Source organism: Argentina silus, assembly GCF_951799395.1.
Source record: "Argentina silus genome assembly, chromosome: 3".
NCBI lineage: Eukaryota > Metazoa > Chordata > Actinopteri > Argentiniformes > Argentinidae > Argentina > Argentina silus.
The window spans coordinates 11,394,811-11,466,899 of NC_139657.1; the positions used below are offsets into that span (position 1 = coordinate 11,394,811).

At 41.4% G+C, this 72,089-nt stretch overlaps 5 protein-coding genes across 8 annotated transcripts in view; 2 read left to right on the plus strand and 3 right to left on the minus strand.

Moving 5' to 3' along the window:
• Positions 1-4,774: 4,774 nt before the first annotated feature.
• foxb1a (forkhead box B1a) lies at positions 4,775-5,713 on the minus strand (the record flags this gene model as incomplete). Its single annotated transcript, XM_083667427.1, has 1 exon — positions 4,775-5,713. One exon carries the CDS (start codon positions 5,711-5,713, stop codon positions 4,775-4,777), a length of 939 nt encoding a protein of 312 aa, XP_083523553.1.
• Positions 5,714-39,350: 33,637 nt separating this feature from the next.
• bnip2 (BCL2 interacting protein 2) lies at positions 39,351-48,127 on the plus strand. 2 transcript variants are annotated; one of them, XM_083667109.1, is made up of 11 exons: positions 39,351-40,357; positions 41,894-41,989; positions 42,125-42,198; positions 42,374-42,559; positions 43,935-44,117; positions 44,213-44,315; positions 44,411-44,542; positions 44,903-44,989; positions 45,085-45,183; positions 45,692-45,727; positions 47,331-48,127. In XM_083667109.1, exons 1-11 carry the CDS (start codon positions 39,993-39,995, stop codon positions 47,386-47,388), a joined length of 1,419 nt encoding a protein of 472 aa, XP_083523235.1. In that variant the 5' UTR covers positions 39,351-39,992; the 3' UTR covers positions 47,389-48,127. The 2 variants fall into 2 exon arrangements, with proteins under 2 accessions (XP_083523235.1, XP_083523236.1); XM_083667110.1 differs by lacking the exon at positions 45,692-45,727.
• A 2-nt stretch (positions 48,128-48,129) lies between these two features.
• On the minus strand, positions 48,130-49,941 carry gcnt3 (glucosaminyl (N-acetyl) transferase 3, mucin type). Its single transcript, XM_083667114.1, has one exon. The coding sequence runs from the start codon at positions 49,924-49,926 to the stop codon at positions 48,640-48,642; it is 1,287 nt and encodes a 428-aa protein (XP_083523240.1). The 5' UTR covers positions 49,927-49,941; the 3' UTR covers positions 48,130-48,639.
• A 200-nt stretch (positions 49,942-50,141) lies between these two features.
• On the minus strand, positions 50,142-52,887 carry LOC310802138 (proprotein convertase subtilisin/kexin type 5; the record flags this gene model as incomplete). The annotated part of the gene is made up of 5 exons (XM_083666429.1): positions 50,142-50,932; positions 51,425-51,596; positions 51,913-52,013; positions 52,354-52,577; positions 52,883-52,887. 5 exons carry the CDS (start codon positions 52,885-52,887, stop codon positions 50,544-50,546), a joined length of 891 nt encoding a protein of 296 aa, XP_083522555.1. The 3' UTR covers positions 50,142-50,543.
• Positions 52,888-67,280: 14,393 nt separating this feature from the next.
• Positions 67,281-72,089, plus strand: part of otud7a (OTU deubiquitinase 7A) — a 42,758-nt gene continuing 37,949 nt past the window's right edge. Inside the window, exons 1-2 of one of the 3 annotated variants that reach the window (XM_083665615.1) lie at positions 67,292-67,352; positions 67,814-67,877. The gene's annotated coding sequence lies outside the window, so the exon portion shown is untranslated. Of the gene's footprint in view, positions 67,353-67,813; positions 67,878-70,460; positions 70,551-72,089 lie in introns of those variants that run through there. The other 2 variants (XM_083665616.1, XM_083665614.1) reach the window with 2 other exon arrangements.

Below are 72,089 nucleotides of genomic sequence, written 5' to 3' on the forward strand. Positions count from 1 at the left end.
TTGTAGAGTCAATGACCTTACCAATATATCCAGTCATGGTTTGTCCCTGAGAGAGAAACCATGGCCTGCCATGATCGTCCACTTAGCTGTGTTCTGCTCCTCAGTGGAATTTGGCTGCTGCCACCCACTGACATAATTTGTTTCACAGTCACCGCCCGGCAGCATGAATCAGATGTTGACACTCTAATTTCATGCACACATGGGTGTTTGGCCGAGTTGGCCTCATATGCCTCTACATTCCCCTACTGCCTGCTTGGACTGCCCCACTACCTGCCTCTCTCCCTCAGACAGAGCCGTGTGTGTCTGGTATGTCTCTCACAGCCCGGGACTCACACACAAGCACCTCACCACGGCATCACACCCACACCAAAACATCATACACCACAATCACAAGGTGTTCTATTACTTTTGTTGTTGGGACGGGAGGCATACATACATTCAACCATCAGATTAGGATCAATCTTCATTAAACATCTGTGAAATGATGATAAGTGTTGTATGGAATGTGTCTGCTTTCACATTTGAGGCTAAGTAGACAGGACATAATAATGAGGGTAGCATATCTTACAAAAACATGGGGACTGACATTGATATTGATGAGAAGCCATACTCTTTACATAGTCAGCACATAAAGTATCTGTGTTGTCAATTTCAACCATAACTCTATAGAGTAACTCTATAGTGAGTAACAGAACTGTCTCAGAACAGGATCAAACACGTTCTCAAGGTCTATTTACTGTGGTCCACAACGGCAACATATTTGTTTTTGCTTTGTTGTTTTATCAAAGGTGTAGGTACTTGCAATATATAAGAAAAATAGCCACCAGCAATGTAAAAACACCTGAAAGACCTGTCTTCCTATAACACAAAGATTGTCACATTGGCTACGTAAACTTGCTGCAAGTTTTGCTTATGATAGATTGTTGCTGCCTTTCACTGGCGTAATGTTGACAGCTCATAATATCAGAGATATAAGAAGACCGTTGGAATGCATCTATCTATGACCTCATTCTGTCAATGCAAGAGTCCAGACAAACTATATTTAACAGTGGTGAAGGGAGAGCCATAGAGAAAACCGTGCCGCAGAGAGCGATTTGCCACTCTACCGTCCCCTCACTCTCCCCTCATACACAAACACTCATTTTGATAAGCTCTATTGTGACAATATTCATTATGGGCAAGCATAAATCCACAAGATAAAGTCATAAACAAACAAGTCATTCTTGTTCATTGAAAGCCAGATATCATCCAAAGTTTTATGAAACACTTCCCTTCCCTTTGACAAACAGCCAAACAATAAACACATAGTAAATAATGGCACTCTGTCCATTTCAGCTCTCTACTTGAGGTTAAGTTGAGTTTATTACTGAGGCCACTGCCTGCATGCATTAAGCGAAACATAAATTATGCATGCTAATTACCTTGGGCCTTCACTGTAATGAATTCTTTTAATTAAACTACAACATTGTGGTTTTGCATGTGGTCTATATTTCATCTCCTGCCTAAGATGACCTTCTTCTTTGTCTAAGTGGAACATGTAGATGAGAGAAGAGGGACCACAGTGTTGTCTTTGATTACACAACTGAGTTCACATTAGTGCTAATGAATTTAGAGAAGTAAATAGCCTTGCATTCAAATAGACTGATAGTCATCAAAGCACCTATGGGCGCTTTATTATAAGCACAAGCAAAAAGAGTGGTTACGGGTTATCTAAAATGTAGTCAAAATATATGTTGAAAATATATGACCCCCCCCCCCCCTTCCCACCACCCTATTTCCATACAATTAACAGTTGGTTTTCTTAATAGATTAGGCTAGCCATTCCTGCTCATTGCAACTGTGAGAGCCTATGAAAAAGGGTAGGCTAAATGTTACAGTCAAAACTGTTCAATATGAACACACAAGTAGGTACACAACCATTCCAATTAATCTCTGTCAAACAGCTTCTTCCCACACATGACGTCTTTGTATACCTTCTTATTAAAGCTAATAAGCATACATGACAAACAGGTTTGTGAGTTGTTGACAGCATATATCTATTTTCTTATCAGTCTCCACCTCATTATTTCAGTTGGTAAAGGGCTGAGAGTCATGATGGTGTGCATCTCAATCAGATTAATCTGTATCAGTCAACTGCCATGGCAAAGGCACAAAAAGGACCATACTAGTCAATGGGAACAGGTTGACTATCCTGAATGGAAATAGATTAAATACATTCAATAAGGATATATATATATTTTTTTTAAATAATGTGAACTGTGAATTTAACAATTCAACACATTTAATCACCCAGAGTAACATTAATGCAATACACACAATGCCAAAACTGAAAAAAACCAAACTGTTGTGCAAACAGAGTCTAAGGGGGAGGGGTGGATTTAAATTCCAAAGGGGTCTCGGAGCTCGTTTCCTAGTTCCCCAGTCAGCAATGTGTTTGTGAAAAATCAGTCTTTTTGTCTCGTCGAAAAAAAGGCTAAATCTACATTGGTGGCCCAGTCTAAGTTTGCAATTCTTTGCACTTTCTATTCAAGTGAATGAGAGAGAATGAAGTGGCCGGAGACCCTTTATTTGATCTACTCAATTGCATAAAGTGACGGAATTCTAATGTATTTGTTTAATACCCCGAGATGGGCTGTTGCTTTCCAAGGGGGAGGTAGACAAAGCGCCTGATCTCACTTATATTTTGAATGTACCCTTTTTCATAAATCGGACAGTTCAGAAAAAACTTATGGCGAAAGCAAATATATAAGGTACATAGGCCTATTCAGCCCTGTACGAATGGTTTAATCCCTTGTTTTTTACGTTGTAAAAAAGACACATGCTAATTACAGAAGGAAACTACATGTATCCATATGCTACTTAAATTGATGGGTGTAAAAATATATATAGGCAAGCTGTGCATTAAACCAATGTCTTCAAGCGTTAAGGGATCTTGTGTCTTATTTGCCCATACTTAACATGTATACATGGCAAGGTGTTAGTCGTCCTTGGTACAGTACTGGTTATTTTAAAAGTTCCAATCAAAATTGTCAAATCCCCAAAAAAAAAAATTAGACCTATAATGTTGTTTTTTTCCCTCGGGTTTAAATGAGTGTGTTACTTCTCTAAATGTTTATTTTTGGGCCTAATTGTGTGTACAGCTTGATGAATGAGCCCAGTTGTCTGCGCTGTGACTATGGCATAGCAGCTCCATGCATTCTAATCAACCGCGTGATTCATCCATTTCTGTCCCTCCGTTCTGAGGCTCCTTTGGGAGCTGATAGAGCTCAACACTGCGCCAACGTTCTCATCGCACTGGCCCTGGCTGGTGTGCGCCCTAGTCTCCTAATCGAAACGCTCAAATTCACAACGATATAGGTTACTTGATTAGCTAGTTTAATCTATTTCAATAGCTTTGAAATATATGTTTTGAAATACTGACAGGAAAATATTGGAAATGAAGAATATTAAAATCGAAAAGTTTTGTTATTAAGTTAGTACGTTGTTAAAACATAATAATAATAATAATAATACATATACATATATATATATATATATATATATATATATATATATATATATATATATATATATATATATATATATATTATAATATATAATATAATCTATCTCTGTTTTACCCAAATACAAATAGGACTAAGTAACAACATAATCACGTGGACAGCTCAACAGAATACACCAAGCATTATGTTTTAATTTACACCATTTTTAATTAGAAAATATTTTTGATGACCAAGTTTATAATTCAATGCAGACTATTTGCACACTTTTCAAAAGCACGCATGCTTGCAGAAAAACAACACAAAGTTCAGGGGAAAGCATGCTTGACCTAAACAGAAAAAGTACAAATTTACAGCATTTAATACGCATGGTCACCACAGCTTTTAAATTAAATGCTTCACAGAACATTTCCTGCAAAATAGATATCTAAAACATCGAACTAAAAAGTGCATTTTACAACATTTCAATATGACTTATTTGCAAATATTCACATACTTATTTTGCAATTGAGGACCCCAGGACTCTTTACATTATTATTTTTCAAGATTTAAAACGTTTCATAATTGTGTAGGCTACTTTACTTTACTTGCTTTCATAAATGGTAAAGAAAAAGAAATCTAATTCCTAAGTATTTGGTATACCGACAACCACTTTTCCAGCATTAACAACTTGAAACACAAGTTAAAAAACAAAAACAAGAAGAGACAGTGAAACGTTTGTCTGCTTCTATGTCGCACTTTCATTGATATTATCAAATGTTAGTGGTCAGCCAGATATATCCTTACCAAATGAGAGAGAAACTCGTTGACATTGATTTCCATTATGATTGATATCGTCTAAATTTACATCCAATTAAAATCACCATAGTTTGTCAGCAACTATGACATTGGAAGGCCTTCAAACGCCGAATAGTTGCTAGGGAAAAACCTCAGACAAAACTGCTTTTCAGTGCCTCAACTCCTTTCCATAAAAACACATATTTTTGACATAACTGCAAAACAGTAAAATAATCAAATAATTTATAAGTTGAAGAGCATTTCAATATATCTGTGCTGGACCCATGTTGTAAGACAATTACCATTCAAAGTAACACATATCAGTTTGAAACACGTACACAGAAATCAGTATGCAACACAGAAATCTCTTGCCTTGATTGTATAGCGATATTTTTCGGCCCAAGAGGTCAGCGGCAAGAGTAAAAATAAACTTTGGATTTGGTAAGAACCTGCTGGTCAAGTTCATCAATTGGAAGAGTTCTGAATTATGGTGGTGGTCAGTGCACAGCCACCGACTGCAGTGTTGAGGGGTTTGTCAGAGTCTCACTGGGAGTAGCGGGGCTGCTTTGGCTGGTTGCTGTCTGGGGAGAGGTCGGGCTTAGCGACTGCGGAGAGTTTGATAGGAATGCGGGGATGTGTGGAGGTAGCGCCGATAAACCGTGCACTGAGGTCGGAGTGGGTTTTATTGGCAGAGGAATTGCTGGTATGGTCTGTCCTCCGTGACACAGGGACTTGATGGGCACGCCGTAGTGGCTGTAATCACTTGCCATCGAAATAGGGGCCATCGTGTCGATCATGCTGGTGTTGTACATATGGGGCCACGCTGTGGTCAGCTGATTGTGCAGGGGATAACCTGCAGACATCGACTGCATGGTGGAAAATGCAAGACTTCCTGGTACCTTGTACTCTCTGGCAATGATGTTCTCAATAGCAAACGGATGCTTAAAAGTTGATGGCTGCGACACTCCTAAATTATAACTTGACATTTGCGGAAGATGTGTGCCAGTTGCTGCCAACGCACTGAGTCTCAGTTTAGCTTGCTGTTGAAGATAATGGGCAGCTTCGGATTGCTTGCTTTGAGCCAAATGCTCAGCTGCCATCATTAACTTGAAACGTTTGCGGCGCCTTAAGAAACTTCCATTCTCAAACATGTCCCCACAGCTGGGATGGAGTGCCCAAAAACTCCCCTTACCGGGCTGGTCTGGACGGCGTGGTATTTTGATGAAACAGTCGTTGAAGGACAAGTTGTGTCGCAAAGAGTTTTGCCATCGTTGGGTGTTTTCCCTGTAATAGGGAAATCTGTCCATTATGAACTTGTAAATTTCGCTGAGAGGAAGCATCTTCTCCGGGCAGCCCTGGATCGCCATGGCAGTGAGCGAGATGTAGGAATAAGGTGGTTTCTGGTCGCTGTAGGTGTTTCTCCCTGGTCGAGGCATCCTTAAAGATTCTTCTTTCACAGAACTACAATAAAAACGCGTTTCGCTTAGGTCTTGAAAAAAACTTGTCACCTTTCCTCATGAAAATAAATACATGCGTAAATGACCGTATACACAGGCAATGCGAGCTGATGTACCTGCGTAAAATACAGTTTGTAGAAGCGGCTCAAAGTTCGCAGACGCTTTCCTGTGCACCGATATGCTTGGACTCCAAAGCTGGGGTGTTGCAGTCTGACTCCCTATGAAAGCAGATTTTCTTGGACGAGCTGTGATCTTGACTCAGTAAGCTTCTTTCCCCCTGCTATCTGAATGGAGCAGATCTCATCTCCTTCTCTTGATAAGATGAGCTAAGTAGTTGCCTCCATGTCCTTCCTCTAACCATCTGATAGTTTTATGTGGTGACATGAGCAGAAAAGACCCCTGTAGAGGCGCTTCATTAATGTGCCACCTCTTTGCTATCACATGACAATCGCCTTGGGAGGAGGGGGCTGGGAGAAAGGCATAATCTGGTTTCATTTACACCTATTTACATGGACACCTTGGGCCAATAGAAATCATTTCCATTTGAAGACAGCGCAAAGGGGTGAAAAGGCTCGGCAACCGGAATTGAACTGCGATGGCACTCAGTAACAGTGTGTGAAGGTATGCGCTAACTTTCTGTGGGCTTCACAGGGTGCTTAGTCTACAATTCACACGTACAAATGGAGCTACTAAGCAATGGGATGTTTGACATGGAAATTGGCTGGCACTAGCTTTCAGTGTGCGTCGTATTGTTAGGATGTATTTTGTTGTTTGTGTCATGACATTGTCTCTCAGGACTCATGTTTGTGCTTTGTTTTCTCTTGAGAGCGTGTGAATTGTACGTACAAGATAAATATGTACCAATTCCATTAATGATGATCAATATAGGCCTATATTTCATAAGACTTGGTTGATTTGGAAAACATGTTCTGTAGGCCTATTTGTGTAGCCTACGAGTGTTTATGTTAAGTATTTGTGCTGTCAGCCTGTGTGAATGGGTGTATTATCTATAACTATACCTAAATGGCTTTGCCACTCAATTGATTCACTTTTGATACAGATTACCGAAGTTCAATAGCCACATGCAGAGTGCCACTGAGTGCGGTGTTTAATAAACAGTTAAAATATGATGTTAACTGGATAGGCCTACGGTACGGTTTAACAAGTTCATTGATAATAAGATAATCGTCTTTTAAATGCGCAGACATGCTTGCAGGTTAGGTTATAGGCTTTGCTACTGCCATATAAACTCCCGAAAACAGATCAGAGAAAAAGTTCGTCGCAAATTAACACACATGACTTACTTCAAGAGTGTTGCATCAATTCAATGCACCGAATAAAACCATCCGCTCAATATCCGCCATAAAGTAAGGCATGATTCTGTCTAACAAAAATAACGAAAACATAACCCTCATTGATTTATAGAGGTATAATAACCCTACAGAGTTATGGAAGTTCAACATGTCTCAACTGATGTCATTTTGCTAGATAAAGTAGGTTATTTGAAAATATTAAACACAATGAAAACTAACGCTGATTTAAACTGAAACTTCATAGAGCAAGCACGTCTTTTGTATTTATGTAAAACAAATTGAAAAGTACTTCAGAAATGCAAATAAAGCCTTTAGGGTGGCGTGGTGAAAACTGTATAAAATATCCATAAGTCAATTATATGAATGTGAAAACCAAATGGAAGCCTATTTTGAGCAATGGCCATTCAAGCTTTTTCCAAGGCTCACCAAGGGCCACCTTTCCGCTTGGAAGGTTTGCAATGCCAGGGACCACACACGCGCACGCGGATTTGCTCATAATTTATGCTAATTTCCCTCCATAAATCCACAATACACCCCATCACCAGTCTGACGGATTGCGAATAGAATCGACTATGCAAGGGACACCATGCATTGTTGATTCGGATGCTCACTATTTTGAGCCAGAAATCAAGTGTTCACGGAAACGTTTTAAAAGAATCTCCCCGAGTTGATATTTACAAAACCGAGAAAAGTACCAACCAAACTTTTAAGGTTTCCTTGGTTGCCACACAAACCCCATCTGAAAGAAGTCAATTACATGCTGAGCATGCAGCTATTTTAATTCCTACCCCATGAAGTACCTCTTTTAACTTGTCATTCCTATGTTTGTGTTTGGCAGAAAGGATTTTGATTTCCAAGCTTCCCACAAGACGTTTTCTAAAGTGGCCCAACTGTCAGGCCGTGTCAACCAACTTCAAGAGTCCATTATGATAACGCAAGTATTCATCAATAAATTAATCTGCCATCGTCTATCAAGTCTTTTATTTCACTCCCTCTGTCACTGTAAAAAGGACCACCTCCACTAAAGTGATTAGGCTATATATATATATATATATATATATATATATATATATATATATATATATAATATCTATAATCTATTCTCTTGTTCATATAGGTTCTTCATAATTATAGAAACATGAAAGATTTTCCAATAAATTACAGGCCTATAATAAAATGAAATTGACACGTGATTTTCTGTCATAAAAAAAAAAAGATATTTTACGCATTATTTGCCTGTTGAGTTGGCTTTTTAAATACATGTCCCAAACTCTGTATGCTTGCTTTAGGCTATTGCCTACTTCTGATACGGACTCTGCCAACCGCGAAAATCGGCCAGGGATGTTTTCACAGTTAATTATGTTCACAATGACACAGTATCAACCTGAGATGAAGGACCACCCAAATCATTCCACATTTTCACTTTCTGCGCGGCTAAAGTGCCCGGCCAGCTGTCATGCAAATCAGCTTTGTCCTTAAGTTAACGGTTAACCAATTGAGCTACGGCGAAGCTGCGTATTTGCTCACTGAGTATGTGTGTTGCTTTTTTGCGCTTCAACGCAATACGATATGGCTAGGCCTATTGTTGAGCTCGAATGGCACACTGAAAATGCCACCATGACTCTGAATGGATAAACTCGCCTTTCTCGCCGCTCCCAAACTCCTGAGTTCAAGCAGCAGTAGATCAACTGTATAATGTGTGCGATGTTTGGTCATTTGTACAAGCCGAACAAAGGTTGGGATAAGCCAAATTGCATTGCACTTGTGAACCGAGCCCTAGTCTGAAGTATCCTTTATAACAGGGGACCGAGAACAATTTTGTGTGCGCCTAAAAAAAGAACGGAAAACAAAGGCACTTTCTGAAACATCTCAAAGTAGAGTAGTGAGGCGTGACATTCCCAGGGTGATGAGACACAAAAGCTGAGGTCATGGGGATGAAAAAGAGAATCAAACAGCCACTTTCACACGTCTGGCCTCAACTGCTGAACCTCAACACAATAGGAAACAAATGTTGTTAAAAGAGGATCGATTCCATTCATTTTAAACCAGCGAATGATAGCCAAACAATATTGTCAAACTGAATCAAGTCGGGATATGCTGCCGGTGCCACCCAGGAATATGATATGCAGCTGATAAAAAAAAAAAAGACGATTCACGACGATTCATGCACGGTCTGACGGAATGTGATGAAGAGAAAACATATCTCTTTAATTTTCCTGTTGTAAATAAGAGAGAAAAAAACTGGTAACAATAATACCCAAGTTAGTCATTTTGTAAAGTTTTGTTTTTTTATGTTGTTGCAATGCAATAATGACAATAAATGATTATGCCCTTTGTCTTTGCAAATGCAGTTACATAATCGTGAGCATTTTGTTTTACTCACTTAAAAATATTTTTTAGAAAGCGAAAGAATTAGCCTATTTTCAAACTCATAATAGAGATGGTCAAAGGCAAAGTGTACGGGCTTACTTCCATAACTGTCAAAAGTGCATCACCTTGAGGGGGTTCTTTTTTTTTATATTTCCTATTGATGTCAACTTGCTTTGGAGTCTAGAGTCCCGCTGTGCACTCTGGTAACTGAATGTGTATTTCGTAGCATTATCAACTAGCTCTAACTGGAGGCAATGTAGATTTACCAAAGAACTAATGAATAAACAAATTGCAATTGCTGGCGGTGTTAATGACATTCTTAATGCAAACATTTGTATACATGTGTAATTAAAACTGGATAGTCAACTATTATAAAGGCCAAAACAATGGTATTGTGTATTTCCATTTGTTCTCTTGTTATTTCATTATTCTCATTAGGCTGCTGTTAGGCCTATATTAGCACTAGTGTGAGAGGCATCAGATAGTACAACTCTTTGGCACATCCTCTTCCATTAAGAGACCATACGTTTTCTAGGTTAGCCCCATTCTTAACATATGTGCGTGCGTGTGTGTGTGTGCGTGTGTGTGTGTGTGTGTGTGTGTGTGTGTGTGTGTGTGTTTACGTGTATGTGCGTGCCCATCCTGTTCTTACTTCTTGACTAGCCATCATTTTACTCAATATACACCTATGCTTGCTAGATTCAGCCAATATTATTTTAATTAAGTCCGTGGCGATTTCCTTTCCCTAGAGGTGTTTTACGGTGCAATTAAGGACGCACTGGTGATAAGGTATATGAATATTCAGGAGAATGACAATTAATTAGCAGACAGAGGGCTCTCATTATGATACTCAGAACATTTTTAGTGCCGAGCAAAATGAGGGGAGGGGGTATTGCCCTATCCTTATTTAAGGCCACTATCCATGCTGCCCTCACTTTCTTCAGATTATGAATAATTGACCGCAGTCCATGCAGAATCAAATACGTGTTTCATTAGCCTAAAGCACATTTTATCCGATGTTGCACTCTGTTTACAAATTCATTTCACGACCGAATGTCTAAACTGTTCTAATTCGGTTTTCTCAAACAATATATTTTCAACATAGGCATATATATATATATATATATATATATATATATATATATATATATATATATATATATATATATATATATATATATATATATATATATATATATATATATATATATATATATTGGCAACAGCAATTGATACGGGTTAGCAACAGAGAGCGTCCGGATTAACAGGCCTATCCGTTCAATTCATTAGTTGTTTCTCAGTGACATCAAAACGAATACCTGGGAGGAGAACACCTTCAGGGCATTTGAAACATATGTTGGGATTGTGGTTAATGGACTAATTACATAAATTAGGCATTCATTATACAGCACATCAGGTGTAAAGGATATCTCAATTGTGCATAGATTGGGACACTGCAGATACCAGTTAGTTAGTAAAAGGCTAATCAAATCCAATTTGTCTTGACCATTTTCTTACAGTGTCGGAAGACAGTGAAAAAGTGAATGGATGAAACAAGAAGAAGCACGGGCTGATGGTATTTTACAGAAAATAGGAATGGGAATAGCGGTCAGAAAAAAAAAATACACCATTGTAGCCTATACAAAATAAATGGAGGGTATACCCCGGTGGAAATGATTCAGCTTTAATGAATTAAACAAGAGGAGGTAGCCTACTCTAGAAACTAACGCCGACCATATAACATAACCTCTCCAACACCAATGATATGGTGGGTGATAACACAACTGTACCAATCTTGAATTAAATTCAACCAAATGACAAGAGGAAGGCAGTTGCCTTCCGTGGCCATCAGGTGGCCGTCAAATCATGGAACAACACCAGGCCTGCAGTGACGAGGGGCTTTCGAACGGAATCTAACACCATTCCGTTAATGCTACTCACAGTTTTAAAATAACGATTACAAAATCATGGAGGAATAATCTCGAGCATGGTGTTAAGGTAAAAAAGTAAACAAGATATTCGTCAGCATGTTGGTTATACTTTTTTTTTCCAGAAATACATCAAACTGAAGATACTCACCTCTTGTTTTGCCACATACAGTACAGTGGGCCCAATAAGAAGACAGAGAGAGGCTACCAATTCATGTTTTTAGTGTCTCCTTCTTTAGCCAAATTTGCCCATTTGAAATGTGAACTGTGACAATTCAAATAAAGTTAATTCGATCTGATCTTGGTCTCCTGTATTTATCCTACAGAATTATTAAATAGTGAAGGCATGAATGAAGTGCAATGCACAGCCATGCCAACATCTGCACTGTCCGTTGTGTCTCCCTGACTCCATAATGAAGTTCATAGAAGTTTCAGCACCGCGGACAGTTCCGTGAAATACTATTATAGACATCCTCATAGGGCGGGAGGGAGGGAGGGAGGGGGGGGAAGGGTGATAACTCCATAAACACTTGCAGACCCAACATGACGTCCAGTTAGAGGGTCTTATCTAATCTTAAATTGGGCATGTGTTCTCTCTGTGTGTGTGTGTGTGTGTGTGTGTGTGCATGTGTGTGTGCGTGTGTGCTCTGTGTGTGCGCTCTGTGTGTGCGCTCTGTGTGTGTATGTGTGTGTGTGTGTGTGTGTGTGTGCTCTCTCACTTGTCCTCCTGTGTTAGACACATCTGGAGCTCTGGTAGTTGGCTGTAGATACAGATTGATTCACAGCTGGCTGCTGGGCACTCTGAAGATGAATGCTATGTGCCAGAGATAGGGAATGTGTGTCAATGACAAGATGTGTAGGGGGGTGGATTAGAGAGCTATCAGTATGCGGGGGGACCCTCCACTATCCCCAGTTCATTGACTCCATATGGAGAGAAACAGCGGGACTGATGAGTGTGCTACCTGAGGCCCATGTTTGTGCTGCCAACTGCGACCAAAACAGGGCCCCCCTGACCCCCTGCATAATTCATTACAGACAAGGCAGCACAGCTCATTCTCCTTAGCTTTTGTGACGGATGGCACTGCTTAAAACAAATTGTCCTGTGAAAAAGCAATGACTCCTCAGCCACCGGACGGATGTGAGTGGGAGGGAGATGGCAATGAAAACAGTGGCACAAAGACGCTAGGACAGAGCACTCTCTGGGAAGTTTGCCTCACAGTTAAAGAGACAAAAGGGAGAAAGATGGAGAGAAATAGAGAGATAAAGAGACAGAATGTGAGAAAAAGAGATTCAGGGTCTTCCACACTTCTTCTGGAGACAAACTTGAACAGTATGTGTGACTGCATATCTTTTTCTGACTTAGAATTAGAATTACACTTGGTCCATATGAATCACCCATGAATCATATATTGTGCTAGTACGACACAGGATAATCAGACATTTTTTGTTCCACATATTATTAAAAACAGGAGAATAATGCAATATTGATCAATGTGGATCATGATATATTAACAACTAACTCTTTTGAAAAGAGAAATTTGACCATGAAGCAGAGAAAGATAAAAGTCCCATTATGCGAGAAATGTATAAATTAAAATGGTTCAATCAGACCTGGGGAGGTATCTTTCACAAAGGATGAAAATGAGATAGCAGCCTTTGAAATGGATAATTATGGATATGAACGAGGAGGAAAGGATACGAGAATGAAACAGATAATAATAGATAAGGCAAAAGGAGAGAAGGCTTCCAAATGAAACTTCTACCAGCAACATGGTACACATTACCATGTGAGTGGGATACAGCAAGGATGAAGAGAAATACATCAATATATGATTGTCGGTCTTGAGCAGAGGGTTTTGTTCTGGAATGAACACACACACACACACGCGCACATACACACACACACACACACACACACACACACACACACACACACACACACACACACACACACACACACACACACACACACACACACACACACACACACACACACACACACACACACACACACACACACACACCTGCTCATAATCTCCTCTGATGAGTGCGCTCTGACATCCGGACCACCAGCAGCCCAGTGGATCAATACGTCTGGTCACATTAAGTGAACTGTAACTCACTGACTGCCCCCCAGGGTCAAACATGTGAGTTTAACCCTTGACCTTTTGCCCTGTGTTGACTTTTTTCAGCTTCTTCAGGGTGTCAGTTTTGCCTTGAAGGAAGGGGAAAGATATTTTGCCATCACAAGCTCTCATAGGGTCACCAATATCTAGAGGAAAATCAAATAACTTCCACATTTCAATGTGCATAATCAAAACTAAATATGCTGAGTGGTGTACATTACTGAGGAACTGCATTGGATTACTAGTCCCAATGTTTAGTCATAAATTAGTTACAAAGCTTAAAGCTTTAACAAATCCAAGTGTTCCAGGTTGAGATAAATGTGTTCACTCTCAGGGGATTATAAGTGGGCTTGATCTGTAAGATTCAATAATAATCTTCATTGTTGACTGTTTTCCTAGTGAGGATTCCTCTTGATAGTAAACAATAAACACAAGCGCATAGATGTCCCCTGCAATGTCACTGCGTTTCCTTCAGGGTGATTTAAACAAGTCCTTTTATTATGAGCCTAAGTGGCTGGAAGGCACAGTCCTTTGTGTGGCTCCTGCTCAGCTATACCTTGATAATGATCGGAAGGCACTTAACCAACTGGGACCAAACGAGGGGCATTTTGTTCCATCTTTCATCTAATGCATCAGGGAAATGGCTGGTCTCTTAGGACAAGGTAACATATCTAAAGATCAGAACAACACCACATTGTACATTGCCACACCACGGTAAATTAGTGTTTACAGCTTCCATAAACAAAAACAAGTGGATGATATTGCAGGAGAACCATAGGGCAGGTAGAAAAATAATGAGCGGATGACATGTTTATTCAAAATACAGTAGGAACTCCCAGTTGTCTCAGAAAGAGTGAGCCGAAGTTTGTCATTTGAGGTTCTATGACCTACATCCCCAGAGTAGACATGAGATTCATTAGACAGAACACGGCTTATCAGGAGAACACATCTCATGCACCATTTTCATTCCAGTTTTACAACTAACCACAGAGACCTACGGTGCAAAAATATCCCCCTCTGCTTATGTCTCTGTGGGTGAGGAGTATCACTTCAAGCAATCAACACCTGCCACGCATATTCAAATACTTTAATTGGGGCATGATTTATATTGCTTTTAAAATTAACAACATTCCCATTGTCGAGCATAAACGGGCCTCACAGTAAATCAGGAGGCCTTTAATAGGGCCATACAAACAGTCAACTGATCAGAGCAGGCTCTGCATTGCTTCTCTGGAGTTGACCATTGTGGTGTGCCTCCTGTAGGAAGGTAATATGCATGACACATTTCCAGGCACTAATTCATTTGTTTAATAATAAGAGAGCTAACCTGTGCTGGAAACAAGGGCCGCTACGAGAAAAACACGAAGGTCCTGCTAATCCATGGCTAATCAAAGGGCACAGGAAGCAGCGTCGTCAAAGAATTCTGTCATATCAATTAGGACAAGACTAGAATATTTGGGTCTCTATCAAGGCATCTTTGTACTGGGGGCACAGCGCCAACTCTGCTTCATTATTCTACAGGAGCGCTGTGGCACACTGTGCTTAATGTGAGGATGGGACTGTTGACTGACACCCAAGGACCTTGGAATGCATGGCTTAATATCTAGAGGAAATGATACATTTGTGTGTCTGAGATTCCGTTGATTAAGTGTTCTTCACCAATTCTTGTGGCTGAAATAGGCTAATCAAGAGGATTCGGTGGTGGAGGACGATGGTGAAAAATGGATCTCATGAATTGTGATGTTGATCACTAGAATTATAAGGGTCTTCACTTGACATTAATGTTGTTGACATTCACCAATCGGGGAGCAACTTTAATAGACATAAAACAAAGGCATCTGATTGCGTCACAAATATAGCCCAAAAAAACACGACACAAATGGAAAACTAATTTTTATCATATTTCAAATTAGTGTGTGGAGTGGTAATGCAAAAGAGTAGAGTTAATAGGTTTTCTGACACCATATTGAAGCAGATCTAATGCAGCTGAGGTACATGCTGCTCGGGTTATCGAAGAAAAAAACACACCTCAGATTCCTGTGAAATGTCAAGCACCACTGGATGGTAGAAAATAGCCCGGTCTGTCACAGCTAGGCACAGACACAGAATTAAGAGCCTTACTCCAATAGTTAGGGAAATGTCCAATTCCCCTGCCTGAACCAAAACCATTACAATCCCAAATAATTGACTTTCAATAACCTGTTGTCTTGGCAACAGAGTAAGAGTAAAAAAAAAAACTAAAAAAAAAAAACTGGAATAATCATATAACTAATGTGAAATCAGAGACATACAGAAAAGACAGAGATGGGTGTTTCTGATATGTTATTTGTGCAGACGGCTTACTGGACATAGGAATATACAATAGATGTAGAAGGTTATCCACAGTAAACTGGAATGAATATGACTGTGACCGATAATATTGGTCAGTTTCTCTAATTCACATCAGTGTTAACATCACAGTATTCAAGTACACAGTACTTGAAATCTGCGCATAACTTTTGAGCAAATCTTCCACTGACGTCAATGCATCATTGACGTGAACGTCTGAGTTTTGGAGTACAATTTGGATTAAGCATCACGTGGCAACACTTTCCTTTATTTTTTAAAATGGTGTGTTGTTATTATGCCAGCCTGGCATAGATACAGTACGGTGGTAGAATCATAAGGACTGTTTTTGTGACTGATGCAGAGCATCTGGAGGCGCTTCCTGACTCCTGGAGAATTCTTAACTAAACCCTGCTTGGCTTTGTTGGTTTAGAACACTGGGAGAGGATACAAAGAATCCCTTGTGTTCCACACTGGCACAGGCCTAGCAGTTTACAACACAACATTGAATACACTTGAATAATGTTTGTAGATTGATATAATTGAATCAATTAAACCGGTGATTAACCAAATGAAGGCTGATTACAAAATCGAGGTGGCTTTTTGGAGGGGTGGAAATTAGCTAATTGCTGTGGTGATTGCTTTCCATGTTAAGTACCCTAAATGTGGCTTAAATTGAATTGTCACCTGACACCAGAATTGAGACTTGTTACTGCTCTATGGTGGGATCTACTGAACATAAAACATAAAATATTCTTCTCAGTAACTCATCTGAATGTTCATTGACTGTGACAAAAAGGGAATATTGAAAAAGAGGGGGTGTTAAAGTAAGAAAAACTCAAAACCTTTAACCAAAGAAATGTAATTTTACATTCATTACTGTGGTAACTAATGCTAAGAAAGAGACACATTCACTAGGGACAGATTGACTGATATGGTTACTGTGACAAAATGACATAATCTGGTAATATGCTTTAAAAGCCTAACCATAACTCTTAGCCTCTTTAAAAAGACATATATCACGATGTGACCTCTGTCCTGTGTGTTATAATGACAGACGTCTGGACATTCACATCCATGAAATGTAATGAATTAATAGACGGATGAATTCAAATGTCATGACAGTAAAGTGAATCACCATACTTAGACAGGACGAGAGGCAGGAGAGTCTGTGAGACAAATGACGTAGTTTGGAGGATGATCAATGCCAACAAACAGGAGTTTGGACTTCATCCCATATTTTCATTGTCTCCACACAAACCTTATTGTTTAATGAAATGCCACTGAAAATGTAAACAACCACAACTTGTGATGCGCCAAGTTTCTTTACTGAGTGTTAATGCCCTACCTCTCTTGCATTACAACGACTCATTTGCCGGGAGAATGATGTCTCTGCCATTCAATCATTACAATGTTTATGTCCTTAAACCCCATCAATGAACTTCAACAGGCGCTAAACCAACTCAGGTAATACGCTCCAATAAAAATGAGACCAATAAAAAGCATTTAATCTTGGGCGTCAACATGATTAATTGTGCACTAAAATGCACGTGAGACCTTCTAGTCAGAGGGTCTACGGAGAAGGCATTTTGCATCTCAGCATAACTGGCAGCCGGACAAGCCAACCCATGCAACAGTATGAATATTTAATTAATAATTAGTCATGTAATTTCTCCTCAGGAATTATTATCCCTCAAACTGGTTTGTGAATTTAATTATTAGCAGCCTTTTTGTTTCCATGTCCCCCTCATTACTGTCAGGATTGATGTAACATAAACTTCATTAAAAATTAAAGGAAGAGTTTTAATTGCAAGGCTACCCTGACTGAAGTTAGAATTAGCCAACTCAGTGATGTGCAAATGAGAGCATTATTTAAGAAACACGCTGGAAGTAGTTATGCTAATTTGAATAGTTCACAGTAGCAGACCTTTTCACTTGCAGTTGCATATTCATTAAACACACTATGCAAATTTAATGTAGCAGTCTTAGTAATGCCTTGTTAATTTATTCAGATTTATTGAGTACGACTGGTAAAAAGTACCAATTTAATTACTCTATCTCCTTGGATGGTAGGGGATATGGCCAAGGTTTTAAACTGTGTAAATCAGGATTAGTGTGGTTTGATGAAGAAAAAGGGAATGAAAGGACACTGCCTTTAATAGCTATGCTTGAGAGACATATTGATTTACTTAAGACATGATCCAAGTGAAATCACTTAAATTGCACTCAGTCACCCAAAAGGAAAGTAAAGATAGGATAGGAAGGTAGTGTAATGTCATGGTTGTATAGAATAAGCTCTGATGGATGCTGAGTCCACAGCCAAATGTTTCTGATGGCCCCACAGAGACCAGTAAAGACTATGGTGGCATACAGTATACTGAAGTCCAAAGATATTAATCAGCACCTTTCCCTTCAGTAGAGACTGTACACTTAGTCCAGTGATTACTTAAATTAATAGTTTCCTAGACCATATATCCTTCTGGAGTGGTGTCATCAAAATAGAAAGTATCTTCAGGGTGTTAGGGCATTTTCACAGAATTGGCCAACATCCAAGCTTTAAGACTGACTAATTGAGCCCTTTGTATGAGGAGGGGGGTGTTTGTATATGTATTTGGTGACAATTAAACGTTCATTAATATAAATGTAAACATATTCCTGATCCTAAGACAACATTATACAATGGGTGGGTGAAAACAAGCATTGAGATTGGCCGAGAGGCATTCATAGCCGTGATTTAAGAACGACAATGTCACGGTTAAATCACCTATTATGATCTTCCTACGCCGCAGTAGATTTCTGTATCATGTTCCCTTGATAACGTTTGTAGTTTTGGCAACTGTATTTCTCAGCGCAAGGCAGAAACCACCACAATGTATCACAAAATGAATACTTACAGCATTGTTTTCCTGTCACAATGTTCTGATTTGTTGTGTAACCGTTGTATAAAAGCAAAAAAGCTCTTGAGGCTGTGATTTATCGTTATCTCCACTGCGCGTCGTGCTCAACAACTCCCCCTACCTGTGACAAGACTGAGGATAAATCGTGGCCTCTCTGGCATTATCGCTGAAATGAGCCAAATGGGTGCTTTAGGTTAGAGTGCCTTCCCTATGAACCAGACTTATTTGTGGTATTGTTCTTTCATTTCTACATTTTTAACTGGTTGAATTGCTTGCTTATTGGTATTAAATGTTCTTCTTGCAGGCTTGGTGTATAATACATATGGAAGGTTATTACAAAGAGACCACAAGTGCCTTCATGAATTTACAGTGTGTTAGAGCTGTAATTCTGATTAATAAAAGGGAATAATACCCCGCTGGGTTGTTGTGAGATGAATTTTGCTCCATGCCAAAGTGGTCCTTAGATCCATACTCTGTGGTCAGTTGTTAATGACTGTATGGTGTTCCCCTGGGACAGTTCAAAGAGTGTGCCAGTGAAAAACATCCCGGGGGTTTGGGGGGCTCAAAGATCTGGGTGGTAAAAACACATCCTGGAGCCCCTGTCGGACACATAACATAACACTGACCATGTCAGACTCAGAACAGGGCTCACTACCCCGGGAGATAATTACAGAAGCTGGGAGTCTACTGGAAGTGCCTGTTCATCACATCCTGGTTTCCCCCAGGACGACCCAGAGGGCCACTCCATTGGCCAACAGCCCCACACTCTGACACTGGGATCTCCTCTCATCTATCTACTGCATGGAATTAGAACGAAGACCAGCTAAACGTTCATGCACCTAATTCTTCTCTGTCTGTCCTCCAAACTGAAATAAATATAGTGATATATATATATATAAAACATGTTATACTTCAGTGAGGTACTACTCTAAATAAATATATGCACAATTAAGCCACTTAGGGCTATGTTTATTTCGACTGAGGGAGTAACTTGTTTTCTTTGATTGTAATTTGCATAAAAAATAAATAGCACACATATGAGAAATGGCAAATCCAAGTGCCTGAAGATTTTTTTTACGAGCATAGGTCTACAAATCTTATACTCTGTGCACCAAGACTGTATCTCTCAGTTTCTTTATATAAATATCAGATTACTCAATAATTTAAGTGTTATTAATTAAAACACTAATTCTTTGAAAAGTAAAATATTTGTATGTAGATACAAAGGACCTTTGTTTATTTCTTTCAAAGATATTTAAAGAACATAAACATGCATATGAATATTCATTTTTACATTCAAACTGATCCGTAGATATTTAATTATTCAGGAAGGAATTCAGTCCTGTCACCAAGGGCCAATATGTCTGCAGATTGTTTCATTTTTATCTATTTATTTCCTCATACTGCACAAGTATATTCAATACTCCATTTGCTCATGGCACCTATATTACCATTTTTATTGAATTTTTACCAATCAGATGATATTGAGATTTCCTCACCAAGTCAAAAGGGACATTTTCACTTAATGAGGCAATGAGGCAACATGGACAGACTGAATGCAAGACTAGAGACGTAGAGATGACGCTGAGTTGAGCAGAAAGAAGAGAAATCTGAGTTAAATGCCTCCATCTCTTCCAACGGTGATAAGCTTGACTATTCAGATACTAGTCACATACGGACGCATACATTCTCTCATCACTGCAATGTTATTTCCCCATACACAGTGCTGGTTTTCCATAGTGCAGGTTTGATTGGATTTCATCCTATTATGCCTGTATCACGCTAAAAGATGATAGAGCATCCATCCTTTTATCATATTGAGAATGATCACCCTCACTCTCCTGGCCAAGACTGACAGATGTGCACCATCCCATTGACCATAATTAATCTCTGTTTAAGCTAAACAGGCAACTCGGCAGGAGAGGAGTAGCCCAAGGTCTGAGGGCCCGTGTCACTCTGCTGTCCGTCTGGCCCGAGCGTCACACTGTAATTATCCCATTGCCATGAATAATGGGACGAGGGGTATCAGAGTGATGCCTTGATAGAGATGAGATTAGTTTAATCAAGTTCATTGCCTGGGCTAGGCCACTGAATCTCATCACGGTTGCCTCTCAAATCACCCAGCCCTCACCCCACCCACCCAAGCCCCCTTTATGCTATTACCTAGACAAATTTATGACATCGTTAGTTTTAAGTACTAGCTCTGTTAGGACAGTGCATAACTTACCCAGAACCCTTTGTGGCGAGCAGACAACCATTCTACCAACACGCTGCAGTCTTGAGGCTCTTTTAATGGAAGTCATCATGGGTTATTCCTCGGCGATAAAACTGTGTAGACAAGCACAGAATTGAGGGGTATCGGCTACTCTTGACCCCGAGTTTTACAGCTGAATTGAGCCAAACATTAGACATAACACTTAAATTAAAACAATCTAATGTCTTGTTATCATTAAATGTAACTAAAACTGATAGAAATTTGACATGGTCAATTGCTTAATCTGAAGATGTGGTGAAGACTACCTGTGTCTACAGCCCTGCCACTGATAATGCGAAAATGCCTCCCTAAGTGTCTTGACTATTAAAATGAGAGATTAGAAAAGGGCCATTTAGAAATAAATACAGTGGGTTTTTTTAATTATCCAACAACAACAATAACCACAACAACAAGTACATGAGAGACGTATTACTAAACAAGGAATGAGGCAGAGCTTTTTCTGTGATAAATTACAGTCATTTCATCGTTATAGGGGGTTCAATTGTAACTAAATCCACAGAAGAGATCCACCTGCTAAAACCTAATTGTGTTGTCATGACTTTGTTCACCTGTCCTGCCAATTCCAATGGACTAAAACCACTGAGATAAATGCAATCGGTTCACAGAAGGACTTCTCTTAGCAATACAGTGTTAGTCAAATATGAGCAAGTCAAGTACAGGCCTCATACCATGGGACCATGTACAAGGTGTGACACTTGAGGACAAACATTTTCCTTTAGGGGTCAAACAGTAAGCTGTTCATAATTCACGGCTGTGTGTTATATGGCTCCGCAATTAATATATTATAATATATAATATATTGTGGTGATCATCTTTGACCTTGCTCACATAGCAAAACTATCCCTTTTCCCCAAAATATACAGCAAAATTAGTTGGTTTTGAATTGTTTAAGCACTTCTCATTAGAAAGTCATGGGACATGGGATTTGTCAATGTAATGTGTTTCCCCCTTGAGGCAGATATTAGTGTAAAACATAAAAAACGCCATGGGGCCCACCATGTTTACAGACAACAAATCATTTTTGTCAAAACTGACGAACCCAGCATGAGACAAAGGCTGGGGACTCCTAATGTTCTCAATCAGGAGAGACACACAAACACATGTTCCCTGCAGCAGTCCACTGATCACACCCAGCACCATGCCTGACGTCAAAGGACAGGACTTAGACAGTCCACAGAGTGCAGCTAACTTTGCAAACAAAGCCCCGAGTACAGCCTGGCGGAAGTCCCGACTTTGACTTTCCCACAGCTTCTGTCAACAGCAGAGTCCACGGCCCCGTCCGCGAAGAGAGATATAACACCATTACAGCACAATTTGGGAGTCATTCATCAAAAGAGACACAGGATTAATTAAGCCTGAAGTCTGAATTACCCTCCCTCTCCTCTCATCAAGGTGTACCTCCAGCCTGGAGTGGGGGATGGGGGGGTGGGGGCTCTGCGGAATCAGACGAGAAGGATGGGGGTGGGGGTGGCAGGTGGGGGGGGGGGGGGCACTGGGACTGCATTACCATGTGTTTAACACGCCAAGCGCTTATGCCAGGACAAATATGAAGGCTCCCATGTTCCCAATTACTTATGTGATGATGTATGACATTAAAGAATTCTAATCCGTAAATCCTAATATTTAGAGTACTGCTCATGTTCATTCAGTCTGTGAGAGGTGGGGCTGAGATCATAAAAAGGAGACCCTTAGATCATAAAAAGGAGACAGACACTGCCACATTACAGAATCTCCCCAACAAACAGCATAGTTAGCATGGCAACCATCACAGAAAAGCCTCTCTCTATCAACATGCAGCTCTGCACAAAACTATCAACTGCCAGAGTGAGCAAGGCAACGGATAACATGAATGGCTGTCTATAAATAAATATGTATCAAACGCCACGGCGTCATGTGATATCAAATAAATCATGACCTCCTTAACATTTAAAACACAGTTCATAAGCACTCGTTTGTACCGAAACGACTACAACAAGCACTTCCTAGTTAGCACACTTGACTCAGGCACGGCATCAAATAGATCATCGTATCCATCTAGGTTGCTGCCTTCTGTATGAACTTTAAGGCAAGCATATTGATGTCTGTTGTCTTGTGTGAGCTTGATTGTTTGATCCCCTGTTTAAAGAGGCCCCCCTCCCCCTCTGTACATATATACTGATGTATAATACACACTCACAAATTCTAATGAGTTCATTAGCCCATAGTATCCTCTCCCTCCGTCTGAGCAGGTCAGCCTGTGATGAATGGACTGTGTGGCTCCTAGCTCCAGGGTAGGATTTCATACCTCAGGAGGCAGAGAGGACCTCACTGGATGGAGCTGAGAAAGAGAAGAAAGAAGGGAGGGAAAGGGAGAGAGAGAGAGAGAAAGAGGGAGAGAGAGGGGCGCATTTTGGATTACCCGAGTGTTCTCTCTCCCCTGAGTCTTGTATCTCAGAGACATTAGGAATCTAATGTGCTATTATTCTCCACCGCCCACCTAAGCCTAAAATATCTGTCCTTTGGGTGTCTGCAGTAATAGACAGGGGCTTTAGGACCCGTCTCTAAGACAAGACACCAGCAGTTACAAGGGCCCTTGACATGGCAGCGACTTAATCTGCTGCTACTTCCACAAAATTGACATTGTCTTGAGAGTAAAGCAATCACCAGAAATGGTGTTACAGAGCATTTATATTTGAGCTGTGCTTCCCCAACAGCCAATCTTGACCTTTAGGAAGCCTGCCGTAGCATTACGTTTCCATGTCACTGTCTTTCCTAACTTTCCAAAGGTATTAGTTTGTCATTTGAGTGGGCTTTCCTCAAGGTTGTCAGCGGGAGTAATTCATGATAGCAATTCATTTCCTAATGCCGCAGTAGACTTCTGCAAAAAAAGGAAAAAGAAAAAGAAAAGAAAAACGAGAAAGAAGCATTAAGACGAACAAGGATATTTGACAGGTGACAGATATCCAGTATTGTACTGAGGTTCTTTACACTGTATTGTGTAGTAGGCTAACAAAAGTATCATGATTTTGTGGAACGATAAAGGTCTACTTTATACTGCTGCTAATGCATTTCAACATTCGTGCACCAATATAAACACACGATAGTGGTCAAGTGTATAATTTCGAGCGTGTTTCCATGTCCTCACCACCTAACTAAAGGCCTCTGGTGCTGCTACTGACCCTACATGGGCTCACCATTAACTATTCACTTTTAATGAGCTCCAGACCGACTCTATTGTTGAGCCTTGTAGTGTCATTGTCACTTACATTAAACCGGTCTGAATGCTTCATCATGTGCTGTGGTAGAAGACAGAGTGACCACATGGGATTTGAGAGATCTCCGCTGAGCAGCCATTCATATTTATAAGTAAGTCAATCTCTGTGATGAAGGAGAGGACATTAACACCATCAAACAAACCAATTTCCACCAAACATTCCTAAAAGGCTAAATGTTCTGCTTTCATAGTCACTTAACATTTGATCCCACATGTATTCCGTTAACATTTAGAGTCCATTCACAGTTAATGAATGTCCCACTATCCCACTATCTTATGTCATGAAAAAATATATAATACCCTACACGTGTTTGGGTTTGTGTTGCTTCTAATCCTATTTCTTACAAAAATCAACATTCAGAGTGAAAGACGGTGCACTGAAATCATAGTTTTCAATATTTATTTTTAACATATGTATTACAGTTATTGCATGGGATTGCATGAACACCCAGTTTGTATACTATGGGTCGGACAATGGGTAATGTTATCTTTCCCTGAATGTAATGTTATGATCTCATCTTATCATACAATTACAACCATGACATGACACCTGCACAGGGAGGGAGAGTTTCCTCCTAACATAAATTATTTATTGACAAAATAGTATTAGCTTTGATATTTTAGCCCAAAACGATAACATTGAATATCATTGTCATTATCCCCTTAATGACGGCTGCAACTGATAGCTGAAATTAAATATTTATGGTGCTCATTTTTCAAGAAAGAAATATCAATTAATATGGGTCTACTATTTGAAGTTGGATTTTTATTAATTGAATTAAATATAGTCTGAGGACAGATATTTGATTTAAAGGCTTTTGACCCCTAGGCCCTAATTAAAAATAGATTTCTTTAAACAGAAAAATAATACATTTTGAGTTATAAATTATTAACAAGATGGAAAAATACTATGGATGCTGATCTTTTACATATCCAATGATTTAATCACAATAATATGGTTTCATGGTTATGCATAGCAACAGTCCTATGAAAAACAAAAATGCAATGTCCTTATTAGAAGCTCCAATGAACACTGGAAGCGGGAGAAAACACACTACCTGGTTCAATGAAAACATCTGAACAGCTACTGTAACAGATGGCCAAACCTGTGTCTTTGAGAGGCTGTTTCTGTTCAGCAATTAAAAGTTTCTGGCTGTTATTTTTCCTCCCCCAAGTACAGATTGCAAACAACACAAGAGGTCAAATATCTGCGAGGGAAAAAGGAGTGAAACAACTGTTCCAGTAAGCTGCTTTGGCCTCAGCTGGTGTGCAAACGGCCGGATATTCACCTGCAAGAAGGCTGGTAATCACCCTGCACCAAAGTGAATAATTAGCGCAATAATTACCAGGCTTGAAATGAATCTGTGCGCTGCCCTCTCTCACAATGCCATCAAGGATAACAGGTGTTGGGAGTGCCTTGAAGGGACAGAGATTAAAGATTATTTCGTTATCCCGGGTCTCCTTCAGGCACAACTGTCTTGTGTTTTATCCTGCCATGCACAGCCAGGGCCATGTGGGGGCTCATTTTCCTCTGGCTTGGCAGTTTTGGGAGCTGGCCATTTGACAGAGAGTGAATGTTGTTTAATCTGGGAGAATGAACTGTCCTTGAGATTCCTGGACACTCCATGTCCACATAACCTCCAGCTACAGCCTGTTTTTAGTGGAACATAGGTTTGTACTAGCCTTGTACATATGGTGAGACTGCCTTGTATTCATTTTCAGAGGGAGGAGTAAATGGTCATTCTGAAAACAAGTTGTTTGCATTAGCAGATGAATTGATTGAAATGCTCTGCATCGATGCGTTTTAGATATTGTCTGATTTTCTCTGTCCTATTTGCCTCCATGCATGTCTTGTATCTCATCATGGATAGTTACAACAAGGTTGCTTTCACAAAAGCTTTATATAATTACACACTTGGAATGATTTTTTTCTATAAAAAAATAATCTAGAATAAAAAGTATCTATTTTGGATGGAGCATTACCATTACCAAGACATCGCCCATTTGATTGAGGCCGACTGCAGGTGAACCTGTGACATTATTCAAAGTGGATAATTGGTAAATCATGTTCATATGACAATTGTGTAACTTTGCAAATCAAGAAAATATGATGTTTTATAGTTAACAACTTTTCTGGACACATCCAGGACACATCACTGATTAACGAAGCGGTCTATAGGCTGTTTCATCATTCTCAGTTTTGATGTAAGCATCTCAACAACTTAAGCAATGAAGCAAGGGAGCCCAGGGCTGTTTGTTCTTGTAGGAATTACTTAAAGACTTGTCAAGATGCCACCACCACTCCTTGGGTTCCCAGGCTCTTCCTCTGTTTGTTAATGAGACTTTGTGTGTGTTTTTAGAAGTGCTACAGCAGGTGTAACAGATCTGAGAAGCAGCACAGTTAAATATTTGTTTGCAATGAGCAAGAAGTGTGTTTTTATTGGGTGAGTCATTGAAGATGATAATTCACAGATTATGGCTCCATCTTGATTCACTCTCATTACCTTAATTTGACTACCAATATAAATATATAGAAGATCTATAAAACCAAGCATCTGACATTTCCAATCAATTCACATACAGTATCTACCCATTGGTCTGCATTTCCCATATTTTCTTGAATTTTCAACCAAAAACAGCATCAGGCAGCAGATTTATTCTTTTTCACGATTTTCCTTTCCCATTCATCATTTAACATACAAAAGACCCCCGCTACTTACAATTGAGATAAGCCTTTGTGTCCACGTCATGCTAGTGTTTCCATTCACAGAGGACCAGAATATGTGAATGTCTATGCAAAATCAAGATGAATATGGGGAGGAACAGACATCGGTTGATTATAGTACGAGAGACTGCACTCTATCTTTCATTGTGCCCTGTTGTCTGATAATATCTTATCATTAGTTTCCCTGACAATGATTTAGCAGTCAGCATTCTACCACATTGACCTGCACTGTGTTTAAACGTAACCTTCTTTCAGCGGTGGCCATCATTTCTCACTCCAGAACTGTCAAATACAAGGGCTGCGCACACAAATTGGACACCATCAGCCATGGCCACTGTCATGTCGCACAGGGGCTGATATGCAGACACAGGACAGCGAGCTGCATCCATTACATTTACATGGTCTTGGAAGGTTACTGAAAGATAACCACCTCTAATTTCTTTGGGGAGAATGGGACCTGGGTTCTGCTGCCAAGCCTGCTTTTCGGGTCAGGGCCTTTTGAATGTTAACTAAGACTCAGGAGCAGGTCAGCAGGCAGGCTGGGGGACCAGAGGACATGCTGCCCCCTGCTCTTTCTCTGGCGGCCAGCAACTCGAGCAGAAAGTCGCCATCCATCTTTGGCACAATGCTAATGATGCATTTTGGGAAAGGTCTGTGGTCAGACACAGTACCCAGGTAACTCACCACTGGTGCTTTCCTGCTGTTCAGAGCACCACAAGCACTGAAGTCGATGCCAGCAAAAAAACAAGACCACACGTGGCAAAAAATATAAATAAAATAAAGCCTCTAGTACCCCTTCAAGACATTGCAGATGTATTTGATGTCCTCACAGCCCCTATTCAACCCTGTGGTTGTCTTCTCTAAGCTACGCTTCAAGAAAATGTCTCAGTGGTAGCGATAGTACTCCAGAGTTGCGGCTGTCTTTTTGCCTCAGTTTTCTTTTGGAACTTTGGGTTTTATCTAAATAATTCACCAGTTTCAATAAAAGCGCTCATCACTTTCCCCATGTTAATTATCTCAAGCTCTGTGCCAAGTGCTGATTTTGCCTGGCTTTACTCCACAAACAAACAGGTGAGATATATGCTAACTGACAGACAGAGTGACCTACTGTAAAAGAACACTGTGATGTTTCAAAATGAACATGTGTTATCAGGGAAAGGAGCAATATGTTTTCAGATGCAAAGAAGCAAATAATTACCTGTTTAAAATTCAGGGACAGGTTTTCTTTACCACTGGGTATTCAAGACTTTGGCACAGATAGAAAAAGCATAGACAAAATGGAGCAAACTAAAAGCTAACACTGTATACCCATAAAGGGACATTGTGTTCATCCATCACAGTCGCACAAAGCGATACTTAATGGTTCATCTAGTTAATTTGAGCTTTATTACACAATATTTACTAACTACTACCAATTTTAAAGGGGTTCTAATGTGATCACTGACAATTGTCTGTAATCTCTTGTGTTTGAGGTGTATTGTTTGTGTGCTTCATAATCAACATTTTTATTGTTGTCATAAAGAGCAAATCCTTCCATTGTTTTGTTTTTTATATCTGCTTTCTTTTTCAAGAGACTGGATCTCTAGGACCAAATGCAAATGGATGCCTTGAGGACATGTACGAGGAGCATGTAAAGCACACACAATAGAAATGTCATTACTCGCCTTGACGCCCACTAGTTTAGCGCATCACCAATGAATTGCCCACTTAAGACGAACATCATGTAAAAATAATGAATGCCCTTATGAGTCAAGGCAACAATATTGCTCATAACAAATAAATACTACTCAAACCGTCAACGCAATATGATTGATGTTTGTATGTATAGATTGGAGGGGTATGGCAAATATGTTTTATCTTAATCATGTAATAGCCACACAGTAGGACCTGTCTAATCATTCAGACAGCCTGATAACTCATCATGTTGGCAGACATTTATCCTATATCACATATTGTGCATTATAGTATATTTTGATATAATGTACAGGCTTTTCAATACAATTGATTTAAAAAATATGTACTGTACATGTAGCACTTTTTACAACATATCACTGGTATGGAGTATGCAGATGAACATAACCCATGTAATTAGTAAATGTACAAACTGGTGAAGAACAGCTAGAAACTATTATTGATCAAGAGGACTGGACTCAAAATACCCCAAACAAATCTGCCTTATAGCAGCAAAATGTCAAGAAATATAATAAAACACTGTAGAATAGTGTAGTACAGTAGTTATGATATATCATGTTAGAGACTCGATACACTTCTCAATCTGAGATTCCATAAATGTTGACAAGAACCTCAAAAGACTCCTATTGTTGGACCATGTGCTCTATCATTTTATCTAATTTGGTTAACAATGAAATAGCCAATTAAAACATAACTGCATTACTTTGTTAATAAAGCAGACAGACTGACTCGGGGGAACATTTCATTGGCAGTTAATTATGCACAGTGGTATTCTCAGATTCACTGAGCAAATGTGAGGCCATAAAGCAGTTATTGTGCAGCCATTTCAATTCACAGCTGTAACTTAAAAAAGAGACCCTGTTTTCTCTATTGCTGCTGTACGGCCAAAGGCAGTCTCTGAGTATTTATACAAATAAAATACATTGATACAATACTGCACATAACATCATCTATTCAAAAAGCATACTCACCACTGTCAGTTAATAATAGCAGATGCACTGTAAAATAAACAAAGAAAGTTGAAAGTTTACACACTAAAGAAAAGTAGCCTAATGGTAAACCTTATCAAAGTATTTTAGCAAACATCTGGGACTGATTTAGTGATACCACTATCACTAGATAGATTGATACACTAGTGGGATACCTCATATCATTTTTATATGTCTTAAATGTATGCTGTATGATTTCACTCTTCCGCCTTGATTTTTGTCTATACGCCTGAAGTACGCTGAAATATAATATCTAGATACTAATGAGAATGTACCCATGCAGTGAGTTATTTGCATCATGTGAAATGTCTGAAAAGATAAACAGTCTATATAAACAGTTTTATATATGGTGATAACCAAATACTTTCAATTAAGCAAACTGCAGTGAGAAAATATTTGAAATGGAAACTGGCAGTAAAATGCTTAAGAAAGCTAGTCATGAAAAATCTGTCATTAAAAAGGACCACAAGTTATTAACACATTCGAATATATACCACATATATACTCAAACAGCTAAATTCTGTGGACATTTACTGCAATTAACCATCTAATAAAATGCAAAGTTAAAAAGAATAGTGTAGGATCAAACTCCAAAGCTGGACCTCTTAATTCAATAGCCATAAACAAATAAATGTAATTTACTTTAAATCAAATGACATAGGCCTATCTACTACAGTCCTTTATACAGTAGTTCATGGCAGTTGAAACCAGATTTATAGGCTGTGTCCCTAAGCCCTCTGTTATCCTTTGCCTCTGTGGTAAATGATGCTTGAAAAGCACAAAGATCGCTCACTGTTAAACATCTGGGTCCATGCTAAAGCTCTGCGGTGTTACCCAGGGTTAATATTACATGGCCTTTCATAGACAACAGGGGTTCAGGTATATTAATGATACTCTTAATCGACTGCTGGGTGAGGAACACCAGGGCAGAGTAAATATGTATTCTTTTTTTTAAACTGAAGTTAAAGTGAAAGCATTTGTTCAACATGACACATTCACTGCAGTCAGGACTGGCCATGATATTTTGATCATCGTCAAATCTAATTTCACAAAAAATGTGAAGGAGAAGTCATTTCAACCAATGATCTCTCATTTGGGCTTAGTTATAGTTATGAAGTTGAATTTTTTTCTTCAGATCTCGCACTACTACTAAATTGGTAACTCTGTCAAAACACTTATCTCTCAGTCTCCTCAATGAGTTTAGACTTCAAATCAAAACTGACACCACAAAGATCAGACATCTCACATGTTATGGTAATCAAGAGGGGTGAAAACATACACCTCACCATTGTTATGAGGGAATGTTAATATGTGATTTGTCCCATCTTGTTAGTTATGATATTTCCCTCTATTCTGTCAACTCTCTGATTCTCCCTATACAACGACAGAGAGCGGTGTCAGGAAATAGTCTCCCCTTAGCGAGAATAAGAAATATTGGCTTTTAACAGCCACATAAAAGGGCAGAGATGCTGTAGGCCACTCCAACACTGTCGAATCGCCTGTAGGGATTTATACAGAGTACATTCTCCCACAGATCTGCCACATACACCGCAGCAACTACCACTTTACATGGGGATTAATAGCAAATAGTTATTATTTTCATGATATAGAGTTCCGTGTTAACAAGCACCAAAATAATAAAATATTGAAACGTCTATGAAACATGAATGTGAAACTCTTGCTACATCTGTCTCTTGCTAATTGAGTTGCTACCAAGAATGTTAGGGCTCTGGAGAATAATTTGTCAGAGCAAAACATCGAATGGACCAATTTATTGCTTGCTGCAGGCTGTGGAGTTCTAACAGTCTTTGATCAACCTTTTTAGGTCAGTATCACTTGAAATACAGAGAGGAGTTTGAAGAACCAAAAAGAAAATATTTCATCTTTTTTAAAAGACAAGGAGAGAAATGTTCATGGTTGCACATTGTTTGGCTGTGATATTGAATGAATTCTTTATGCGAGCGGAAACCAGGGGAGATGAGGAAATAACACATTCTGTATAGGCTGTTTGCTGTTTTGTGTGGGTAATTAGTTAAACATTTATCATGAAAATGGCAGTGAGGGTAATTATAAGTTTTGCTTCATGTCATCACTCACTGTCCTCACAGTCCCTGTGCATGTCAGATCAATGCACTGACAGTTACCAATAGACTTTTCTTACAGCCCAGCTCAAACAGACATCTAGTGCTTATATCCTTAGAACATAGAGTCAAAAGGAGGAAACATCAGAAGACAGCCTCTGACAGCGTGCTTGACAGGCAACCTAAAAACTGCCAGAGTGGTATTTTCTTCCAAAGGATGATTCTCTGGATAGCACAGAACAAACCTTTCTGTTTTCAAATCTGGGAGAGGATTGTATGCAAAGCATGATGATTATTTATATTTAATTCTGAATCACATTTACCATTTATCACTCCCAGAGAATCTAATCCAGGCTTTGTTCTCTGATGAACTAATATTAGCGCTGAATTCCAACGATGGGAAAACATTGGTAAATCTACCTAAGTGTATATCCACTAAGCCAGGGCTGCACGACTCCTCAAAGGGTACAGTCCTCCTCTCTAACTGGCACTTCCTTTATCCATCAATAGCCAGGTATCTAATTACAAGGCACAGAGAAATACAGCATAAACTGCAGCCAAAATAACTAGTGCACTCTGCAATGTATATATATATTTTTTTAAATATATGTTTTAGGGCATTTCTGCTTTATTGGGATAGAGATAGTAGAGATTGACAGGAAGGATGGGTGAGAGAGAGGAGGGATGACATGCAGGATATGTCGATGGCCAGAATCGAACCAGGGACCTTGCGATGATATGGTATGCGTCTTAGTGTGCTACGCCACTGAACGCCCCACTCTGCAATGTAATATCTTTTACTTTAATCACAATTTAAGCTTTTCTATTTCTGACATTGCTGTTGTCATCATAAACAACTCTTTATCCCAAAGGGCACTAAATGCTCCCCGTCATTGTACTCATTTTCAAGTTTGCGCAATCCCACACACAATCTAGAATACAAGACACGACTCATGGCTCTTCATTCTCAGAACTTGTTCTGCCTCTTCCATAGCTGACCTTGCCTATGTTGTGCAGTGTTACCTTCCGAGAGCATTCAGGAGTCTATGCTCATCATCTCCTCCTCCCATTTATTATATCTGGGAATGGTCCCAAGGTCACAGGGCCGGAAATTTTAATTATGCTGGCAGTAAATGGAAAAATTAAGTGGTACGTTTAAAAATGCTGAATTGCAGTAATTAATTTTGGGATGATAGACTCAGTGGAGGTCTATCCTCTAGTGTGCCTTCTCACATGCTGCCTCCACACCATTGAGTTCAGCCATCCATCAGAGCCTTTGGGGCTGACAGCTGTCTTTTAGATGTAAACAGCGTCATTATTCTTGTTTATGAGCTCTTTTTAGAATACTATGCAGTCCTATCTGTTTTTTAACATGTAATGCATGCCTATCTGTCTTCTCTTGCCACACTTCACCTCATGTTGTAAAACATGACTTGAGGTTTATGCCCAGCTTGGCCTGTAAATTAGAATGTGGTTCACCTTCAGTTACATTTGGTGTCACAGTAAGAGAAATGAGCTGAGGTGCTCTGCCCACTGGCCCTCAGAGGCTACCGTAGCTCAATGATGCAGGCCACTGCCCTGTGGAAGTAGACAGAATTAGTAAACAGCTGACATTAACTTGGCACATGCTGTTGACTTTGTAACAGCTTTAGGCTGTTAAGCAAAAGTGATTTCCAACAGTTATCAACGCATATTCACAGAGCTTGTAATGTTTAATGAAGTATTTGTTTGCTACACACATTTGCTTCAGCCCTTGCAATAGCTTTCACTTCTGTTCACTGAGGCGGGATACAATGTGTAAAGTCAGCAAAATACAGATCAATACAATTTCAGTTTCTCTTCAACTAATATATCTTTGCTGGAAAAATATTAACATTCCATGGTGGCAAGGTCATACAATGTATTTTTCTCAAATGATATTTACAGGAAAAGCCCCCCAAGAAATCAAGTACTAGTGCCCACAACAATATCATTAGCTGGCACATGGAACGTGGTCTCAGAGGACCTTTAATCTGAGGAAGAAAAGTATGTTCCTTCGCTACGAGGTTAGAGAGTGGGAGACAAGCATAGAAAATCACTGTGGATACGCATTAATTAGGTAGAGACCTACAAGAATATTTATCAAAGGCTAAACCTTATGGGAGTTGTCTTAGTCTGGATCCAATAAAGTGAGAGGAGGTTAATAGACTAAAGGGCCTTGAATTGAATGTGCGATTATACATAAAATATCAACCTGATCCCAGGACCCAGACTAATACGAGCATCATTAGGATGTAATGATTAAGCATTCTAATATGGACATCTTTACCAAATTAATGGATCTTAATCAAGTTTGACAATGACACGCGGGGCAAAGCCTACATGTGTAAAACATTCAACTCACACGCTGAAATCATCCTGCTCTCATCCCAAAGGCACATGCATTAGAACAGTTATTGAACCGTACAGAGATCATTTACCAGACTGAATCATTTAAATGCCGCCATGGTAAAATGATCAGCATGTGTTCGTGGGGTGAGAGATGACAAAGCCACCTCACACCCATGACTAGTATTGACAGGGTCTGGTTAGTACTTTTGTGATGACCGGTACACATCCGCTCATATTCGTGCAGGTGGAGAAAATACAACTTCTCTGACAAGATCATCCAAATGGCGTCAATCACTATCTTTCGTGAATACGTAGAACCCCCCCCCTACCATTCCGGAGATGACTGATGGCCTTTCAGTGGTGATCAAGACAGAGGGAGCTGAATGAGGGGGCCCATCTTTACGATAGAGCCATGGAGCTGCTAACAGGATCTGATAGCCTGCGTCAGCTGAGCTGAAATGGGAAATAAAGCTGTTGGGCTGGGGCTGCCCCCCCATCACTCACGGGGCTAATGATCTCTGACTCAGGCAGGCTTAGAAGTCAGTCACAATCCGCCTGGCGACAGGCCGCTGTGAGCATGACACAGCATCACAGAGCAGCTTGGACACACTGTACCGACAACACAGGTCACTGCACTGCTCCCATCACCTTGAGGCATCTGACCATAGCTTATACATGGATGCTAAAAGAAGGAAGACATATTACAGTGTGATAAATAAGGAACAACAAAGAGAAGCTATAACACCACAGCTACAGTATGAACTAGCTTCCTACTAATATATAATAATATATATGCCATTTAGCTGACGCTTTTATCCAAAGCGACTTACATTGCAGTGAGTGCGTACATTTCAGTATATATGGTCCCAGCAGGAATCAAACCCACAACCTAAGCGTTGTTAGCGCCATGCTCTACCAACTGAGCCACAGAGGACTAGAAATAGAAGCATAAACACGGAAGTGCCGCACGATGATCGCGCATGTTTCACGTTATTGTATTATGCTTTTAATCTACTGTCTGAGAAATTATTACAAGGAATGTTGAAATAGTTGTTGCCGTTGTCCCCTGTTACTTTTAAGGACTTGAGATGAATAACGATGGATATCATATTCATCATGGTAAGATCAAATTGAGAGAATAAAACATTGAGAGGAAGCAGTCAAAGAGCTAGCCCCACTCAATTATCTTTAGTATGATAATTAATCAATTCAGTATGCACATCCAAGTCTCAAAGGCGTCTTTGAACTAATTGTTCTCATTGACTCGATTAATTATTTGTTTGCTGATTTAATTATTTTCAGATTTAGAAAACAAATGAACGTGGGCAGAGCTGAAACATACTCTAGATTTTTATTTAAAGCTAATAGAAGCTCTTTAAGATACCACAATGTGATCTCTTTGGGATAAAATTTGGCATTTAAAGTCTAACCAAATTACCAATAGGAAAGTCACACAAACACTAATGATCACCAATAATTGTTTATCATTATTGTTTTCAAAGGAATAAAATAAATGTGTACGCTTCTTAATGGAGCAGCCTATCATAATTCATATTTCATGTACCTCATGAGGTGTGGTACTTTCTTTAACATTGGGCAGGTGGTTGAGCAAATATTGTGTATCTGTTAATCGTTGTACTCACTGCTTTAAAGAGAAGTCAAAAAAAAAAAACCGCCTCCCTAAAGTTAAACTCCCTCTGAGGCTCACACAATGAAGTCCATTTTAATGTCACAGTCTGACGGAGAGTCCTCACACGTAAAATATCTCTTCGTGTGCATGTGAATGCCAACGTCCTGTTCTGAACTTGAACAGGGCCTAGAAACATTAATCGTGACTGCCCAGTGGCTTCAATCCAAACTACGTCGAACCAAAGGCTAATATTCCTCAGCTATATGGCAGGTCTTGCATGCTAAGTTACAGACCCTGTGTGATCCTGTAACGACTGGCATATGGAAAACAAATTGCTGAGGCCTGGATCAGGCACCATTGTGAGCATGGCATGAATTCCAAAGGCCTTGTGGCTACTGCAGCAAATAGTCATAATTCCACAAAGGAAGAGGGGCCGCTTTTTATGACACCCACTATTATTTATCATGCTGTTTTAAATGTTTTGCTCATTTGTTTCCATTAAATATTTCATCTTCCCTTAAATATTCATTTAACTTCCCCTTTAAATTTTTTACCACTCTTCTTTTCTGTGCCTTTCTCCATGGCACCCTTTTAGGCTTTGCGATCATAAATAATTATTCATGTGCGCCCAGAAACAGATTGCATAAAACATGCACATGAATCCTTTTTGTCTTTTCTCATTAAGAGATATACTTCAAGTAGCCTAAATACTTCCCACTACCCCACTTGTGGAAATTGGTTAGAGAACCTCTAACGATACTGCCTCTAAAATAGGTTACAGCTTCCTTCCCTAATCATTATTCATCCTTCATTTCATGTTCAAAAGAGAGGTCTGCTTTGGCACCTGACTTGAGTTTTGCATTTCAGTTCAACAACACTGTTTTGTTTTTTGTCTCCTTTAGGTTGTTGATGTAGCCTATTTCCAGTTCTATCCATGAAAAACATGTCAACACAAGACAATTATCTTTTGAAAACCAAACTACTGATTTTCAAGCCCTAAGTGTTTCTTTCATATCAAGTGATGATGAGAAATATGTTTGCTTAACTGCTACCTCGTTATATCCTCATAAATTAAGCACTCACTCCATCCTACTCTGCACTAGATGAGAATAACATCAAACATTTCAGTGGAAACTCAACGCAGAACTTGGAAGAAACAAGTTTAAAGTAAAAGTATTATTACAGCTTCAAGTGTCAGTGTCTTCAACTGTCAACTGGATTGAATTTTGGAGACTACGCCTGATTCTGTATTTCTCTAAGGCAACGAATGTCAATTCTACTTTTTGATGGAAACTCCTCTTAAACCATGGTAGACCACTTTCCTCTTATGTTGCCTTGATCATATAAAGTAAGACTTATGTGCACCATATGTACCAGTAGCACAGTTTCAAATAGTATCAATAATCAATGCACCACAGTCAATAGCAATAGTTATGCTGTCGTGTGGAAACATAGCCAACATAGGTATCTATTATGGACACAGAGCAGCTCAAAAGTGCAATGACCAGGGCCTATACACCCCAAATGGAGTTTCTACCTGTTTCCATCAAATGCATCACTGCTCAAATTTAGATGACTGTGTTTTTTGCTTCTTTGCATTGCCTTCATGTGTTGCATGGATTTGCTACGTGGATTACTCAGATGTGAATTTACATGGGTTAATCAAAAACGTTGAATCAATCTTTAAATGCCTCAAATAAGTCTGCCAGAATTGGTATGTATGAATTCTGCTTAACTTCAAAGGCAACATTTGCCTTTATTTGGGGATAATAGCAACACTAATCATTAGCAAACACGAGCATGGTGAGAGATGAAAAGGTAGCGTAAACATTCAATTTGACTAGATTATCCTTTTCGTAATGAGGCCTAATGATCAGACAGAGTAAATAGCAATGTGTTAATTAGTAATTACACTGAATGATCCGGTGCACACAGAAAGGAATTAACTACAGCACCGGCAACATTACATAGATAGTTCTGTCCTGTTTGACCAAGGGGCTAATAACAAATCATGGCAATTAAGATAACTGTCCTCAGAAGAGAAATGGCACATCTGTAGCTGGTAGTATACTCCAGTGATAGCAAAAAAATGGCAGTGCCCAAGTTATTGAAGTTAGCCTATGAAGTTATCAGGGATCCCTATTTTTTGTTACTGCTATTTGCCTAGTGCAACATGGACTTGGGTGATAACCATGAATAAAAAACGTGTGCGTGATACATTAATTATAAAGGCAAAGCCAGAAAATGTACAGCCAGCAGGACTGTTTTGTGTGAGTAATGGTATCCTGAGATGAGATGTATAAGATGAGATGCACAGTGACATTCCAAATAATTCAAGTCATTTTCACATGTGGACAAATCTGTTAACCCAGGCAAAACTATTTCTTATTAGTATTATAATTGAAGGAGTCCTTTAATAGGAACTGTTTGCACAATCATATGTTAAACAAACACCATGTCATCATCATCATTTCAGCATACCATATAATCAATCTAAATTGTACCAAATTGTAGGTGCTAACCTAGACTTTTGGTGATACTATTTCAGAAAAATACTTAAAGATCTGCTGCCATCTAGTGGCAATTACTTTAAACTATGTGTCCCGTGTCCCTGCCATAGCAATGATGCCATATCCCGTGTCCCTGCCCTCTCACCAATTATAGATTAGTGACTGATACAACACAGATACAGGCCTACCTGTAATATGTTTGAGAGACCTGAAGCCTCCTGTCTGTGTTACTCAGCTCCAAGCAGGGATTTCATGAATTCCTGAAAAGAGAAAATATAACAGTAGTATACTTCAAAAAACATAACATAACATAATAATACAATTTCAGTTTCAAAAAGTAAATTGGCCTTGAAGCATCTGTCAAACCCTAACTCCAGCTCTAACGCTAGCTCCAGCTCTAGCCCTAGCACTTACCCTAGCTCCAAGCCTAACCTTAGCTCCAGCACTAACAACTAATACTAACCTAGCCGAGCTGCAGCCCTAACCCTTTCACGACTTACCCCAGATCCAGCCCTAACCCTAGGCCCAGCCCTAACCTATAGCTCAAGCCCTAACTCTACCTACAGCCCTAACCCTAGCTCCAGCCCTAACTCTACCTCCAGCCATTACCCTACCCAACTAGCCCTATAGATCCAGCCCTGACCCCTAGCCCATCCCTAACCCTAGCTCCACCAGCCCTGACCCCTAGCCCCAGCCCTAACATATTTCCAGTCGGATGCACTGTTGAAATGAGGCATAGGCCTATTGAAATTTTGTTAAGAATCAAAACGAATCAAATCTGTTATATTACATGTTGATCTCACCTGCATGCTCTTCGCTATTCCGTTGGTGTGAAAAAAATATTTTAGAAGGGCAATAAGATTGATTTCTTTCCATGACTACGTTTACATCACGCACATAATACGCCGATTCCTGTCAATACTCCGAGTCTGAGTATACTATTCTGAGATGATGGGAGATTTGGTTGATTACAGCAACGCTACCGTAGTAAATTATAAAGTTGTAGAATTTGTTTGATGACCGAGTCTATGGATGCTTTAGATCCTTATCCTTCGTTTTCCATTGCCAACAGAGGGCAATGTCGTAGAATTTGTGTTGCAGTTCGGACGGAGGGGGGAGATGACGACGTGTACCCGAATAAGCAGGAGGAACCGAGACCACCAGTGACAGATTGGAATTCTGAGTGGCTGGGAGAAACTCTCAAACTTCATAAGCTGCAAGCAAGAGTTAAACGACTTCATCAATCATTCTAAAATAGTTAACTGGAAGCGATTGAATGTGTCAACTTCTGTCTTCATGGCTCGCAAGACATCAGCAATCCACTATTGTCTCAGTTTGCGCTTGCTAATGACAAATAGCTAACGTTAGCTTGGTGGTTAGCGGTGGCTGTTTTGCAGGAGTTGGAGTTGAGCAGAGGAAGGAAGAGAGGAAGGAAAACTACGCACTGCAGTGCTACAATCAAACTTCTGAACAAGCTGGTTAGCTTGCTAGCTATTTTAGTTCACAGAGCTAGATCTTTTTGATACTTAGGGAACATATACCATGTGTTTTTATTGAGCCCGGGTCACGGACCCTGTTCTTCTGAGACTTATGAGAAAACAATGGTAGTTGAATAGCTAGCTACAAGAGCTAGCAATTAAGCAACAATATCCTCTAGCTAGCCAAGTTGTTGTGTAAGGACATATAACTGGTGTGGATAGAGCTTGTGTGATAGAGCCTGATTGGAAAAAGGTCTGTTTTATATTTGAAAGGCTGCGGCTGATCCGCTTTCATCATGGCAACAGATGTGATTGAGGGAGAGGTGGTGCTGAAAGGTGCTGGTGTCATGAGTTTGAACAATAGCAGCCCAGATCTAGATACACCCAGCACTTACGAGTCGCTGGGAAATAGGGAGACACCCAGTCCCTCATCTTCTGGGGTATCGGGAGAAGGCGAGGAAGAAGAGTTAGACAATTTGCAACACAGCACAGCAAGTTCATTGGAAAATGGAGAAGAGGCAGCAGAACAGAGTCCAACCCAAACAGGAGGTCCGCCTCAGGAAACGGCAACTCCAGACAATGGACAAAAACAAGCGGGGGTGCGAAGCTCAACTCCTGTTAGTCTTCCCCAGCCGCACTCAAGTTGTGTACACAATGGAAGGTAGGATTGGCTGCGTCGTGCCCTACCCAGTGTGTTGCCTTAGGCTATGTAATTGAAATGCTAGCTAGAAGTTAAATCATTGTGCTGTTGATTTTCATTGCAATGTTGTTCACACCACCACTATTATGAATTGTGTATGGTGGAATAAGTAGGCTATTGGTGTTGTGACAAAAACAAATAGGCTAATTCAAACTCATTTGCATAGCAGGTTTGATTGATCTAGGCCCCAATCTTCATGTCACAGTCTAAGCTAATCAGTGGAGTAGTATCAAGGCTATATAAGCAAAACCACTAACTATCCAAAGGTTGCATGTGTCTCCTGCAATTATTTAGGATTCCGATCTCTCTCTCCCACTCTCTCTTACACACACACACACACACACACACACACACACACACACACACACACACACACACACACACACACATCATGGAGCATGACCAACAGAACATGGCATGCACAACATCAGTTAGGGCTTGTGCTTTCGCAGGTCTACAGCTGTCTAGGTCTTAATGCTCATAATATTTGTATTATGGTGGTGGACTTGGCTCCCTATTGCTCAGCGTTCACTGTGTCAATCTGAAGGATAATCAATCACACATCCACCCTATCAGAGGCACTGTAGTTCTATTGAGAGTTCTGCTTGGATTTCATTGGAAAGGGTAACCACCCATGAAAATTCAGAGCCAGGAAATTGCCCAAGTACAGGCAAGGGTCTAGAATCTCTTTTCCTGGCAGGGCTGTGTGATTCTACCATGTAACCCTAGCTATGATTCTAACCCTAACCTTAGCTATGCTTTTGCACAGTAATGTACATGTCCAGGCCCCTCAAGCACACAGTAGCCTACATTTGACATTGTCCAGGTTTCTCAAGCACCATACAAAATTCCTTGACACACTACCGACTTCTCCTAGCTGGACTTCTGGTGTAACATGGAGATTAACGCTAGGCTATAGGATACATAACTACTAAACTGTGGTGTTATGGAATGTCTTGAGCGGGGCATGCCTTGAATATTTTGAGTGCTAGTACATTATTGTTTATGATTAGGCCTAATGCATCAAAGGAGCTCTGTATTGCATATGGATAACAGGGGCTGGCATTAGTTAATAGGCCTAGCTAATGATTCCTAAGCCCCCCTAACACGCAACTTCTTAGCCTCTGAGATTCTCTAAAAGCCAATGGCCTGATTATGGGGCCAGTTGCAAGCTAAGGTTTAGGGAACGTGAATTGGGTATTGATTAGCTTTGCCACACACAGCATCTATTGAGGTTCGGTGAAATGGTGGGGCAACTTGGCTCTTCCCTCCTCACATCTGCCAAAGGAGTTGTATTACGGGCAGAGGAAGCCTATGTTTGATGTCTAGGCTAGTACAAGCTGCAGTTCACAGATAAACAATAATGCGTCGGATATTTTTTGTTTGTTGCAGATTATCTCTGTCGTTGCTCTTGAACCTCAAATGTTTTTTGGAACACAGAGTGCCTTTTAGAAACTGAAGAGGAAATTAAAATGTCATGACACTTTTTTTTGGCAGCCTGGAGCGTCAGGAGTCTGTCGCCACAACAGAGGCTCGTTTAAGAATGGAAGGGGTGGAGCTTAAAGAAGAGTGGCAGGACGAGGACTTCCCCAGGTATCAAGTTTCCATACATATTTTTGTGCAAGAATCATTCATCTCTGATGTCTTCTCACACATTCATGACATGATGGGCTTTTGCCACCTCAACCTCCATTTTGATAGATCACCTACTGTTGATTTGTTTTACAGGCCTCTACCTGAGGAGGAAGACATTCAGCTTGATGATGATCTCTTCGCTGGCACTTCTGGAGAAGGCGATGCTGGTAACGACACCACTGAAATATATCTGTTCATTGATATCTCTAGCTAGGTGATCTTTGTCAACCAAATCAACTGCACAACAAGCCCTACAGTTTAATATGGCTGGCATGTGTACATTCTGCAAGTTGCTCATGTCATCATTACTGATGTTATCCATCTCTCACGGTTCTCCTCTAGCCACTCCAAGCTATGCTGTGAGTAGCGGTAAGAAGGCCAAGAAGAAGCTTGCCGCTCCAGATATCAGCCTGACCCTTGACCGTAGTGAAGGCTCTATCCTCTCTGATGAGCTGGATGACAGTGCAGACCTGGACTTAGACGACATAGACACTCCCTCAGACAACAGCAATGAGTTTGAGTGGGAAGGTATGAACCACATGACTATCTGCAGCTAGAAGTTCTTCAATGTCTCCCAACCCTGATATTTGAGTAGCTCTTGAGTATGCAGGTTGTCTATGGCAAAGTGCACCATGGACAACAATGGATTAAAGTGTAAGATCAGCCTAAATGATGTGTTGAATTGGAGTATGTTGGTTGAAGGTCTTAGTGAAGGGCATGGAAGACAGCCCACCAAGGTCTTCTTATTGGCCCAAAGTGGGTAAATAGAGTAACCTAAAGTGGGTGTTCTCAGGTCTGTGTTCCATCAGTAAAGTTCTCCCTCAGCTCTAGCACCCCTACGGATCATTTTCCAGAGCTAACCCTGAGCGTTGGATGGGGACATGAAGGGTGGTTAAATGGTGTTCTGTTGTTTTTTTGTGTTTCCACTCTGCTGCCTTTCTATTTGTTGCCTGGAAGGATTGTTTCCGTTCTTTGCTTGGAAACATGCCCCAAGCCAGCAACAGGTTTCTCTCTTCTGTGTGGTAAGGTCTTATGGACAGCCCCTTGTTTTCTCCCAACCACAGGTCAATCAACCAAAAATGCCCTGATTGTCTTCTTCCTCCAATTCTACTCCTATGTGTGCATCAACTATGTAAACAAATCAAGTGGTGTGTTTTGTTTGGCATTGCATACCTTCAAGTCATTTTTACTTTGAGGGTTTGTAAGCATGTCCTCACTCCTTTTCCCTTCAAATCATTATTTACTTTGAGTTAGTTGAAGTATCAGTCAGTGTGTGTGTGTCAGTCAGCTCAAGTAGAGGCGTTGCAACCCATTACTCTTGGATGGATGTGGTCTATGATTAAGTGTTGTTATTCAGAGATATGATATTTCCAAATCTACTTGTTGAGTTCTCTAAAATAAACATGTAACATTTTGGAACATGAATGAAAATTATTAGGATGAAACAATGTCATGATGTGATTCTCTCCAGTTGCACTGGAATTTCTTTTTTCATCCTGCTTGTTGCATGCTTGATATTCCACGCACCATGAGATACGGATCAGATGTGATTATTGGTGCTCTTGTTTGATTGGGCAATATTGCTAATCAGACGATCTCTGTTGATAATGTACCATGAATTGAATAAGGAAACAATAAGACTAGATTGCATGTAAGTGTTAAAGACCGACTTTGATTTAGATATAGGAAGATCCAATGGCCTTGGATCAATCTTAGCTTGTATCACATTGCAGATAAACATTACGATGATAGAATAATGATGACCGTACAGTGAACTGGTGGGCAGCTAATGACATTAGTGGCCCTTAAGTGCAAAAGGATTGATTAAAAGACAAGCCATGGAAGACCCATGGCATAACACCCAATCTGTGGCCTGAAACTAAAGAGTTCTCTTCTTCCTCAGATGATCTACCCAAGCCCAAAACTACTGAGCTGCTGCGCAAAGGGGTGGAGTCCGTCCAGGAATACTCTGCCTCAGAGGAGAGGGAGGAGGGCCGGCGCTGGAGAGTGTTCCGTATCGGGGAGCAGGAACACAGAGTGGACATGAAGGCTATTGAGCCCTACAAGAGGGTCATCAGCCACGGAGGTCAGTGCCATCGCATGTGACAGTACAGATGTCACATACAAAGCAGGTTGTGTTGTGACACTTAAATGTGGTTTGACACACTTTGTTTTTTGCAGGTTACTATGGAGATGGCTTGAATGCCATCATTGTGTTTGCAGTGTGTTTTATGCCCGAGAGCAATCAACCAAACTACAGATACATCATGGACAATCTCTTCAAGTGAGGGCTGGTTTGGCATTTTGTTTTACTGACTTCTTTGTACAACTCCCACCCTGCTCTTTTGGACCATCACTAAACAGAATCTCCTTGTGCAGGTATGTCATTGGTACTCTGGAGCTGTTGGTGGCTGAGAACTATATGATTGTGTATTTGAATGGGGCTACCTCTCGAAGGAAGATGCCGAGTGTCGGTTGGCTCAGGAAGTGCTATCAGCAGATTGACCGGAGGTGAGTCACCATTGCCCTGTCAGAAATAAACCATGATACGCCTCTTTAGGTCTCCTCCATCTATGTAAGCAATGTGGCAGAAGGATGGATGTAAGCAATGTGGCAGAAGCTTCTCCTAGCCTTTAAGGTCCCACTAAAGTGAAAGCCGTCATTTCTAGCATCACCCAAATATGACTGCCCGATCCTCTCAGATCTATGAGGGGTCATTACAATTGTCATGTGGTTGGGGCTACAGGTTGACAGCAACTAGGCAGAATCATGGTATGAGTTGGATTCATGGGCCTCTGGCATTCAGACTGTCCCCATTAACAGATCCATTTGATGTTCCATTGGTAAAAGCTACTTTGTTCTTTGTTACAGGTTAAGGAAGAATCTGAAGTCTTTGATCATTGTCCACCCCTCCTGGTTTATTCGCACCCTCTTGGCCATCACAAAACCTTTCATTAGGTAGGTGATACTACGCTCTCAGATTAACAATATGGCTTATATTACTTTTCACTTTCAATTACAGTCTGTAATGCCCCTGTGCTTTCATTTTCCAGCTCAAAATTTACCCAGAAAATCAAGTACGTGTTCAGTCTGACAGACCTGGCTGAGCTTGTTCCCATGGAGTATGTGTCTATACCAGACTGCATCAAAGAGTAAGTGCTCAGCTCAGAAACGATTCGTCTTTTCTTTTCTTTTTTTTGGATGGGGGGGGGGGGGGTACCTCAATCCACACACTTCCATGTCCATTTTTGATTGGTTTCATCTGTGTAGAGGAATAAGACCAATAGGAGTGTTACAAATTCCCAGATGAGTGCATACCCCCATCTATCGACCATTCATCTACAACTGAAACTGGAGCCATTGTTGGAAGTGTTGAAATATCTTGTTCCAAGCATAGGAAATGAAATCAGTACTTTGTTGTAAAAGGCATAGAGCTGGGTGTTTAAGTCCTAATCATTAAGTCTCTCGCACTGGAATGTCCCAGCAGACTTGTCTTTTTCTTTTCATGTTGATGGTATTAACATGGCAGTTGAATGTGCTTCAGCAGGACTTCTCCTTTTGAGTCTTATCAAATGTTTACAGTGCTCATGTGGATGTTTGGTTGCTGTTGGCTGTGATATTTCTCTATTCCCTAACCCCTTTTCCCTACCCCCTTCTAAGGTTTGACGAAGAAAAAAATAGGAAAAGCCGTAAAAGGTATCTGCACATTCACCCCAGTGCTGAGGCCAGGTGTCTAGGCATTTCTTGCATTGCACGGAACTAACAATGAATCGATTGGTTGGCTTTGAGGAATGCTACTTAACACCTCAGTCTCTCCCTCATGCCTAAAGTCATCGACCCAAAATGGCAGCTAACCATCTTGTTTAGATAGGAAACACTGAGTCTTTTCTCCCCTCCATCGCACTGACTCACATGAAACTTTTAGATCTGAATGTCAATCACAAGGCTATGTCAATTTGATAATAGATATGGGCCCTCCATCCCAAAGCTAACCAATGCTTTGATTTAGTATTGCCTTAAGTGCAGTTGTTAAATCTTTCAATTTAACACAACCCAAGTAATTGCATTATTTTAAGAATCTTAAAGTGGGCAAGACAATCAATTATGCTTTTCTAGAAAAGACCACTACTATAAATGTTTGTCATGCTATGAATTTGTAAAGACTTGGGAAACTGGCTTGGTGAAACCACAGCATTTGATTTTTTTATTGCACGTCATTAAATGTTGATCATTATTGTAGGTATAATGTATAACTGTCAATGCATTTTGCAGAGCTTTCTTGGAGTTTATGCAATGATTATTAAATGCTAAGTTTCTTTAAAAATACAGGTTCAGGTTCAGAATATGAAGTGCAAGTTGATGGGCTTGGTAGGTTGGTAAGGTGCTGTCCTCTGATGTTTGTGCTCTTGGATGAAGGGTTGTAACTGTAAACTGTGGTTGGACTCACAGGTGTTTGGTTGCACTGTAGCCATTTCTCCACACGGCCCCCTCAGTAACCAGTGGTTCACTGCACACTTGGCTTGTTGATCTCTCTGCTACTTGCATGATTCACTGCATACCAACTCCCCGAAGGCTGTTTTTTCTCTCACTGTGTACAAGCTCTAATATTAGCCTTGCCCGTGCAAACATTTACAATGTAAAAGCCCTACAACTCTTAAGACGTAAGGATAAAGGGGAGGTTTTTAAATGGTTTTTAAAAACCCAGTGCTTCCAAGATGAAGAAGGTATCTCTTAAATGTCAACATTTCCATATAGCTTTAGAATTGGATATTTAATACATTTGGAAGAGAGGGCGCGTGGCGGTTTTGAATATGTGGTAGGTGGCTTTTAGTTGATGTAGTGTTTTTAGCAATAGGAGCATGGCTAATATTTGTCAAGTCATTTCTTGCCGAGTGATTTACTGTGAAATACAGCTGAAAAATATGAACTGACCAAATCCACCAAATGATATGAAACAAAACTAATACTTAACTGTTGCCAAATCAATTATTAGCTTGTAATCTGGTATTTTGCTTCAAAAAGTATGTTGAAATTGCAGAGAGGATAAGGATCAGTTATACCATAATTGGACGCAATTGTGATGACCGTATACTTTTTGATCATGAACATCAACTTCGTGTTTTATCATAGATGTAACAGTAGCGCCTGGAGGTGGCTGACACCCACAATCATTTTGAGGAAGAAGATTCTGAGGAAGGGAAACAAGACTCCTATTGTTAAGTGTTAATCAATGAGCCCTGGTGGATTGGTGTGGTTCCATTCAAAGAGGCCTAAAAAGTGCACCCTCTCTCTTCAACAGCATTGACCAGGACATGCATGGCAAAGTAGAGATGGCAGCCGCTGCTGTGCCAGAGTGAGATGGGCAGCTCCACAAGCCCCGCAGGAAGAGATGGATGAAGAATGTGCAGAACCACAGCTGTTCATGTTGATACTCTGTGTGTTGCGACTGGAGCCTTAGATCTTTGTCAGAGAAGTGCCTTTATGAGACTTTGCTGCCTGTTACATTGTGGAACCCTTTCTCTGCTGTGTTAGTGTGCCAAGCGCTTGATCTCTGGTTCTCTCAATGCTCTGTTTCAAGCATTTTTATAACCTTTTATGTATCAAGCCAAACGTAGACATTTTTGATGTTGTCATAGTTACTGTTGTATCTTCAATGTATTTAAGGCACTCCGTTTCAAATGGTCGATGCATGTTCTTCATTACATTTAAATATATATTTATATTCAAAAAGTGATAAAGGACAGAGATTAATATATTTTTATGGTTGCTTTGATTTGAAACGTATTTTAGGTCACCAGAACCACAGTGACATTTGCTTAGAGCAGGTTTCACAGCACCCCTGTTACTCTTCACTGATGTCTTTGAAAAAATCCTGCATGAAAAAATATGTTTTGCAACTGTTCCCCCCCTCCCTTGAATGTGTCCTATGTAGGAACAAGGAGAATGTGTTTAAAAACAAAACAAGCTCAAGCAGTGATAAAGGTCAAGGCTGGAGATGAACCTCATGCCTGTTTAGTTCTGTAGGATGTTGATGTTTGTAAAATGGTTTTGGAAGGGGTTTTCTTGTACATTATTACTTGCAAGTAAATTTCTGAATTCAAATGTTGGTCTTTATTTTCCTCACTCATAAATACAATAATAGGACATAGTTATGACAAGATGGAGCAATATCATACAATTCAAATGTGAAACCCACATAGTTGGCATATGTGGAACATATTATACTGTACACACATAATGTAATGGCAATGAATATCTTCTTGAATTGGATTTAGGTAAAACTGATGAATGAATGTAACCACACAACAATACTTAAATGTTAGTCGTACACTTTCATGCCTTTTGGGTATACACAGGCAAATTAAGTAGGCTTCAGTAGCCGTCCCCCATTTACAGTTGACCTAGACTTGCCATTATACTGTAGAACTGCTCTGTCAAGTTAAAATGTAAGCTTTCACTCCACTAGATGGCACTGCTGAATAGAAATAGAAAATGAATAGAAAATGTTCAGTACCAGCATACAAATCTACTTAAATCTTTCAATAGTCCATTCACAATACCCAATTTATATAAAATACATAGCATTTCATAACCTTCACATAGTATTCCTAGATTCCAGTGTCTTTAAGTGAGCCATTAATTGCTTTGAAACGGAGGAATGACTCCAGGCACCTGATGACAACATCGTCAACCTCTGGATCAAACTTGTTTGCTAGGAGATGGTGTTGTTGTAGTAGCCACTTGAGATCCCCAGTCCCATAGACACACACTGCCCTTCTGTAGGTGCCGGTACATGGTGAGTATGGGGCTCCTGTCTTCACATCCCCTGTTAAGTAACTCCACTTCACCACGCGAGCAATGGCATTCATGTCAGAATCGTCATACTTGCTGTTAGGAGGCTTTGACCCTGGCACGGCAGGCATCCGCTGTAGAGTGGCCCACAGGTGTTCATCAGGGCTGAACGTGTCCTTCTCCCACTCCAGGAGATTCTGGGCCTCCTGGTCCACTAACACATGTCTGACAAAGTCTCGTGTGACCACAAAGTAGGCATTGCCAGAGTACATAGGGGTACTGATGGGAGGGGGGCTCTTCAGGACACTGGTCCTGATGACAATGTTGGTGACATTGTGGTGGTACTGCCACCGCTGATTCTTGTAGCTATTTGACTCTGACTCCATACTGTTCCTGCCATTGAGCACGTTGAGTGCCTGAACCATCTCTGCATTGGTCTTAATAGGGAAGTCTGTCCCACAGGTGTTGAGCAAATACCTCCACTGAACAGTTGAGTTGAGAAGATCCTTCATGCAGTTTAGATCTGCTTGCACTCGAGACCACGATTGGTAAACTACACTCTCTATTTTACTGGCCACAAATACATTTGGCAAACAGGACACAATGGCCCTCGCAGCATTTTTGAATTCCTCAGAGGATTTCTGGTCCACATGCACGCAGTATACATTCTGAGGGGTGTAAACAGCACGCAGGAGTCGCTCAAACATCTCAATCTTCTCATGGATCACTATGGAATAGGCAATGGGAAAGTTTCTCTCCTCCGCACTCAGGGGCATTGTGATAAACCCTCTGCCTCTTACATAAGCTTTACAGTCCTGTGTCACATTGAGGTAGAATGCCTCTGGCAAGAGGTTCTTCCTCGTTGTTGTCAGTAGGCGGTTGAGATGCTCTCTCTTCAGGTTCTCCAAGTTTCCTCTAATGATGGCTGAGCAGGCTGGTAGGTCGTCCAGGTATTTCTGTGGTAGGAGATCAGCTGCTTGGAGTGGTGTAGTCCTCTCGGAGAGCATCTGTCTCGGAGTTTGCCAGGAAAAAAAGTAAATACACACACTAATCAGGATGAGAAAGAGGATTACGGAGTATCTCTTTGCGAACTTAAGAGCCATAACTAAAGTAGTGTGGTGTGCCAACCTGTTTTTGGTGTGACCTATGCAGTGAATAGGGAGCTATGAGTCACACAGCAGCTTAGAACTTAATGAGGAGAGGCTCACACACCTCTCTTACATACATTCACTCGAGTGGGCGTGACACAAGAATAAGGAAGATTAGTGATTGGTCGAATAGATATGAACATTTGAACCTGTATATTTGGATTTGAAATTCAGTTTTTTATTGCATTGATAGTATTTACAATTTACTTTAACACCAATATTATGAAGTTTGCTACAACCTTGATTAACATCATGCAAATAGGTAGTGAAAACCCCTCTATTTCACTATACCCCTTACAAATGTCACATTTGCATCATATACTGTAAGAACACAAACTGTACAATCAAAAACAGACATAATTTATCAAAATTAATCTCACTTCAGTGTGCGAAAAAATAAATCTACTGATCTCATAATAATATGCTGTAGACCATACTCATAAGCCACTTCTACAAAAGATACCTCTACAAAAATGTTCTATCAAATCCATTTGAAAAAATATACTTCCAAAATAGAGGTCTTAGCTATGGGACGTAGAAAAAAGCCTTTCAAGGGTGTGCAAAGAGTACTTCTAGGATCTGTTGAGGTACGTGCTCTCATCCACATCCTGGTCTCCGTCAGTGTCCTGCTCATGGATGAAGCTGTAGCGGCGGTACACAGAGCCCTCCCTGCTGGTGTACACCACGTCTGCCTCATCCCCACTGTCCGGCTCGGGCACACCATGGGGCATACTGCTGCGGGCGCTGCCGCTCAGTCTCTCATAGCTCTGACTCCAGCACAGCCTCTTCCTCGCCCGGGCCTGGACCAGGGCAAACACAGTCAAGGCCAGGACCAGCGCCAGCAGCAGGGCAGCGGGCAGAGCGGCCGAGGTGTGCTTGAGAGCTCCAGAGGTCTTGTTGAGGTCTGCTGGCTGGCCGCTCCCGCTCCCTGCCTTGGGCTGAGGGGCTTCCACACACAGAGCTACCACAAAGAGACAAGTGTTAGGAACTGATCTTGTTGAAACACAACATGTGGTGATATCAAAGATAGGACAATGGTGTCAAAGCATTGAACATTGTTGTGAATAGTAATGATTAGTTGAGAACCGAATTAGAGGGGTTTCCTGTTATGCTGGGCTGTTTCTTCCACTTTTCCCCAAGCAGAAGTGAAAACATGACATCTGCGGGGACGGGAGGGGACGGGGCTAGTGGCTGACAATGCCGGTGGTGGCTATGGGCAGGGGTGGGCCAAACGTGCGTCTTGCCCACCCAATTGAAAAGTTAAGACTTTTTTCCGGGGGCGTGTTTGAATGTTTAATCTCATATTTGTATTTATGTAGATCCATATACTATGTCTATTTATCTATTTAGGGCATGTTTTCACTGAAACAGCCCAGCATAACAGGAAACCCCTCTAAACCGCAGAGATTGCCTTAAACATGCTGGCCAAGCATAGGACTGGCAGGGGCTCTACCTGAGCGGGTGTCACAGACACAGCAGTCAGTGCCATTCTCCACAGGCTGGCAGCAGCGGGCACAGTGGTTCTCCACAGCGTGAAGGGCAAAGTCAGGATGGCAGGTCAAACACTGGTCAGGTCTGGGACCAGTACAGTGTTTGCATGAGCTGTCACATGGCTCACAGCTCTCCTGCAATGTCAGGTTATACTGTGAGACCGTACTCCAGAGGAATATAGAGAGAAATGGCTTGGTAATAGTAACAATAGAACATTAAAGGTATTCATATTTTATGATTAACTACTACAACTATTTGCTGATTATTTGCTATGCTATTTTACATGTAGCTTCCTTTCTCTCTGTTAATGAATAACGTGTCTATAATATCTGCTTTGGGGGGAAAAAACAGTACAACCTGTGGCAAGTGGCAGACAGTACCCCCTGCGTTGCATTCTATGGTCAAATCCAGCCTAATGCAATGGATCTTGACATGTGACTCAGAACTCACTTCCACCGAGAAGTACTGTCCCTCCTCACAGCGTGGGTAGCACGCATTCTCCTGCAGCACTGAGCCCCAGTCACATGTCAAACAGCCTTGGGGCGTGGGATCTGCAAACACACGCACACCCACCAGCCCACCCTGTGAACCCTGTGATCTAAGAGCTGTAAAGGAATGACGATTACACTGCTATACCTGACAAATAGAGAAGATAAAACAAGAAAGGGTGTCCGTATTTATAATTTATTTCATTTATTTAACCAGGCAAGTAATTAACATACATGTTTGCAATGGTGGGGAAGGGGCTGAAAAGTACAGTACAATACACATATTCAACACACCCACACTATATACAGTATATATCATTTAGCTGACAATGGACGTACATACACAACAAACGTATGATGCTGTGTGTGATGTGGCATTTGAGATAAAAGATGGGGGTGGTACCTGTGCAGGTCTGGCAGCTGATGTGGCACTGTTTGCAGACCTGGTTGAGCTGGTTGTGCTGATTGAGCTGGTAGAAGCGGTGTGGACAGAGCTCCACACACAGCCTGGTGCCGTGCAGCTCCAATAGGGGAGGGAGACAGGCCCTACAGGACTCCAGCCCTGGCCCAGAACACAGCTCACAGGAGCTGTCGCATTTCTCACAGCTGGTCCCCTCACTGTAGTACCTACAGGCAATAGTATTATCAGTAGTCAATGATTTAGCCAGTGATAATGTAATGTACACCTATAAAGAGACACAGTTTATAACTTGCATTTCGACATGAAGGGCAACAACAGATCAGTAAAAGTCATTGAATAACAACTGAGCATAATCATAAATGGGTGGTAATGTGGCACAAGCTTTTCAATGGCGAAAACGAAACATGCAAAATATTTCCTTGTAACGTTTTACTTTTTCCAGGACCACAACCAGGATGCAGCAGTTAGGTTTCAACAGTATTTGTTTCCACATCTAGAGCTTACACAGTACGTCATACTGTATGTGGCGTGTCTTCTACGTGGGAGACCTGGGTTTGAGCCCCACCTGTTGCATGGACACCTCATGAGTGCATTAGGCCACTCACCCAGTGGGGCAGTGAGAGACACAAAGGTGGAGGAGGTGAAGGTATCCTGTGGAACAGCTCAGGCAGTCTTTAGGTGAAGCCCCAGAGCAGGTCCCACAGACGTGGTCACACGGCAAACAGAAGCCCAGCTCTGTCCCATCAGCCTCCTGTCTGGAACTGTAGGTGCCGGCTGGGCACTCACTCACACAGGAGCTGTCTGTATAAACACACATACACACACACACACTACATTTGAATGGAAGGTATTAAATATTGTTAGCATAACACACATTTCCAGCCATTTTAGGCAAAACAGTTCCTTCTGAGAGCAGTAAGGATAGAGGCAATGAGGCACATGATGCGGCATTATGCTAGCATGCTAACACATGCTCTTATACCCTGGGGGTCAGTGCTTACTGTGGAGGTATTTGGGCACGGCACAGGTCTGGCACTCATTGTGCCCCGGGCCCCCACAGGTTTGGCAGTGGCGGTGGCAGGACAGACAGGTGAACTGGTCATCGTGGAGGAAGGTTCGAGGTGGGCAGTCTGTGTCACCTGTCACTCCACACAGTAGAGTGTTTGGGTCCAGCACCAGACCCTTCTCACACTGGGTACACTGTTTGGCCTCTGGTCCTAAGCAACCAGAGCAGGTCTGATGGCATTCTACAGATGATCAAACAACACTCAGTCACTTTCTATTGTACACGACCTGTCATATCACACAATATACAACGGTTTGATCAGAACAAGCATTATATTTATTCTGCTATCTACCTCATGCTACTGTTAATACATATATACTGCTAGACTGCATTACCCATACAGCTCATATGCTGCTACACTGTTCATACTGTAACTATTTATTCTGCTATAACGCTACTGTACTCATATACTGCTATACTGCACTGCTATATTATACTGCACTACTACTGATCATATATTGCACTACCTGTAAATACTGTTCATTGCACTTTCTGCTATTTTGCACTTCTGGTTAGACGCTAACTGCATTTCGTTGTCTCTGTACTTGTACTCTGCACAATGACAATAAAGTTGAATCTAATCTAATCTAATCATTGTGAATGGCCAAGAGGCCTTCAAAGCCGTGCTTTATTCCCTGATAAAGTAAAAGCGATGACACGTTCTTGTGATAATGCTCTGTTTTGTAATTGTTGTATGAAAGCAATAAGGCACTCGAGTCCTTGCTTTAATCGTGAATAAAGTCACAGTTCAAAGGGTTGTTGCTTACGTCCACCAGCTGTGACTTTATTCACCATAAACCACAGCCTCTCATGACTCATTGTATAAATAAGTATATAGGCTTTTACAGTAAAGGGAGATGTCTCATGGCTTATTAAAAAGCTTGAACAAAGTCAAAACAAACAGATACTTTCATGTTAGAGCCACCCACGTATCCTAAGCAAGCTGGATGATCAAGTTTTCCAGTCAGGATGGTAGTGTTATGGCAGTTGCGTGCCATTGGAGCCTCACCTTGGCATTCCATAGCAGTGGTTTCATAGTAGGTCCCTGTGGGACAGTCCTTGGAGCACACGCCCTCGTACAGCTTTGGGGTGAGACTGGAGCATGTCTCACAGTCATCCGCCAGGGGCCCTGAACAGCTGCTACAGGTGGGATGGCATGGACCACAACGGCCCTCCTCCATGTCCTCATAGTGGCCCATGGGGCAGCTGGCTTTACACACACCATTCAAGATCAGGTAAAGGAAACTGCACTCTAAAACAATAGGATAGGACAACACAGACATTCAGGTGTAAATGTGCTCGTGGCCTCTTATGAATTGTACATTGATTTAACCACAATCTAGCCTGAAACTGTAAATTTTCCATTCACGTGAGTGTGATGGGGATGAGGAAGCACAACTCTTTCCCTCCACAATGGGACTCATGACTGGGTGATTGAACATTCATGAACCATCAACATGAATGTGATGAACATTCTACCGGGGCACCATTGAAAGCATCCTGTTCAGCTGCATGACTGTGTGGGGCGGTAGCTGCACCGAACACAGCAGGAAAGCACTGCAACGCATAGTGAACACAGCTGGTAAGGTCATTGGTGCCCCACTCCCTTCCCTGCAAGACACCTACTCCACCCGCCTCACCCGAAAAGCTACCTCGATTGTGAGCGACGCAAGCCACCCCGCACACAGACTGTTCAGCCTCCTTCCTTCTGGAAGAAGGTATAGGAGCCTCCATGCCCACACCACCAGACTCATGACAAGCTTCATACCCCAAGCTGTTAGGAAGCTAAATTCTCTCCCCTCACCCCCCCCAGCCACATCCTCCAGGCTGCCAGGAAGCTGAAACCCCCCCCCAACCCTTCAGCCCCCCCCCCCCCCCCCCCCCCCCCCTAAAAACACTACTCTGGACAATCTACCGATCTATTGCACTATTAGTATTACCAGCATTTGCTATTTACTGTATTAACTGTCTTTACTGACTGTTCTTTTTGCACTGTTTAAATTATTTTATTGTCTGTCATTGAATGTTTCACTTTTAGTATGTCTTGTCTTATCTGTTGTGCCTGGGCACTTTATCTGTCTCACCGTGGGAGAGTGAGAAACGTCCTCTCGATTCCTTTGTATGTCTTGACATGTGAAGAATTGACAATAAAGCCACTTTGACTTTGACTTGACTTTGTGAGCACATGATAGGATCATGGCTGATCACTCACTAAAGCAGGTCCTGTCATCGGAGCAGACGTCACAGTGCGGCTGGCAGCGTCTGCAGGTGCCATCGTCACCTGGATAGCTCCTCAGAGAGCAGTTGAGCCTGCACAGGCCACTCTCCAGGAAGTGGTCATCAGCACATGACAGACACTGGGACTTGGTCCCATCACAGGTCAGACAGGATCCATCACACACTTCGCACGTCCCCTCTGCTGTCTCAAAGAAACCTCTGGAAATACCAAATGCAATTCAACCTCACTGTTGTAAAGAGAGTACATTGATTACATTGACCCTGAAATGACACATTTTTTTTGAAGAGTCTTCTGTTTGTTTGTTTTTTAATAGGTTTATAGAAAGAGAACTCACTCTGGGCAGTTGGACCAGCACCTCCCCTGGTGTAGGAAGAGTCTGTAGCTGCCCTTGGTGCAGCTGACACATGTATCACTGGTCTCCCTACAGGTCTCACAGTTGGGGGAGCAGTCCTCACACAGCTGGCTGGAGGGGTTGGCGTAGGACTCTGGGGGACAGTGCTCCACACACGAACCCTCCTGGTCAAGGAAATACCCTGCAGGCAGTACACACACACACACACACACATGCACGCAAGTACACACACACATGACATTTGTCATGCCCAAGATCTAGATCTACATGTCAAACCAGACAGGCAACATTGTTCACTGTACTTTACCTATAAAACATGTGGAGCAGTCGAGTGCTTGTGGACCAAAGCATGTCTCGCAGGCCACATCACAAGAGCGACATTCACCATCAGTTCCTTAGCAGAGGAAATAGCCAGTCAGTCAATAATTGGAATGTACACTTTAAAGAAAAAGAATCCTCAGCTTTTGCGGCACTGTTCTAATCTCTCCACCAGAGGGCAGGATCTCACTTAGATAAAAGCAAACAGATGACGTTTGTGCAATCTATTCAAGTGCACATGCTTTGTGCACTCTTTTAAGTAACAAGGCAATGAAACGACAGCAGTGAGCAACGTAAGCCCAAAAGTCATCATAGCTATTAAAACATATCAAAGCATTTACAGCTGCGTGTGTCCGGTCCCAGACCCAGGCCCAGATGTCCATGTTAGCAATTATGCAGAGTGACCAATGAGTTGAGGGTCTGGCACAGCTGGTCCACTCACCATCAAAGTACTGGCCCTGCAGGCAGTTCACTAGAGGGCACTGGCCGTGGAGAGGGGCGTTCCCGCTGTGGCAAAGGTCACAGTCTGTCCCCCGAGGGCCTCGGCACGACTGGCAGGAGCTGTGGCATGCCTGGCAGCGCCACCCACTGGAGTCACTAAAGGTCTGCTGAGGGCACTGCTTCACACATGCACCATCTGAGGGGGAAAAGGAGAGTGGGGGGGGTTATGAGGAACCTCTGCTGTGAAACATGCTTCCCTGATGGCCTGGTGGTTTATACAAAAGAGGACAGGTCCACACACATGCTGGCATCAAAGAGACTCCAGACGTTCAACTGAGTTGTGTATTTATTGACACTCTGCAAGTGGTAGACCAGGACCAAGACAGTGGAGCTCATATCTAAAATAACTTTCCCGGAACGATATCAGTAATGTGCTGTAACGTCCTTTAGAATTACACCAAAAACACATCCTCTCCCCTCTCTCTCTCTCTCAATCTACTGTATCATTCTCTTAATCTTCTCTTTCATTGCTCTTCTCCCCTGTCTGCCCTTCTGTCTCTCCACTCTCTCCCTCTCTACATTCCACCCGGCTGCCCAGCCATGAAATAATGACCCAAATCATTTGAAACTGGACCTGAAACTGCCGCTGACATTAGAGGAGTGTGAGAGAGAGAGAGAGAGAGAGAGAGAGAGAGAGAGACAGTCAAATATCTCATATTGTATGTATGATTTCAAGTCGTAATAAACATACAGTATACTTTATTCACTAATACTAATACTAAATAAATGCAGGACCAAATTATGTTATAACTAGCTAATAATGGTGTGTATGTAGTTAATAGCCAGATTTCCTAAATAAAGTGTTACCAAAACTGCTACTACTAAGAAAGGAATATAAGATAAAAAAGCAACATGTATGTAAGGTTATCACTGACTTAGAGGCCTGTACTATTCTACATAACAATCCAACAGAGCTCATACTCTTTGTCCATCTCTCCAAACCATCCCCAATTCTTATTTGCATTTACCATATATTTACATACCTTGTTCTGTAGATTCTTATTAATCTGATTTGCTGATTTGCAAGCCAAATGAAGACTGACTGCCATAGCTGGTCTTGAACATTGATGATTGATAGCCCTCATGTGCACATACACTGATTTGAGAGTAAAAAATAAGTATTTTTCTGTGGGCCAAAGTTACACTTAAGGCTACGACTAAGTCCAATAGTAAATGAACCTCAGGTTACGACTAAGCCCAATAGTAAATCAACTCTCTGAAGTAAGAAGAAAAGTGCCCTCTGGTACAGAAACCCATTCATATGTGGCAAAGGTGTTTGTTTCCCTTCCAAAAGTGATTTGGATCCATTAATTCTCCCGAATGAATGGATCAGAAGTTCATACTACAGAAGGTAATAGAGGTGAGTAGTACAGTACCGTGGAGGAAGTGTCCTGTCTGGCAGGCCAGACACAGTGTGTCACTCCTGCAGTCAGTGCATGGTGCTGGGCAGGTCAGACACACACCCCTCCCCCGGTCCTCATAGGTCTTCTGAGGGCAGTGCCGGCGACACTGGTGCCTAAAGCTGTGGCGGGACAGATCAATCAAACCCACCTCAAACAAACAAGCTTCATCATCACACTATAGGCCTATTTCAAACAATCACTGATCCATTAAGATAAGACAATTGGACTTTTAGTTATAGAAATAATATTTCATGATACTGGCCAACTTTTGTTTTTTGTCTTGTGAATCATCCCAGGACAAAGCTACAGTATTCCTAGATCAAAGACTTCCTGAAATCTATTGTGATTTAATGGCACACATCACTTTCAAAGCTCCACAATGAAAGCATAAAGTTGTTGCTACAGGCAGTTAGTTTCCAGATGGTTAACTCTGAAGTGGGACGACTTGGAACAAGAGAGGTAACAACAAACCCCAAAGGTAAAGTACAATCCCAGCATGCACTGCAAATTCACAGCACACCTGCAGTCGTATTGTTGTCCTCTGGGTCCTTCAGCCAAAGGTTCACTCCATCAAACATCAATAAGATTGGCAAACGTAAATGAAAATGTAATATATGACCCCATAGTTCAAGCCTATCATAGTTATATTCCTCTCATAAGAAAGACAGTAAATTGGCTCTGTGTTTGTAGCCTACAGGCAGAAGTGGATCTTTCAGTCATTAAACTGTCCAATCGTTCCTCTACAGTATGTCTTCATTGTGCTGCACAGGAGCAAACTCTCTTAGACAGTAGCCTTATATTACCCTCAGTTTGAGGATTTAGTTACAACAGAGTCATCTCGAAAGACAAACATCTCGTAAAACACAGGAATGAGCCATGTCAGAGGATGCTTTTACCAAACAAGGTGTGGAGATGATGCACATGATTAGTGATGTAATGTCTGCTTTTAGCTCCACATCCACCTTACTGAAGGAGAGAGCCTGACGGCTACAGACCGGCACTTCACTTCCTGCTGCGTTGCCGTGGTATTGAGGCTGTGATGCGACTCCTGTTTGAGGAAGAACAGCTGGGAGTGCCACACGGCATCCATCATGCTCACAAACGCAGCTGATGTCGACCAGGTGCCTTTCTCTGCTCTGTGAGGAAGGGTGCCCTGGATACTGCACACTGCTCTGAGGGCGCTTAAGAATTCCTCTGTGCAAATATTAGTCTGCTGATTCGTTCACCTAGGAGAGCGCATCAGCATTTCCAGCTCATGGAGTTTCTCTCACAGCTTTACTTTTCGGGATCAAATGAGGAGAAAGCAAAAACGTGTCCGGAATGTTGCCACAGGACTGTATCGAAACCTTGGTGGAATACTGTCACTGACATCTGACGTATTGTACTGTATATGGGGCAACAAATAAAAACAAACAAATGAAAATTCTTCACTATTATGTCGCATCATTATAGATATGAAGAGTAATACTGTACAGGTGCGTCCCACCTTCAGAATACAAAATGGCATAAACAGATGCAAATATGAGGGTAGAAAAAATGTCCCACAGCACCTGTGCAAGAACAATAAAAAGGGCTATGTGTGTAACTGAAGCAGTGGACTTTCCCTCACCCTCCCTCTGCTGTGATTCACATGACTGAGAACTCCATTTGCTGCATCAGACCTTCTAGGTCCATGGCTTTAACTTCTACAATGCCTTCTCATGACAAGCTTAGTTGGACAACATATGTAAGTGTGTGCGTGTTTGTGTGTGTGTGTGTGTGTGTGTGTGTGTGTGTGTGTGTGTGTGTGTGTGTGTCTGTGTGTGTCTGTGTGTGTGTGTGTGAGAGAGAGAGAGATAGCTCAGTATGAAGCAGGCTGCTGTTCTATGTTAAAAAAGAAGGCTCAGGTAACAGTAGCAGTAGGTAACCTGATTCACACAGCACCAGGGGGCCTAAACATGGGGGAGAAATGCACAATCGGAGGTCTGTTCTTGCACTATAGCAAGTAATGCTAGTTACAAGTGAATGAGGTGGAATGAACAGGGCTCCAAAATGACACATAATTGTGGTGTACAGCAGGAGTGTGGTGAATGGAAATGTATGGACTCGACATGTCAATAGATGACAAAATACACATGTAGGTGTATGTTGTTGTTAGGTGATTCTGATTGTGTTGGGGCAATGACAGACCCAGTGGGGTTTCCAACTGAGCGATGGCAGCAGAAATAATCAATTAGAGATCACAAATTATTCATTGACACAACATTCTACAATATTCAAAACCTTGGTGTTGAATGCTTTCAAATATGCAAAGAATCTGCCATAAAACAATGCCAAAAAACATGAACTACTTCCAGTGTCGCAACATTCAACATTTGAAAAGACCCCTGGAATTGGAGGTGATAATCCTATGTGGACAGGGAAGGACAGAGTAATGGTCACTGAAAAACAGAGGAGATGACTGAAACAGCTAAAAGAGATATATGATCACTCACAGAAAATAACCTTCAGTGCAGCTGTTGCAAATCTCAGGGCCTTCTGTAACGAAAGAAAGAATTAAGATTAAGATGAAGAAAACGTTATTGTCCATCACATTTTCATAGAATGGACATTTTTCTTAATCTTAATCTCAATTAAAAAAGAGTGATGAGCTCAAATCAAGCAAGGGAGGCAGTGTTGTCACCCAGTGTACTAAACATATGATCATATTCAACCATTCATCATACAAGGAGTTGACATGAAGACAAACTATTCATTGTTATGCTTAAATTAGGCATCATTGCATGCTTTACAGAATGCATTCTCAGTGGTAGTTTCTTCCCACCTCTGCTGGTGGGTCTGGTATGCGAGACTAGCTCTTCGCTAACATGCTAGGTTAATTTCTCCTATAGCATCAGCAGTTCCTCTATACACAAATGAATCCCTTGGGATTGCATGTACAGTATATAGTATGCATGTACAGTTTGAGCCTAGGAAACATGTGATTTACCTGTGGAACACGTTTTACAGCCCATCTCACAGTCAATGCACTCTCCTGTTTCAGAATCCTGGACCTGGCCTGAAACATAAAGGCTCAGTGAAGCCTAAACACTAGGCTTCCACCCATGACAATACATCTGTGCATCCTCTCAAAGAGTACCACGAAGACAAAACAAATCCTCTGGGGACAGAGAGCCAAGAGGGTCTGATCGAGCAGCCTATAACGGATCTGACAACTGTAATACGAATGCATCATGTAACTTATGAATCATCCAGAATCACACTTTACATTTTAAATACAATAATAAATTAATAATAATAACAATAATAAAACATTTCAGTCAACTCAAACATTCAATGATAGACTTACCCAGTTCACAATATGCCCTCAGGCAGACCCCAATCTGGAGCTTGTAGTGCTCTCTGCACTTAGCACATATGCTGGCATCGGTACAGAGCTCACAGTTAGCTATGCAGGGCAGGCAGGAGTAGTGACCTCTGTCAGGGTAGAAGCCCCGAGGGCAGTGTGTCCGGCAGCGACCTTGATGGAGGAAGCGCTCCTGTCCGTCTTCATCTGAGGAGGGTACACACACACACACACACACACACACACACACACACACACACCCTCTTAATGTAAACCTCCTCCACTTCCTCTCTGCTGACCAGGAATCCATTAGCCATGAGCCTGCGCTCCTGCCAGGAAATGCCTTTTCCAAAGGTGGGCTCTTCTGGGAATGGGAGTCAATGATCCCCGTCATAAATAACAGGCCTGCGCCAAACCAGCCTGACCCTCACATGGGCTAGAGGATGTCACAACATGCTGCCAACTGTGAGGAAGTTCAATGCCAAACGATCACACTGATTTAATGAGAACCCATGGTCAGCTTGTGTACCTAGCTTGTATATATACCTACAACCATTTCATCTGTGAATCAATCCTAAGTGCCATAGTGACACCAGTCTAATAATACATGAACTTGGATGATTTACTCAAAGCATATAGGAAGGTTGTATATTGCTCACAATATCATAGACCCTCATAAGATGGCTGTCTTTTCTAATCTCTCTCACGGTATCCTCTGTAAATAGTAAGTGACAGAGTGAGGACAGTGTCTGACTGATGTCGCTGGGGCTAATGGATGTAAACAAGGGCAATCAAGAGCAAATCAGAGCTGTGGGCAGGGACAGTGTTGTGTCTTGGCCTGCTGATGAATGCACTGCCACCTGCCACTAGCCCAGCTCAGCCTCAACCACCTGAGGCTTTCCCTGACAGAGAACCGCTGAGATACGGCGTTGTCACATCTGCTCAACGCTGCAGCCAGGACGTGAGAGACAGCGAGGAGAGGAGAGGAGAGGAGAGGAGAGAGGGCCCTACAGCTACTCACTGTAGCTAGTGAGTCTCTCCTCCACAGCCCTCAGCTAGCAAACACATGAAGTTAAATGTGGATATTGTAGGTGGTGGAAGAGTCCCTAGTACTATGTGCTGTTATATGATCATGATATTATACCCACTGTATTGTTATCTTACGGAGGTGGATCAATTCAACAGTTTATTTTGAGGACCATTCATCACACTGATGACGTGTGTGCGTGTGTGTGTGTGTGTGTGTGTGTGTGTGTGTGTGTGTGTGTGTGTGTGTGTGTGTGTGTGTGAGAGAGAGAGAAAGAGAGAGAGAGCCAGGTGAGGAGCAGACACACAATCAGGCGAGAGAGAGAGAGAGAGAGACAGACAGACAGACAGAGAGAGAGAGAGAGAGAGAGAGAGAGAGAGAGAGAGAGAGCGAGAGAGAGAGACAGACAGAGAGAGAGAGAGCCTCACACAGTTTTACCCCAGTGAACAGCGACAGTAGTATTACTACCCTAGGGGAATATTTTTTCTATTTGACAATGGATCCTTTCTGACGTTATCAGATTTCACAGTGGGAAGCTCAGGAAGTGAGTGATCACACCTTTATTTTGACCTCATGCACACAGATTTAAGTTTTTCTTTGTCCAATTCAGATATAAAATAAAATAATTCATTTAACATATTAAATCTATATGTTGCTTTCTATCTTTATTGCTCAAACAATAACTTCAGTTCGAGGGGAACAATCAGTCAAAGGGGAAATCGCCTCCCCTTTCTTTTTCAGCTTTTGAGCAATTCACCATTGGTAACTACAGTATTAAACAACCCAGTTTTGAAGAGAGACCCTATGTCATTTGGATTAATGAGGTTTTGCCATGTCTTTGTTTGACTCTGGCAGCTGTGCAGTGAATGGTAAATAGATAACTAGCCTTTGTTTGGGCTACATAGGCCAACAATGGTGTTTGACTCATACCCCAAAGACAACCTCATCCTCCAATATGAATGCATTGATTGAATGAAACTTTACTTAAATTCCATGACTAAATTAAAGCTTTACAACCATACAAGTCTGACCCCATTTGAAAACAAAATGCCTTTTCATTTGATTTCAAGCTGCTTGTTTTGTGCCACCTTTTACGGCAACATCAAAAATGCACATGCCTCCACACCTCAAAATATTACATTAGTACTATTATGAATATATTGTAATACATTTTTAAATGCTGGGGGATATAAATTAGAACTTAATAAATTGCTTTTGCACAACATAAACATTTCGATCCTATTTCTTATACAACCATCAATCGACAATGTTATGGAATAGGCTGTTAACATTTTCTCACCAACTCCGCAGGAACTACAGTCAAAAAGCTCATGTCCATTGCACTCAGTACAGGTGGGATGACAGAGGACACACTGGTTCTTCAAAGCGAATTGTCCACTAGGACAAGAGAGCAATGAAGGTTTGCTTCGAATATATCCGACGCAGAACAGAAAAAAAAAAAAGGTAAAACTTGTCTTCATCGCTACAATTGAACTTCAAAGAGTTGATCGTGAAAGAGACGCTCTCCAAAGACGCACTGTCCGTGAGCAGGTATACATGGGTTCTTGCTGCTTGCCACCAGTCGGCAATCGAGGCAAAACTTGCTGGACGAGTTCGTTGAGGTGGGACTGGAGCCCTGGACAATGGGACAGCAAGCAGCAAGCAAATGATGTGAACTAACTAACAAAAATAACAGTAATTAACAAAAAAACAAAAACACAATTTTATACATACAATTTAATCAAGATAGATGGATATATCTATCATATTGTGTTTTTGTTTATATATATACAGTGGGGGAAATAATTATTTGATCCCCTGCTGATTTTGTTAGTTTGCCCGATTACAAAGAAATGAGCGGTCTATAATTTTTATGGTAATTTTATTTTAACAAATAGAGACAGAATATCAACAAAGAAGTTAAAAAAAACACACATTATATAAAGTTATGAATTCATTTGCATTTGATCGAAGGAAATAAGTATTTGATCCCCTACAAACCAGCAAGAATTCTGGCTCATACAGACCGGTTATATGCCCATGAGGCACACAGATTACTCCTGTCACTTTAAGAAAGTACTCCTAATCTCTGCTTGTTATGGGTATAAAAGACACCTGTCAATAGAATCAATCTCTTCCATTCCAACCTCTCCACCACCATGGGCAAGACCAAAGAACATTCAAAGGACATCAGGGTAAGAGTTGTAGACCTGCACAAGGCTGGAATGGGCTACAAGACCATCAGCAAGAAGCTTGGTGAGAAGGAGACAACTGTTGGTGCAATTATTAGAAAATGGAAGAAATACAAAATAACCATCAATTGCCCTCGGCCTGGAGCTCCATGCAAGACCTCGCCTCGTGGGGTAAGGATGATCATGAGAAGGGTGAGGGATCAGCCCAGAACTACACGGGAGGAGCTTGGTAATGATCTCAAGGCAGCTGGGACCACAGTCACCAAGAAAACCATTGGTAACACACTACACCGTAACGGATTGAAATCCTGCAGTCCCGCAAGGTCCCCCTGCTCAAAAAGGCACATGTACAGGCCCATCTGAAGTTTGCCAATGAACACTTAAATGATTCAGAGTAGGCTTGGGAGAAGGTGATGTGGTCAGATGAGACCAAAATTGAACTCTATGGTATAAATTCGACTCGTCGTGTTTGGAGGAAGAGAAATGCTGAATGCTACAATCCCAAGAACACCATCCCCACTGTCAAACACGGAGGTGGAAACATTATGCTTTGGGGTTGTTTCTCTGCTAAGGGTACAGGACGACTTAATTGCATTGAGGGGCCAATGGACGGGGCCATGTACCGTAAGATCTTGGACGAGAACCTCCTTCCCTCAGCCAGAGCACTGAGGATGGGTCGTGGATGGGTCTTCCAGCATGACAATGACCCAAAACTTACGGCCAAGGCAACAAAGGAGTGGCTCAAGAAGAAGCACACTAAGGTCATGGAGTGGCCTAGCTAGTCTCCAGACCTTAATCCTATAGAACATTTGTAGAGGGAGCTGAAGCTTCGAGTTGCCAAGTAAAAGCCTTGAAACCTTCAGGATTTGGAGAGGATCTGTAAAGAGGAGTGGACCAAAATCCCTCCTGAGATGTGTGCAAACCTGGTGACCAACTACAAGAAACGTCTGACTTCTGTGCTTGCCAACAAGGGTTTCTCCACCAAGTACTAAGTCATGTTTTGCTTGGGGATCAAATACTTATTTCGTTCGATCAAATGCAAATTAATTTATAACTTTATATAATATGTTTTTCTGGACTTTTTTTGTTGATATTCTGTGTCTATTTGTTAAAATAAAAGTACTCTACAAATTATAGACCGCTCATTTCTTTGTAATTGGGCAAACTAACAAAATCAGCAGGGGATCAAATAATGATTTCCCCCACTGTATATATATATACACACACACACACACACACACACACACACACACACACACACACACACACACACACTCATTGAACACTTTATTAGGAACACTGTACTAATACTGGGTAGGGCCTCCTTTTGCTCTCAAAACAGCCTCAATTCTTCGTGGCATTGATTCCACATTCCTTTGAGATTCTGGTCCATGATGACATGATTGCATCACGCAATTCCTGCAGATTTTTCAGGGGCACTTTCAAGCTGTGATTCTCCCGTTCTACCACATCCCAAAGGTGTTCTATTGGATTCCGATCCGGTGACTGGGAAGGCCACTGAAGAACACTGAACTCATTGTCATGTTCATGAAACCAGTTTAAGACGACCTTTGCTTTGTGACATGGAGTATTATCATGCTGGAAGTAGCCATTAGAAGATGGGTAAATTGTGACCATAAAGGGATGCACATGGTCAGCAACAATACTCAAATAGGCTGTGGCATTCAAGCGATGATTGATTGGTATTAACGGGCCAAAAGTTTGCCAAGAAAACATTCCCCACACCATTACACCACCTCCACCATGAGAAGGTGTACATGTGTTCCTAATAAAGTGTTCGGTGAATGTATATAGATATAGATAGATATATAGATAGACAGAATTATTTCAACTACGTAACCCTAAATGGATCTGTTTACAGTAGACAACTATAAAAGTCCTACAGCCCTAATTCGTGAGTATTACAGATGTTGCATTTGCCATTATGATGCCTCTGAAATTAAAATAGGTCTATTTCTATATTTTCTGAATTGTAAACAATTATATATATTCACAAATCAAGCTACAGATGTCTTTGCAAATATAGATGTATTAGCCTAGTAGGCCGACTAGTGGCCTGTGAAATGTTCCACTAATTGGATGCCCAGGTAGATTCCTGCTGAGTGATCCTGTCACTAATGTATCCGGCGCCATCCACTGGCCTCTCAAAAACGTGCAGGTGTACACTTTTCTTGGCAGTGAATGCACCATTTAGTATTTTTCTACCAGCAAAAATGCCAAGGGTCAAAATGCCACTATCGAATATTAGTACAGATGCCAAGGTTACTCTTCACTCATTATCTAGACATTTTAGTGTACTAGTAGACTTGTCTTGTACCGATGAGGGCGTATCCCGTCGTCGACCGACGTCATACGACGGTAGAGACCGGAGAAGGCGTGACTTTGTTCTTCTGCTGCAGCGGAGAATTATGACATGAGGATGAGAGAGATAGAGGCAGTTAGACTGGCTGTCTTGAAATAGGGCAGAAATAAGCTGCGTGGCTAAAGGACTGTGATTGTAAACTGCACGATGGGGAGTAATGATTGAAAACAGGACGGTAAGATATTGCCTATTATTCTTGAGCCTATATGGGTTCATCTTTAAATGAAAACATCAGCTGTTAAAACCACTGCAGACGGAGCAGGTGCACCTGGTGTTCATGTACGTGCTTGTATTCAACTTACATCTTGCAGATTTGGTGTGTTCTGTTTTTGGGGTTGAAATGCAAAGAATGAATATAAATGAGTGGGATATTTCAGGATGTGTTGTACGTGAGGTAGCCTGTACGTTTTACCTTTCAATCCACGCAGATGCTGGATGACTGTGTGAGAGTCGTTAGGATGGATAGCCTATTCAGAGAGCTCAAAACAATGCACTACAGGCCTGTTACACAGTCTGGCATACACCAGTGTATTAGATATTATTGCGACGGATAAAGACAGCATGGGTTTTGTTTTTGTTCTAATGCAGTATGTGTGGTTATGTGTATGAGATTAAAATTCTGCATGTTCCATGCAGGCTCTTAAGAACGTAAACAACCAGCAGGATCCTGACTTGGGGCAGATATTCAACTTAAAAAACGGTACTCTGATTTAATGTGTGTCATAACTCTTATTATTATGGTGTGCCGATTGCCGTTTCTTTCATTGTTTCCTATGTCCAACGACGTGCAACTGTATCCTCCTATGATGACGTATATGGCTGGCCCTCAGTATTTCGTGAACTTGATACATTTTCGCACACATTGAGCTTTTGTATAGTGTTTGATGTCCAGACCTTAACATTATATATATATATAGGATATAGGAGTTATATTTGAGATCTGTATGTGAGAAGATAATCTGCAGAGTGAAATATTGTTGTTACCTGAGTGATTGGCTAAATCAAGCAGTGTTGTCATTGTCCTGAGAATGTAGGCTACTACAGAATGTTCTGGTCTTTAGGTGGGCCTACATAGAACAGTTCTAAATAGAAAGTTATTGTGTTCAGATAACCTGCAACACTATTTCAGCTGGGACGAGGAGGCCCTGTCTGCCTCATTGGATATCTTCCAGTGTTTACCAGTTACATGTACATATGTTTCTACTGTAGTAAGATGGGATCACGGAAATGAATCAAAATAGGCTAAACTTTACTTCCCTTGTATCCATATGCACAAATTCATACCTTCTGAACAATGAACTCAGTAGTGTATATTTTATACTGTATATAATAATGCATCAAAACATACAGACATCAATGCTAGCTATATCTTTGTATTAAGCAATTTGATAAAGATGCAATGACCTTGATCTGACCCTCTTTGATGCCATCAGGTATTCAGACCCCATACCAATGGAGATATGTGTGAGATGGCAGCTGAAAGTTGACGTTGATTCTGAGACAGATGGAACAATCAGGGCAAAGCTACAAAGCAGAACCCCTGGCTGCCTCTGCCACGGAGGGCCTCTGTGCACCAGGGCATTGGGGAGAGAGCTTGGCACCCGATCAGTTACCACAGTGAATTCTGTCCCTGTCACTGGCACTTAGCTCCAAAAAAGCTAAGCAGAAATGACTGCTGTTGTTGAAATCAGTTGGGCTTTCTTCTCACTGTGGCAATGCAACACCACTGTGTCAAATTCCTTTTCCATTGATGCAAAATGACAGTTGCAAACAACTTTGACAAGTTTTCCAATGTGCAGCAAGTTTTCAGAAAAATTGCAACCTCTTCTTATAATGTCAATATGTTTTGTGTTGACGGCACTTTGGAACATGTGCTTTATTGTGGCACTGGTGAAAGATTTTTCCACACTGCTGGTGTCCTGCAATGTCGGTTAGATGGAATCTCAGCCTTTTCTCTGGAATAAAAAGAAGAATGTAGTGGGTCCAGTGTAGTGGGTTTCCTTACTTCCATTATTACTCAAACCCCCCCCCCCCTCCCCGAAAAAACAAATGGACATGAAAAGGAGCTAAACTACACTCTGCCTTTCAAAGGAATTCCATCTCTCTCATTCCCCAAAAGTTTAGTCCTTGAGATGAGATGAAATGAGTCAAGTGGCCCATGGCAATCACGGCTCAATCACTGCACAGTGCTTTGAAGTGGGACCGTGTTCCTCAGACTTCTCCACAGGTGGGGAGGCAATGTTAAGTGTTCTGTCTGCAGCCATGGAGGAGGTCACCTAGAGGGCACAGGGACTGGGAGAAGGGCTCCTTTCACGCACACCAGAGAATGGAAGAGGGTGGGGGAGAGATAGAGACTAAGACCACTGATTAGTTCAGTTCTCCAGTCTCGCTCTGTTTGTTTAAAAACGCTGTTGAGGACCAGGAATTTGATGGTGATTAAACATGGGAACCCACTCTTGATTTGTTATTTATTGATTTGTGTAAAATTAAACACACACATTCTGTCTGGTTTAACAGGGCCAGATTTAACGAAGTAGCATTAGATCAATATTTGCATGAAATATTAGCCAGGACCTACTGACATTTTATGCTGCAATGCATGCAGAGATTTTCTTTTTAGGCAGACCTGGAAAAGGATCTCTAGGATTAAGGTAGTCAGGGTGGGATTCAGTGAATTGGGAGAATACATCCCTTGAGGTCACTGACGAAAGACTCATCAATATTTTTAATCCCCTTTTTATCCTTTTGGAATTCAGTCAGAGCATATTCTAAGAGAAGTCATCCCCCGCAAATGCCTTACTGTGGCTATACCTTTAGAGACTGAAGAATGCAAAAAGATCTTGCAGGAATACCTTTTCTTATCTTGTTGGACACATCATAAGCTTCACGGAAAATAGCCATTCGTTCTACTGTACTGTGTGGCTCTCAATAGACATTATTGTTATTATAAATTATTATAAAAACCGAGCTGGAGACTATCGTACCCTATTATAGGAAGTAATAATATTTATAGATGTGTTATAGATGTGTTACAGACCTCTTGCTTTGTGAAGGGGGGGGGGGTGTTGATGGAATAGGGACCAGTGGGCCTCTGTGGCCTCTGTTTATGTGTATATGTCTGAGGCTAGGACATATGCTGCTTAGCTTGCAAATATCAAACTGGTCTCTCCTGTTGTGTTTGTAAGATGCAGGTGTCCTGACTGCTGAGGCAAGGAGTGTTCCCAGGCCTAGTGAGTGGAGGGGGGAGTAGAGCTGCTTCTAGGGAGGACAGTACAGCCTGTTAGAGATTCAGAGACTGTTAAATCAGACAGAGAGCTTACATGAGAGAGCTGGGAGACTGGAGCCCTGCTGATGTTGGTCTGAGACACTTCAGGTAGGCTTTTGATTGTGACTGGGGGTAGCCAGGTGACTGTGGGCTCAGGAATACCGAACCTTCTGGGGAAGAGCAACTCACCATAACATATCAGTTCATAGTGAGAGCCTTCATATGCAAACTTGAAAGGCATGTTATAGAAAATACTTTAGAGTAAATGTTTCATATTCTGTAAGTATGATCTAATGATCCCATCTAATTATGGTTGTACTGAACTGTCAAAGCACTTTGATCTGCATAGTTTGTATGAAAGGTGCTATACAAATAAAGTTGTTATTATTATTATTATTATTATTATTATTATTAATAATAATGGAAACATTTGGATGATCATCTTGATTTAGAGAGGTGATGTACAGTAGATGTGTACAAAGCTATGTAGAGAGACAAGGTCAGGCTAAAGTGGGCTAAGATCTATACAAGGTCATCATAGCATGTTTTTTCTCAGTACAGCATTCAGCAACAAGGTCTATTTCAACAAGGTACAGTGCATTAGAGTTGGATTACCTCTTTATTGTCAATTTGGTTTTAGGTGACAGTAGGGGAAAGTGTGGTTTGATTAACTTGGAAATGTCTTCAACCACATCCAATTGCAGAGCTGAATGAAGGCGCTAGTTTCGTGCAAGACCGCACGTATTAGAGACATGTCAGAGATATGTTTTATGACGTCTGTTTTCCTCTTCACAGAGAGGAAGTGGGAGACATGGTTAGCATCGATTCATGGCACTTAACGTTGTTTTTACAATTCAGTTAGATACGTCTGCGGGCCCGCAGGGTGCTGAGTAAGAGAATTCAGTGATCAACTTTATGTTTTTACTGCATCTCTGCTTCCGAATCATCGTCACTGCCATAGCCACACCGCTGGGTCTTGTGTTTGTGGTGCTTCATGGTTTTCTGAAAGCTTACAGATGGTTGTACCGATACTAGATACAGTGGCACTGTAGACAGATACATTTGATTATTTATGAAGTTTTAATCAGTGTCACCAGAAGCATATTTTTGTTTCTGAGTTAGCCCTTGTCTTCCACTTGTGCCCTGTCACACGGCGTTGCTGGATGAACCTGTAACTGTGTGTGTGTGTGTGTGTGTGTGTGTGTGTGTGTGCGCGCCTGCGTGCCTGCGTGTGAGTGCGCGTGTGTGTCTCCTCTCACCCATCCCCCAATGTGAGAGCTGCATCTCAACGCCGATGTCACTGCTGGCCAAAAATATGTCCTCTATGACACCCTTAATGTGTGTGTGTGTGTGTGCGTGTGCGTGTATGTGTGTGTGTGTGTGTGTGAGTGTGTGTGAGCGTGTGTGTGTGCATGCGCGCGCACAAATGCGTGTGTGTGTGTGTGTGTGTGTGTGTGTGTTGGTGTGCCGCCTTCGCCTAATTGCATTTGTGCTGCCTCACTTGTCTCGTACTTAGTCAGGGAGCAGGGCTGACCGCCGGAGACGTCTGCCATTGTCCTCTTCTCCCCGCGAGGGTCACTCCGACACAGCGTTCCACTCTGTCCTAGCTCAGCTCCACAACACACACAGAGACACTGTGGGGAAATG

Coding starts and splice junctions, on each gene's coding strand:
- bnip2 (XM_083667109.1), top strand. CDS start 39,993: ATGGCAACAGATGTGATTGAGGGAGAGGTGGTGCTGAAAGGTGCTGGT. Junction 42,560..43,934: donor CAATGAGTTTGAGTGGGAAG/GTATGAACCACA, acceptor CTTCTTCCTCAG/ATGATCTACCCAAGCCCAAA. Junction 44,543..44,902: donor TATCAGCAGATTGACCGGAG/GTGAGTCACCAT, acceptor TCTTTGTTACAG/GTTAAGGAAGAATCTGAAGT.
- gcnt3 (XM_083667114.1), bottom strand. CDS start 49,926: ATGGCTCTTAAGTTCGCAAAGAGATACTCCGTAATCCTCTTTCTCATC.